Source organism: Myotis yumanensis, unplaced genomic scaffold, assembly GCF_028538775.1.
Source record: "Myotis yumanensis isolate MYYU_CA2020_CCGP unplaced genomic scaffold, mMyoYum1.0.hap1 SCAF_12, whole genome shotgun sequence".
NCBI classification, from domain to species: domain Eukaryota; kingdom Metazoa; phylum Chordata; class Mammalia; order Chiroptera; family Vespertilionidae; genus Myotis; species Myotis yumanensis.
In genome coordinates, this window is record NW_027223763.1 from 44,936,045 (window position 1) to 45,007,877 (window position 71,833).

Genomic DNA, 71,833 nt, shown 5'->3' on the forward strand with positions numbered 1-71,833 from the left:
GGATGATAGGCTGACTATGAAGAACCTGGTGAATATGAAGAAGTATGTTCCTGCAGTTTCTTTCCTGGTCCATGTTCAGCAATCACTTATAGCTTCTCCTCTGGAAGATTCATAAAACCTCCTGGTGGGTAGGGAGACCCTCACCCACCGTCCTACTGCACCTCCCTGAGCTGGAATAGCACAGAGCCCGCCCGCGGGGAGAGACTGTTGAGCCACCAGAGGGAAGCCTTTCTGGGCCCAGGTCTTTGATGCTCTGAAGGTTCAGCTGCAGCAGGTATGTGAGCTGAGCAGTGGGGCCTGTATCTCATGTTGCTATGTCTCTGAAGAATGCAAAAGGAAAAATAACAAGAGATTTAGAGAAATCATGTGTAACAAGTTGAGAAAATGTGGATGGACAGTCCTCACTGAATTATTCTGTATCTATCACCTCACCTTGTCTTGATCTGCCACTGAAGTTTCCTATTTACTCAGTTATTGATTTCATCCACAGATATTTATTGCACACCTACTATGTGCCAGGCATGGTAGCAAGGAATGAAAGAGTTCACTTGCCACAGAGCTTTTTTAGTCCAGTGGGGAAATCTGAAAATAAATATAAATATAAAAGATAAAGATAAACTATGAACTGATAACTAAATGAAGAAAAAAATTTAAAGGGCACAATAAGATATGAGAGCAAAGAGCTTGATTAGCCAGGGGAAGGATGTTCCCAGGGTGATGATTAATTTTAGGTGTCTATTTAACTGTGTTAGGAATGCCCAGGAAGCTGGTAGAACATTATTTCTGTGTGTGTCTGTGAAGGTGTTTCTGGGAGAGATTTGAATTGGTGGGTAGGGTAAAGCAGATGGCCTTCCTCAGTGTAGATGGGCATCGCCCAGTTAATCGCCGAGGGCCTGCCCGAACAGAAAGGCCGCAGAAGGTGAGTTCTGCTCTCTCCCCAGACATCCATTTCCCCCCGACCTCTCACGGAGGTGCTCACGGTTCCTGGGCTTTGGAACTCAGGCTCACACCATCAGTGCCCACGCTCGCTCGGTCGAGGACTGAATTCCCCCACCGGCTTTCCAGCTGCAGACAGACGGCAGTCATGGAACTGCTCGGCTTCCATAACGGTGTGAGCCAATTTCTACAATAAGTCTCTCTCTCTCTCTCTCTCTCTCTCTCTCTCTCTCTCTCTCTCATATATATATATATATAATGTTCTGTTTCTCAGAACTCTGAGTATGCAACAGACCTGAGGGGGGAATAGTGGGAGGAAAAGGTTCTAGGAAGAAGAAGCAGCAGGTGCTAAGGCCTGGGGCCTGAATGAACTTGGTGCATTTGAGAAGCTGAAGAAGCCAGTGTGCCTGGGGTCAAAATGCAGAGAGCAATGAGATGAGACTGAAAGGCTTGGGGGAATGTGCTAAATGTTTTGACTTTCTATCCTAGGTGCAGTGGGAAACCGTTGTGGGGTTTTCAGTAGGGGAATGATACGATCAGATTTTATATTCATGCCTTGAGTGTCTCAGTGAAGACAGCACACTCCTTAAGACAGGGCCAGGGTCTTACGTTTCGTGATATGCTCCCCAGAGCCAGTGCTGTGCTGTGCTGTGCTGTGCATGTCACAGGGCTCGGGCAGGGCATGGTGTTTTGATGGTGATTCATGTAGGAATTCATTGATCTATAGGTTCAAGGTTTTGTTTGGTTGCATTAGATAAAAATAGAATATCTGTGTTCTCTGTAACATATTATGGGAAAACTAGGGATGTTTTATGTACTAAAAGGATAAATGCCTTTTTCTTCACACACACACACTCACACACACACACACACACACACACACACATAATTTTTTTCAAGCGAGACCATTTCTTACCATTGGAAATCCATAAATGATTTATTACTTTTCCTAACCCCTCTCTATTCCTAGCTGCAGACTATTTCTTTTTTCATTTCGCCTAAAAAATTGTCCAGCTAATAAATAGGTTCACAGGCAGACAGAGGGAGCTTCCACGGGTTATGAGAAAATGCCAGGCTCTTCAAAGACCTCCATGGATACAAAACCATAAATCTCAGAGAGCCCCTTTTGAAATGTCACTCACCTTCCTTCCTCATAGGAAACCAGGGCCCGGAGAGAAATTAAGGAACGTTACAGTTCATCTGGACCTTGTTACTCAAACCAGCAAGAGGATGGTAGAGGAGGATGGACCCAGCAGAAGAGAGTCCTCTTGGAGTTTTATAGTTTCCCATTAAACACACACACACACACACACACACACACACACACACACACACGACCTCCTGAACTTTCTAGTAAGGCAAATGTACTTATCCAACGGCACCTGGAAAATATTATTCACTGATGACAACCCACAGAGTTATCTGTTTGCCAGGAGTGAGGTGGCAGCATAACAGTGCAGGAACAGGAGTCCTCATTAGTTCTCAGGAGATCTCTGAACAACGGGACTTCAGAAGACGAAGCCATCAGGGATGTTTTCATATCATAAAGCCCGAGGCCTCCACAGGCTGGGGAAGTTGGCTTTGTCTTCTTTTTTTGTTTTTTGTTTTTGTTAATCCTCACTTGAGGATATTTTTCCATTGATTTTTAGAGAGAATGGAAGGGAGCAGGAGAGACACAGAGAGAGAAACGTGGATGTGAGAGAGACACATCGATTGGTCGCCTCCCACATGAGCCCTGACCAGGGCCGGGGATCAAGCCTGCAACTGAGGTACATGCCCTTGACCGGAATCGAACCCAGAACCCTTCAGTCCGAGAGCCAAAGCTCTATCCACTGAGAAAAACTGGCTAGGGGGGAAGTTTGCTTCTTTGTATCACTTCTGGTTACTATTATTGGTCTTTGAAGGAAATAGGAATTCATTCATTTATTGCCTCATTTTCTCTCTCCTTCCTCTCCTTTTCCCTCCCCACCTTCCTTCCTGCTTTCCATGCACTGAGTACGTTCCATTATTAATGTTTAGTGGGTGCTGAGGTGGATGGACAGAGTTTAAGCTGGGTACCCACCTCCATGGAGTTTTCATTCCAGTGGGAAATTTAAAAATGCACAGTGTGTGCACAAGACTATCTGAAAAGTACCCCAAGACTGTACCCCGAGCTGGGCCCCACCTCAGGTGGGTGGGCTGGAGCTGTTGAATGAGTAGGTAGCTGCGACTGAAGACTCAGAGGGATGGGGGCTCCCAGGAGGTCCTCCTGCTTACCACCTTGCTCTAGGAAGGGGCTGGTTCATCCTCGTGGTGGCTGGTTTGGGCAGCTTTCCATGCTCAGGCCATTTGTTTGTATATCAGTAATGGCACCCAGGCCAGCCTCCCTGGATCCAGTCTTTGGGGATTAGGGATTAGTCAAAGAGAAGCTCAGCCTACCCCTGCAGAGGGGCCCTGAGACCTTATCGCTCATCTTCCTGTTTAGCCCCCTTTGCACACAGACGAGTTGCCAGATGCCACCTCTCAACTGGCTGTCTCCTTCATCCTGGTGTGGGCCTGGTTTTTTCTCAAGTGTGTTTTCATGCCCCTTCTTGGATGAACTAGTTTGGGACTCAGTATGTTGGCCCAGGTGTGTGTCACCTTTGCCCATTACCCACATGCAAGGGATGGGAAGGGTCTTTCGGATTTTACTTGAACCCATTCTCCTGCCTACAGGAAAAACCGCCTGTGCACAGAGTTGCCCATTCCCTTTCAAACAAAATTCAACGCAGGAAAACCTGTTTCCCTGCTGGGAAGTGCCCCCCTTGGCCAGCTAGAGCTATGCTAGTGCAGAGGCTGTCTCCTGCCTTCCGTTCCTTGGAGAGCTCTTTCATTCTGGGAATTTCAGGTCTCTGGAACCAAAACACTGTCCACTCCGAGAGGCAAGGTGCAGGGTGGTTAAGGAAGCAGACTCCTAGGGCCACACTGCCGCACCCAAAGTCTCGTTCTGCTACTCACAGCTGGGACACTTCCTGCCCGAGGCCGCTTCTGTGCCTCAGTTTCCCCAGCGACGAGGATGATACCGGTATGTACCTCATGCACTCCTGAGAGGACTAAATAACGGAAGTGTCTAGAAAGGGCCCTGGCACAGAGTAAGTGTGCGTAAGCTTTCTCTATTATCATCTCACCTTGGATAATAGGAAAAACCTATTCTTAGGCTAAGTTCTCATTAGCAATTTCTTCTCTTTCTTACTTGGTAAGATGTGTTTGGGTAAGGAAGACTGCTCCCTATTCCTACAGCTAAAGAGATACAGAGATCGAAAATCACTGACTTTCTGCTGTCCCTCTTCGGTCTCCCCCAAGCCCAGCCCCACCTAGTGGCCGTCCTGCTTTCTGCCCCTGTACATCCGGTTTGTCTTCTTTAGAGGGTCATGGAAATAAAAGCTTGCAGTCTGGAGTCTTCTGCATCTGACTTAGTTTGCTCAGCACAGTGTTTTTCAGGTTCTCCTATCAAACGTAGTGCACGTTACTTCATTTACTTTTATCGCTGAGCAGTGCTCCAGGTGGGGACATCACCACACCATAGCCCTTTACCCACTCACCTGTGGCTGCACATCTGTGCTATTTCCAGGTTGGGCTATTATACATAAGACTGCTATGAGCACTCGTGTCAAAGGCTTTATGCAGACTCCTGCTTTCATTTCCCAGGAGTGGGATTGCTGGGTCGTATGCCCAGTGTAGGTGTTACTTTATAAGCAACCTCTAAAATGTTTTCTAACGTCGTGGTGGTGTTCTTCATTCTCACCAGACAGGTATGAGAGTTCCAGTTGCTCCACATCACCAACACGTAGTATTGTCAGGTTAAAAAACACACCTTGGCTATCCTAATCGCAGTATAGTGCTATTTCATTATGGTTTTAATTTGTATTTCACTGGTGATGAATCCTCTCATGTGCTATTAGGAATTTGCGTATCTTCTTTGATGAAGTGCCTATTATAATCTTTTAACCATTTTTTAAAAATTGGATTGTTGGACTTTTTATTATTGAAAATGTTCTTTATATATTTCAGTTGCTTTTCAGTTCTTTATATATTTTCTTTCAAGATAATTACTAAAAAATCTTTCAAGCTAATTATTAAAAAAATCTTCACCTGAAGATATGTTTTTATTGATATTTGGAGAAAGAAGAAGGGAAGGAGGGTTGAAGAGAGAGAGAGGGAGAGGGAGAGAGAAACATCAGTGTGATAGAGAAACATCGATTGGTTGCTTCCCTTATACACCCTGACTGGGTATTGAACCTGAAACTTAGGTATGTGCCTTGACTGGGAATTGAACTTGCCATCATTTTGGTGCACGGGACAACACTCCAACCAACTGAGCCACCCGGCCAGGGATCTTCCAAGCTAATTTTTAAAACCTTTGCTCCTTCCAACTTATATTGGGTATTGATCAAGAGTTAATGCCCTGGCCCGTGTGGCTCAGTTGGTTGGGTGTCATCTTGTGCACCAAAAGGTTGCCAGTTAATTCATGGTCAGGGCATACGCCCAGGTTTCGGGCTTGGTAGGGGGCAAGCAGGAAGCATCAGACATTATGCTCACATAGGTGTTTTTTTTCTCTCTCTCCCTTCCTCTCTCTTTAAAAAAAGAGATCAATTTAAAAAAAAAAGTTTAACTTACCCTCAAGTAGTCCCAGCCCAGGGATCCCTTAAAGAAACACCAAGTAGAAGCTAACATAATGTCATATGCCACTTTACCCCAGCGGAAAAAAAAAACAAAGAAAAGAAACACTAAGTAATTGCTTGCCCCCCAGCCCTTTATTTCTTCCCTTCTTGGAGCTAGCTGTTTACGTTTGGAGTTGAAAAGAACACCCTGTGTGAGCACAGAAACAGCATTCCATCCGATGCTGTGATGCTCTCGGAAAGAGCTCTAAGGCGGCATTCCCAAATCTGCAAGATGGAACAAACAGATGGTTTGTCCGTCACAGCAGGGGGTCCATCACATTTCTGAAAAGTTGTCTCTTTCTTCTGCAGCGTCCTGGCTTTTATTAGTGAGCAGCCTGACCAGATGGGCCGACCCGCCTCTTTGATTCTCTTCCAGCACAGGGTGAAGTTAGCCCTCCAAGGCGGCCAGGTAGGTCCTGTCTATTCCGCAGGCTTGGAGAATGGACCCCGAGGGCCCCTCCAGCCCCGCAGAGTGGGACCTGGGAGGCATTGATCCAGCCAGAAAAATAAACCTCTAAACCAAATGCAACTGAAGGAGAAAGAACGCCGAGGTTCATGCAGTCAGGAAACTTCTAATTCCCATCCTTCTCTAACAGATAGCAAAATCATAGAGGTCCTGTCTGCTGTTAACCAGGCACTTACTAGTTGCCAGGTACTGTGCCAACCAGTTCACACAGATCTTCTCACTGAATCTTCACACGGCCCTCAAGAGAAGGACACTGTTACTATCCCCATTTCAGAGAGGGGGAAACCGAGGCTCAGGGAGACGAGATGGTCAATGACTGCGGAGCTGGGACATTCACTCTTGTCTGAAAGCCACGCCTGTGCCTTGAGCTACCTCAGAAACCTTTCCTCTCACAGACAAGGAGTTGGCCTTCGTTGTTAGCTGGTGCTTCCCTTTTTCTGTCAGGCTGCCTTTTCGTTGCTGAACCCACAAGTTCACAGAGAAGGGGACGGGGCCCTTTGCTTTTCTGAGTCCTTTGGTTAGGACAGAATTCCTGAGTTGTGTGTGTGTGTGTGGCGGGGGGGATGCCTCTACCTCATCTACATGATGACCTACCGACTGATCCATGCAGACTGTACCGTCAACACAGCTCACAGAGCCAACCCCACACCCACACCCACACCCACACCCACACCCATGGCCTGGTTTCTTTCTGATAGACAGAAGGCTGACCGTGACCTTCTGCAGACACATTCTGAGACCTTCACGAGATGGGACTCTATGTCTCGGTGTCCTTCCTTTTCCCATAACATGCATTTGAGAGGAGAGCTTTTCTGAGCTGAGGTGCCCACCCTGGGCACTTAGTAGGCTCACTCACCATAAGGAAAGGGCTCACACCAGCCACGCAGTGGGTGTGACTCCACTTCGGGCCCCAGAAAAATCCCACGTGTCCGTGTCCACACGTCCTGATCTTCAAGATTGCTCACAGGGAGTTGGAACCACAAACATCAAACTGGAAACGCCAAGGGTGTGCACTCCTTAATCCAAGACAGCCCTGATTTCTGTGCCAGATAACTTTGTCCACATCCCTGAACATTAAAGAAGGAAGTTTTTTTTCAAAAGTAAAAGTGGGAAATATCCAAGTGCACGTGGGAGCGGAGGCTCAGGGAGGCCTCACCTGTGTCCCTATGCACCTTGGCAGAAGCTCGGCGGTGAGTTACGGAGGAGGCAAGAGGGGGATAGACGGGAGAAGGAAGTTCATGTGTGTGCACGCGGTTCACGCGAGTGTGCCAGGTGTGTGGGAGGCGGGGTGTGCTGTGCACACACATGAGCAGTGGGTGGGAGGGTGTGTGTGTGTGTGTGTGTGTGTGGCCACTGTAGAAGGCATGACAGTCCTATCTGAGCTCTGTGCCCTGGCCTGCCCCTGGCATGACCGGAGGGGTTTTGAATGTGAGGAAGCCCTCTTCAGCAGCACTGCTCAGTAGCCTGGAATCTGGACTCTGCGAGGAGGCTCTTGATGAGCACAGCTTGAGGCTTTTGGTCGATGCCCCCACTGAAAGCTGTTAACAAGGCCCTTCACCAACCCTCAGTGGGGGAGAGGAGTTTTGTGTTGGATTAGGTTAGCTTTTGTGGTTCTAGGCGTTGGGGGAGAATAAAAGCACAATTATTTCCTCTAAAAGAATAGGTCACTACCTAGATTAGTACCTGCTTAGTTTTTATTTTGAAGAAGAGGAGGAGGGAGAGGCAAGGAGTTTGATTCTGGGAAGGAACTGGGCACCCAGACCCAGAACCGGCAAAGCCGTGAGGTCAGCAGTATGTAGCCTGAGCCCTGAGACTAACCACCTCCATGTCCCTCATCGTTCAGGCATTAACTTCTCCCTCGTTTCCAAACTGCTTTCAGGACGAGCTCTGTATATCAGCCATTTGCCCATAGTGTAAATTTTGGTAGCTAATCTCTTTCTTTTTTGTTAATCCTCACGCAAGGATATTTTTCCATTGGTTGTTAGAGAAAGTGGAAGGGAGGGGGAGAGACAGAGAGATGGAAACATCGATGTGAGAGAGACACATTCATGGGTTGCCTCCTGCACATGGATCTAGCCTGCAACCGAGGTACGTGCCCTTGACTGGAATAGAACCTGGAACCCTTCAGTCCGAGGGCCGATGCTCTATCCACTGAGCCAAACTGGCTAGGGCATTAGTCTCTTCCTAAGGTGGAGAGTGGTGTTGTGGTTAAGGTACTAGAGCCAGCCTGCCTGAGTCCAAATCCCACGGCAAGTGAACGCATTGACTTAGCTATCTCTACTTGCTACTGTGTTTAGTGCTTCCAACTTTCCCCATGTTACGTGATGCCACCACAAGTATATCTGTGTATAGAGAGCTTCGTTCCTGTGGGTTAATTTATTCCTAGAAATGGAATCATTGGGTCAAAAGACATCCCACTGGTGTGTGGATTGAGAAGTTACTCGATATCCCGACGCTCAAGATTCCTCATGTGTAAAGTGGGGTTGAAAGTAATGGTTCTTTCCTCACAGGTTTGTTGTGAGAATGAAATGAATTACTGTGTGTAAGACACTTAGAATAATTGTGGCACATAGCAAATATTATACTTAATTTGTTACTATTATCTCTGCTGAGGGTGTACATTTTAAACCTTAACTCTAGTTGTGAAGGAAGGGTTATCTCTTATTGAAAAACATCTTGGGTTTTAGGGAGCATGGGACAGTGGTTTCTTTAGAGCAGGGCTGGGGTCCCAGGGCCATATAAGGCTGGAGAAATCATTTGGTCTGGCCCTGCCAAGGCATTAGGGGTGAGTTAATTAAATGTTTGATCAAATAGAGCAGGCTAATTTTTAAGTTGATGATTTTGTTTGGCCCTCAAATGATGTTATAAATAGCCAAATGGCTTTTGGCAGAAAAAAGGTCCCCCACCCGTGCTTTAGAGGGCGGCCCTTAGCTGATGCCTACTGTTAGTGTCTACTGTGAGTGCCCAGGCAGCTCTGGGTGCCCGGGAGGTGAGTGCCATTCTCAGGGGCAGTGGCCAATGGTGCAGCTTGATGAACTCTCTTGGGCCAGGTGAACCCAAGCAGTCCAGGTTCTGAAGGCATGTCAGCTCCCTGGACACTAACTTTCTTCCCTCTGCCCGCCCAGTGTTCCCCACTCCCTGGCCGCAGTGGGGCCTCCAGGGGACTGCAGGTGCAGTGACAGGCAGCAGTAAGGGCTAAGGAGCCCCAAGGGGGAGCGAAGCCGTTTCATCACCTGCTTCCACCTGCTATCTCGGCTGCCCTAGGACCCAGGCTTCACGTAACACTGATAGGACTCTTTAAGGCAATTGGTTGCTCAGGCCCAGGGTGGGGGGTGGGGGGGCTCCAGGACACTTAAGTTCAAGGCCTTAAAACAGCAGACGATGGATGCTGGCTACTGGGAACCTGGCATAGCTGTCTCTGTGATTTTCCCACAGCTCACATCCTGGTGCCTTAAATAGTGGGTCTCAAGGACAATGGTCATCAAAGCATTTTATGTAAAAAATTATTTCATTTTCTTTGTATTGTTTTTCATCTTTATTGAGATATAATTGACATGGACTATTGTGTAAGTTGAAGGTATACAATGTGTTGATTTAATACACCTATGTATTATAAAATGATCACCTCTATAGGGTTAGCTAGCACCTCCATCATGTTTTATAATTACCATTTCTTTACTGTGGTGAGCACATTGAAGATCTATTTTCTTAACAAGATTCAGGTATAAAATACAGTTTTATTAACTATGATCACTATGCTATATGCTAGATCACCAGAACCTATTCACCTTATAACCGGAGGCTTGTTCCCTTTGGCCAACATATTCCCCAGTTCCCCACCCCCCATTCCCTGTTACCACTATTCCAGTCTCTTGTTTCTATGAATTTGGCTTTTCTAGATTCCACATGTAAGAGATATCATACACTATTTGTCTTTCTCTGTCTGACTTATCTCACTTAGCATGCTGCCCTCAAGGTTCATCCATGTTGTTGCAAATGGCAGGCTTTCCTTCTTTCTCATGGTTGAATAATGCTCCATTATATAGGTATCTTCTATATATATAAAAGCCAAATATGCAAATTGTCCCCTTGGGAGTTCAATCGGGAGACCGGGAGTTTGATCACTCACTACGATGTGCACTGACCACCAGGGGGTGGCGTAGAATGAAAGAAGGCGGCACCCAGCAGCTGGGGAAGGGAGGCCCTAGCCGGCAGCTGTAAGGCCCTGATTGGCCCTGATCGCTGGATCAAGCACTACCAGAGGGATCCCAGATTGCGAGAGAGCACAGGCTGGGCTGAGGGACACCCTCCCATGCATGAATTTTGTGCACCGGGCCTCTAGTTATTGATAAAATAATAATGTTATCTCATTAAGGTATTAGTCCTTTATCCTACTTGTTGAAAATGTTTTCTCTAGTCTGTCATTTTTCCCTTTTCTCTTTTCCCCCTCCTTTTCTTTGTTCCTTCCTTCCTTTTATTTCTGTTGTTTGAATGTTCATTTAGTCAAATCTGTTGATCTTTTCCTTTGACTTCTTTGTGTATAAGCCATAAGAATGTGAATACTGGTAGCAGAAAAAAGACAGGCACCTAATATATGAGGTGGGAAAATTTCTCTAGCTTTGTGTTGCTGGCTAGTTTACACCTCATTCCATCTTTAATTTAGGATTTTTTTTTAGTCAGATGATTCACTCACAGTTTGAAGGGTACGATAGAGTTTCGACATCTTGGCATTGCACCTTCGTTCTATGCGATTAGGAACAAACAGGAAGAAAGCTCCCTTTTCTCTCCACCCACCTCCCTTTGTAGAGACTATTAAGATGGCAGGAGAGGAGAAAGGCGGCTGACCTAAGTGTTGGAGGAAAGAAGGGGATTATCATAGTGAAATGTGTTTGAAGGAACCAGCTACCTACCTTCTGAGTGAAAACTGTACTAAAGAGGGAGGCGACTGGTGATGGGGGTGGGGTGCGGACAGTGGGAAGTCAGTGTTTCTTGACTTAGCAGAGCTGGCTCTTAGGGCCAACTCAAAGGGTCTGTGTACAGAGGGAACGTTGATATTGGCCCCGGTGTACCACTGCATTACATGAAAGGGTAGAAAACTAGCCAGTAAGATGGAAATGTTACACCAGCCCTGTTCTGGATATATCTAAACATCAGAACATGGAGGCTTTAAAAGGTTAGTTTGAAAGGGCCTGACTCCCAGGGTTTCCCATCTGGATTTTCAATATTTACTGTTTCCCATGGGGCCGTGTGCAGGGCAGGGATAGTGCCAGTGGTCACAGAATCAAACAGAGCATGTGTGCCACTCCCCGGCCACCGGGAACGACTGTCCAGGCAATTCTCGTGGGAGTGAGGGGGATGTAAACATCCTGTTTCCCTTGGGTTATTTAAACATAAGCTCCCATTGCCCTGTGGTCTGACCATCATGGCATGTGGCTTATGTGACATATTTGAGCAAGAACCAACAACTTGATCTATTAGCTTAATTGACCTAAAAAAGCCATTAAGATTTAACCATTCGGAATTTCTGTGATGGTTATACAGTGAACACAATGGCTTGGAGCAATCAGTAATTACAATGAGAGGTGACTAGAAGAAGTTACATAATTTTGAGCTGTTGAAGTGTTGTGCAAAACTCCAAAAGGGAAAATTATGAATTCTTAGTGACACAGAAGATGAATTCTGTGCTGCACTTAAGATCTATTCATGTCTGGTACTAAGAGTGGCCCCTATCAGCCCCTGTCGTCACCAATAAATGTTAGTGCTGTGCAGGCATATAAGTGACGACTGAAAAACAAGCAAACAGGTGAACTTGCAGGTGGAAGAAGGACGGCTGGCCTTCGGGCAGTTCTCCTTCTGGTTAGTGACCTCAGGAAGCAATCTGTCTTTTACTCCTGTTTAATGAAAGTGCCTTTCATCCAACCTGACTCATTCCTTAGAGCTGGCCCACAGGGGGCACTCAGATGGGGTCAACTTGACTGACGGGTGGAGGGAACGGCAGGGGAAGAATGGGTGCTCTACCTGCTAGTCCTTGTTTGAGGGCAGCTAAGGTTGCTGTAGGTCCTGGGGAGCCCTTCTGGGACAGTATTTTCATTTGGGCAGAACCTTGGTGTCTTTGTCGCATGGTCTTTATCTAGAGCAGTGGTTCTCAACCTTGGCTGCACGTTAGAATCACCTGGGAATATTTTTAAAATCCTGATTTTTGGGCCTCATCCTCCAGAATTTCTGTTTCTTTGTTATGGGATGGGGCCACAACATTAGTAACAAAGAAACAATTTCCGGAGGATGAGGCCCAGAAATCAGGATTTTAAAAAGATTCCCAGGTGATTCTAATGTGCAGCCAAGGTTGAGAACCACTGATCTAGAGGCAATAGCTCTGGCCTCTTAGAATTGACGATGTAACAGCTGGTATATAATGGATTCTTGGGACCATTCTGAGATGTTCAGGGTGGTGGGTCTCTAAGTATGGGCTCTGGACCCACCATATCATCATCGCCTGGGAATGTGTTAGAAATGCAAACTCAGGCCCCTCCTGGGAACCTGTGAGAAATGCACATTCTCAGGACCCAGCCAAGACCTCCTGCATCAGAAACTCAGGGGTGAGGCCCAGCTGTCTCTGCTTTAGCGAGCCTGCTGGGTGAGCCTGATGCACGCTGGAGTTGGGGTATCGCTGTTTTAGAGTGTGCCAGGTAAGGTATGTAATCCACACAGCATCTCTCTGGAGTAGAACCTATTTTTAAAAGTTTCAATGTAGTAGATGAGGAAAGAGACAAAGGAATACACCCACGGTTTCCCAGCATCAGAACTGGGATTTGAACCAGGTATGCTGGCCCAGGGCCAGGATCTTCACCACTGCACTGAGACGTGTGGACGGTAACACTTCATTAGGGGGGAGGAGGAGGACACACTTTACAGATAATGAGGAGCAGGATGAGTTTTATTCAGATACAGTTCCCCAGCTGGTAACTGTGTGCTGGAGCCTGTTCCTACCAGCTTGAGAGAACCAATTGTGAACATCTGCTCTTCCCAAATCCGTGTACAGTGATGTCAGGTTGGCGGCTTGAAATTGGCCGTGGTGGGGATATTTACACCAAGGAAACTATCAGCACTGCGAATAGGGCTCCCTGCCTCCCCCCACTTTAGCCATTTGTTACACATTTACTGGCACACTGCTGCCTAAATATATTCTGAATCATTATATGCTAGTGGCCCGGTGCACGGATTTGCGCACATTGAAAGGAAATTAATTATAAGAAATATTTTAATATCCCATTCGCCCTTTCTCTATAATAGAAGTGTCAACCAAATTCACGATCGACGATGACAGATCAAAACACATGTGTGCGATTGGTGCCAGCGAGAGCTTTATATGTATTGTGTATGCGTGAGTCAACTTAGCCTTTTATAGATATATATATAGAATAAACTTGCTTAATTAGACCTGCTTTCTGATTTAGCTAAACTTTTTCCAGCCCAGTGAAGCACCCCAACTTCTCTTTCAGGTAATTGTCAGCAACACAGCAGTAAATATCAACATGATGCAGATTATTATTGTAGATCACGCAGGGAGAACAAAGGGTAAAATATTTAACTGTAGCAATGTTTGACTATATTCTGCGCAGTGAGAAAAACCTGAAGTCATTTTCAAGATCCATCATTTCTTACTTCTTTTCAGTCGGGTCAAGTTTCTAAACTTTCTAAATCTCCATTTTCCAGCTAATGAAAAGAAAATAGGATTCTACTGAGTCTCTTATCTACCTATTTCAGAATTTCTGTGAGGATCAAATGAGATGCAGCATTGGAAAACGCTTCACAGACATTTGGCTAAAGTGTAAAATGTTTGCACCTGGCTATAAAGCAAGTCGTGTTCCTGGGCTGAAGAAACTGCAAGGAGGCTAGTTGTTGCAAGGGAGAGGAAGCCGGGCGTTGCTATTTGATGTCATTACCTGGAGCCCACAGCCACCATTTCCAGGCTGGGCTGGGCTGTGGGCCGCATTTTGCGCCATGGGGTCAGCGATTTGGTGGGCTTTTGCTCTGGGGTGGTGGTGGGGCCTGTATCCAACTTGGAGGAAACTGAGTGTTGCTTTGTGGGTGCCAGGTCCCTGGTGCCGTTTCTCTGTAAATGGCCAGTGTGCATCATGGCAGCTCCTGCGTTGAGCATCTGCCCCCTGGTGGTCAGTGTGTGTCATAGCAACCAGTCGGACGGACACTTAGCATATTAGCCTTTTATGTATATAGATTCTTAGTAATATTACTTACCAATTATACAGGCTAATTTGAAGCAAGCACCATTCATGGATTCATTAATATTCTAGCTGCACCTATATTTTCCCATGTCTGCACAATTGATTTGACAACAGCAGAACTCTAGCACTTTAGAGTGAGAAAGGGAACTTGGAGTTTATCTTTCAATTCTCTGAGTTCAAAAGATAAAAGGCCAGGAATAATGACTTGTGTTGGAGGAGCTCCAGGATTTTAGACATCCTTCCTGGGCACTTTTGATACCCATTGGGGTGAGGTGGGGGTGCATACAGCTGGCCCAGGCCTGAGAGGCAGCAGCTGGTGGAAAATGTGGTGAGAAGGAGGGCAGAGTGGAGTTCCCTCTCTGTGGCGGGGCCAGGGTGTGGGAGAGATGGGGTCGGGGGTTCCCTGCTTCTGAAACAGGGTAATGAATTGAAATGTCAACACAGAAGCTTCTCCAAACTTCTTGTCTCCCAGGGATTCGTGTTGGAACAACTGAGGATTTGAGATTTCAGGGTTCCCAGGCCAGGGGGCCAGGCCCTTCTGTAGTTTCCTGCCAGCCTCTCATTCCATCTCTGTCTTGGATGACCGGTTACACTCCTCATGGGCTCATGGGGTGTCCCTCTCCCCAGACGGTATCAGGAATGAATTAGCATGTTTCCCTCCGGTAAGTGATCCTCTCTTTGAGTAAACATCCCCTGGGTTTCTGTGATGTGTAACTAATGGAGTGCTAAACTCTCAGGGCTGGTTTGAGACTCTAAGCGCACACGTGTTGCCAATCCATCATGCTCCTAATACTAATTAACATAGCAGGGACACAGCAAAGCCACAGATCCTGCGCACACTACCCGGCTCGGGTTACGCTCTCACAACAATCTTGCTGTTGACCCAGCGAGAGTGCATGTTGGGAAAAGGAGCTCCGGCCACTGCTTCCCGGCTAGCTCTGCCCTCCGCCCCCCTGCCCCACCTCCGTCCCCCCCCCCCCCCCCCCCCCCCCGCACACAAAATGTCACTGTGCATCAGTACAGCTGAGGTGCCCTCTGTCCATCTGGCCATTCGGCTTCAGGGATAATGCCTGAGTTCAGAGCATGGCAGGGCAGGGCTCCCAGCCTGACCGGGAATCAGGCTACTGTTCATGCCGCGATTTCAGGCCCCGCCTGGATCACAGATCATAAGCGAACCTCTCAGGAAGACTCTGTCTGACTGAGAACTGGGTCACCTGGATGGTGCAAAGAGCAGTATCCCTCACATCAGCCAAATAGAAAGGCATCTCTCTCTTGATTGGGTGTTGGATACATGGGATACACATTTATCAGAAATCATTGACTTGTACGCTTATTACCTGTGTGTTTTGCTGGATATACATTCTCCCTCAATGAAAAAGTTTTAAAAATTGCCCTGTGCAGCTACCTACCAGAATGCATCAGGAGTTTCTGAATGTCTTAACATCAAAACAAGATATAGAAACAGATGCTGAGGTTAATACAGTCATAGGCACTCACAGCCCTGCATGTCCAGCCTTGTGGTCATTATTCTCTAATGACATTATTCTCATGAATTTAAGTGATTATGGGTATAAATGTATAAAATAAATTATTTTAAAAAGTAAATGGAAGGGCATGCTCGAAGTCCATTCCTGGTGGAGCCTCATGTTCTAGCAGTGGTTGGTATATAAACTACTAAAAATTCCTGCTTTAGCGGCCTCCCATAAGGGGCTATCCAAGGGAAACATGATAAAGTGTTTGTAGTCTAGTGTTGAAATGCTCAGCAAACAAATCCTGCATAATCTAGCATCCAGCTAAGCCCCCTTTCCTCAGTGTCCATGATTTAAGGACCACCAGGCTGGGCTGGGCTGGGGGAAGTGAGGCCCAGAATCATTGGGTCCCCACTCCCGTGTCATTCAGGGGCTCAGAGTGTAACCGTTTCTCAGTGGGGCTTCTAGAATGTTCCCTCTTGCAGAAAGTTATTAAGCTAGAATATGCTTGCAAATCACTTGAGTAAAAAAATCTTTCCCAGCTCAGTCTAATGTATCTATCATTCTATAGCATAATGAGGGGATGTTTGCACGAGTACACATCTCATGTGAGATGTTCTTTATTATCTTTCCAGACTCAACAAATCTCTTCATGTTGAAGAATGCCCAGCGTGCAGTGCAGAAAAAGTTATGTATAATGTAAGAGGTTGCAATATTTTAAAACCACATATACTTAATAGTTACATGAAATAGAAAATAATAACAGCATAATCTAGAATGTTATCATTTTTAAAAATTAGATATGACAAATAGTTCCATAAAAGTAAGAGACACTGCTGTGACTGTTTTGGCTCAGTGCATAGAGCGTCGGCCTGCGGACTGAAGGGTCCCGGGTTCGATTCCAGTCAAGGGCATGTACCTTGGTTGCAGGCACATCCCCAGTGGGAGGTGTGCAGGAAGCAGCTGATCGATATTTCTGTCTCATCGATGTTTCTAACTCTCTATTCCTCTCCCTTCCTCTCTGTAAAAAATCAATAAAATATATTTTTAAAAAAGTAAGAGACGCATTTAAAATAGTTTTAAGAGTTGTATTGCATGGATAGAGAAAGAGGACCTAAAATTGGTTTGTTTGTGTTCCTCCCTGTCTCAATATTTGTAAAGATCAGGTTGTTGGTAGATGATGGCTTCCCGCCCCCCCACCCCCCACATATTCTCAGCCTAGGGATTTGTTTATGTAACTGTCCAACAAGTAGGCACATCAAGAGAATATTAAAGCAAACCAACCATAAACCCTGGGAAAAGAGACAAAAAGACACACATAAATTATGTCACACTGTTGGGCTCAAAAAACATCAGAGGAAGAAGCTAAATGCTCATAACAGACAGTAGCCAGCAGTTAAATAAACAATTAGATTAAGAATAGCAGTGTCAGCACGCGACAATTTGGTAATTAGCAGATTGTCCATGGCTTTGATCCAGCTGTGGGATTACACTAAAATACAACTTCATTAACTGTGATATGGCTGGTAAACCCCTGATAATTAAATGTATCCTTCCTCTTAAGTATCTGCATTATATGGGCTTTCTATTGGGTTCTCAGTCTGTATATTCCTATAGTTAATTAGAGAAGAAGCAGGATTTTTACCTGCTCAAAACTGATTTTAACGTTTCTCGCAATTCCAGTTCTTTTTTAGATTAGGTAGGATAACTTTCTCTAACATGATATACTCCCACCTCTTACATAGGGTGTGTTGTTTCATCTGCACATCCATGATAGACATCCCTAACCGATCACTCCGCTCTTCCCTGCCCAGCCTCAGGATCCTGTTCACGGTGCAGTGCCCAGGCAGCCACAACCTGGTGCTCTGAGTGGGCACTGGAACAGAAACCCACTTGCCACTTTGCATCTGCTCACTGCCGCTTTCTGATTCAAGGATCCAGTTGGCCAGTGGTACTTTCTCTTTGTCGTCGATAGTTCCCCTTTTTACATACCCAGATCCAAACACCGAGTCTGGAAGTTTATCTGACAGACACAGTGTTTGGTGATTCTAAAATGAAAAAGGGAAAAAGGAGTTTGTTGGGTAGATATTCACCTCGTGGGTCTTGCAGTGACTGGGTCAGAGCAGGAAAATGCCCTGGATGTCATGGCTCCAACAGACTATTTGAGAGCCTAGGTCAGTGATTATTAATCCACATTGGGCATCAAAGGGCCTGGTTCCCACTTCCTGTCTGTTGGTTCAGCACCTGCAGGCATGGTGGCCTGGGTGGTGGTTTTAGGAGGAAGGGGAGCCATAATCTCACAGGTGGTTTCCACCTGTTCTGGGAGTTGAGAACCTCTGCCATTGGGGGCAGATACAGTATTTAGCCCTGTTGTTGGAAAGGTTGCAGTAACAGGATGCTGGGGCCTGGATGCTGAGGGCGTCCAAGTACAGGACTCTTGCTATCAGGCCTCCATACAACTTAGTACCAAGAGAGAGTTGCTAATGCCTTAGTGACCGTGTATTTATATTTATCTATGTAGTGCTATTTGCCAACAATCTATGTCCCGATTCTCAAATGTTAGGGATAATAAGAGGGGGCAGTCATATAGATGACATTGACTATTTTATACGTAAGTCATCTGCGTTCTCGTGTATATACTCTAATGTATGCTTGAGATTTCTGCCATTGCCACAGACACTGTTTAAGGGAATGGGCTCTCGAGTTAGATCTACATAGGTTTGAGTTATCTAGGAATATGGCTAATTAATCAGATGGGTGACCTTGGGCAAGTTTCTTAAACTCTGTAAGTCTAAAAAATGGACACAATGCTGATTCAGAAATGAATTAGATACTCTATTCATGCATCCATCCCAAGTGGGTGCTCTATAAATGCAGTAGTGCTTTTATTTTGCCCAAATAGCTTGAGTAGCTGGTCTGATCTCAGACACTGGCATTCATGTTGAGTGACAGTCTGCTTTGATGTTTTATACTTTTTTTGGTTAAAATATTATTGATTTTTTACAGAGAGGAAGGGAGAGGGATAGAGAGTTAGAAACATCGATGAGAGAGAAACATCGATCAGCTGCCTCCTGCACACCCCCTACTGGGGATGTGTCCGCAACCAAGGTACATGCCCTTGACCAGAATCTAACCTGGGACCCTTCAGTCCGCAGGCCGATGCTCTATCCACTGAGCCAAACCAGCCAGGGCTGATGTTTTATACTTTTGTTTACCGAGGTTTTCCATCTCCCTCAGAGTGAAGGCCCAGGTCCTCTGGACTCTGTATGACCTGTCCCTCCCAAACACTTGTTCACCACCACTGTCTCCCCTGCTCATTCTGACACAGCTGCATCTGCCACTTCCTGTTCCTTAACCAGGCCAAGCGCATTCCCTCCTTAGGGCCTTTGCACTTGTCATTTTCTCCGGCTGGAATGTTCTTCCACCAGAGAGCAGTGCCTCCTTCAGGTCTCCACTCCAATGTCCCTTCTCTGTGAGGCCACTCTGTATAGAACATCACCACCACTAGCCACTCCTTATTCTTCTTACTCAGGGTTATTACTATTTTTTTAATGGCACTGATCACTATCTGACATATTATGTACTTTCTTGTTTGTTATTGTCTGTCTTCCTCCCATGAGGCCAGGGGCCTGTCTGTTTTTTGGTTTTTTGTTACTGCTCTATTCCCAGAGCTTAGAAGTGAGCCCAACACACAGTAAGTACTCAGCAGATGTCTGTTAAATTAAAGAATGAAAGACTCAAAAATGAACAACTTAATCATTTAATCAACAAATATCCACTGACCACATATTTTCTTTCAGGTGTTGTTCTAGGTGCTGTCACAGAGAGGAAGGGAGAGGGATAGAGAGTTTGAAACATCGATGAGAGAGAAACATGAGAGAGAAACATCGATCAGCTGCCTCCTGCACACCCCCTACTGGGGATGTACCCACAACCAAGGTACATGCCCTTTACCAGAATCGAACCTGGGACCTTTCATTCTGCAGGCTGATGCTCTATCCACTGAGCCAAACCGATTACAGCACGGTCCCTACTCTTAAGGAACTTACAGCCTTGATTTAGAAAAATGACTTAAATCCAACCAATTAAAACTAAGTAAAATAATGTAACAGTAACTTATAATACAAGGTAGTAGATGATATTGAGATAAATCAGAGGTCAAAGGAAAAGATATTTCTTGGATGGGGTCGGGAGAGATTTTTCATAAAAAGCGGGATCTGAACAAATCCTTAAGAGATGGCAGATTGTGATCAGATTGTGGTGGGCAGAGAACCGAGGGGCTGGCAGCATTGGAAGGATATGGAGGAGGTGTCAGTAAAGACCTGCAGGTCTGTAGAGGGCATAGGGTCACATATGGGTGGATTTTTAGAGGCAAAGGTGGGATGAGGTTGTAGATGGCTTGCAGGCTGGATAAGAGCTTTAGGGCTGGGGCACTGTGTTGGGGAGTGGACCACGGCGGTGTCATCCGGCGATGTATCTGCAGGTATGTGTAGGGGAACATGTGTCATCCGGCGATGTGTCGGTGGTATGTGTAGGGGAACTGAGTTTGGGGAGGCTTGCCAACAGAGGAGGCTATGGAGACAAGGCAGGCCGAGGACAAGGCAGACTGGGCCACACACCGGCAAGAAGGCTGGCCTTGAAAGTAAGCTCTTGATTACACAAAGGCTGGTTAGAGAGCTTGAGAATAGCAAGGCCTACTGTCACTTCTTATCTTTTTTATATTAACTTTTGGTTTTTTGGTCATTTCATGGTTCACTGGCCCCTTTAACTTAGATAAGAAGGGTGAAACCTAGTCTTTTTTTTTTTTTAAATAATGGTTTATTGATTTTTAGAGAGAGGAAGGGAGGGAAACATTGATGGGAGAGTGATCTGATCTGCAGGCACCCCTATGGGGATAGAGCCAGTAACCCAGGCATGTGCCCTGACCTGGAATTGAACCCACAACCCTTTGGTACACAGGACAACGCCCAACCACACCGGTCAGGGCAAAACCTATTCTTTTAAAACCTTTTCAACCCCCATTTTAAAATCGGTTTGCAGAGGGGTGCAGGTTTGGGTCTGGCGCTTTTATAAACATTTAAAAATAAACATTATGGATATTATTTTAGTGTTTTATAAACATTAATTACACTGGGCTGTGAGTTTAGTAAGATTAGTTCACTTCACCTGCCCACCCCCAAGTCCCAAATGCCCAGAGATGGAGATGTGGGCTCCCTCTTGCAAACCACATTGGCTGTCTGACTCAATGCTCACAAGTGTGTTTTGCTTAGACACGGCTCTACTAGCAAGGCGGAACAGTGGAGTTAAACAAATGTTTTGCTAGTCTCTGAGGCCCTATCAGGTCAATGGACTACTGCGTATGCCTGTAAGGATGGTCTGTTTCTGTCTGTTTAGAGACATGGTCTGCTTCCCCACTCCCGGAGCCCCAGCGATAGAGGCAGAACAGTTTGAGTCTCTAATTACTTAGCCTGTTGCCTCAACTGTCCTCGGGGGGTTCTTTTGGTAACAGCCTATGTGATGGATTGAACTTAACGTCTCAAACACATTAGAATGATCCAGTTCCGAGTTGGAATCTTGGAGCACCATCAGATGCGGGCTTAAAATTATTCTTATAGTGTCATTGACAATTAAATTAAAACACACACACTCATTGCATACAAAGGAAGGAAGCCTCAATGTTTTTCACTATTAAGCAGCTGAGGCGATAAGAACATAAATAAGAGTGAAAATGCATTCATAAAAATGCCTCTGAAAGCCCGTTAAGATCTGCTTTCACAGAGGCAATGAATGATAGAATATCATGGATAGCTTCTCCTTCTGTTCTGGTTTTTCTGTGAGCAGCTGCCTGAAGTTTCAAAATGACTCTGCTGCAGCTTAGTAGGGCTGACTTGGATTGAGATTAATTACCTCCTAGTTGGATGTGACTCAAAACGAAGGTAGGACTGGGTCCAAGGCCCCTGAGGATGGTTATCAAATAACACGGTGGCAGAAAGCAAGTGGCTCCCATGAAAAAAATGCCTTGCCTGTCACCCCTGAATAATCCCAGTGCACATGATAAACCGCACCCCCAACTTCTTAGAAAATTGTAATTGTTGAATGATTTAAAGGTAGCCTATTTTGCCTGATTTCATTTAAAATATTGCAAACAGTAAGAAATAGACATGAAATGGTTAGCACCGAGATACATCTCCTTCCCCAAACCAGGCACTACAGATTTTGTATTTTTCATATCAATTTAATTAGTTTCACAGTTTTTAGAGAAACGAATTTTGCAGAAGTAAAAGCTAATTATACTTCTTAGAAAGCTTTTAAAAATGCTGTTTCTAATTTGTGTCAAGCATGAGAAATTTGGTTAATAAATCTTTAATGCTTTATAAGCATACAGGCAAAAGCAAACATGAAGTGAATTATGATATCGATTTATCAAAAATTTTTAGATAAAATTCCATATTTAATACCTTCCCAGAAAACATCATTTACACACGATGTGGATTTTTAAGTGAATATTCTAAAATTTCTTTTTTTTTTTTTTTTTTTTTTTTTTTTTTTTTTAAATATATTTTATTGATTTTTTACAGAGAAGAAGGGAGAGAGATAGAGAGTTAGAAACATCGATGAGAGAGAAACATCGATCAGCTGCCTCCTGCACATCTCCTACTGGGGATGTGCCCGCAACCCAGGTACATGCCCTTGACCGGAACCGAACCCGGGACCCTTCAGTCCGCAGGCCGACGCTCTATCCACTGAGCCAAACCGGTCTCGACAAATATTCTAAAATTTCTTGATACGTACTTTGTTTTTCTGAGTACGACACAGAACAGAGTTTCTTTTATTTCCTTTTGCTTTTTTTTTTTTTTAAACAGAGAAGTTGTTAAAAAAAACAACAACAACACGACAAAAACCTTTCCTGGAGTAGTGATAACAAAAATACAGTTATTTATCTGCACCTACCAAATATGTATACCCCAACAGCAATAATCGCTTATAATTATGGAACTTTAGGGAAGTGGAAATAATTTGGTCCTGTCATAGAATCTATAATTTAAATGGATCCTTAAACCACTTTTGCTTTCACTAAGCATTTGGTAACTTCCCAAAGACTTGAGAGTCTTTCCCATCACAGGCTACATGTCTGGCTTCTTCTCCTCTTCAACTTCTAATTACCAAACACCCTCAAATCTAGCTTTAAAACACCAATGTTTATGTTACCCCCCTCAAAGAACGAAGAATTGGTTTTCTCAAACTTGCTTTTAAAAAAGTTGTTGGTTGAGCTGAGCTTATGCATGAAAAATTTCATCCCAGAAGGAGAATATTTTTGGAAAGGAGAGAAGGGAAACAGGGCTTTGAGTGAAAGCGTGTGTGTAAACCGTAAGTGGAGGGTGAAAGGTTGTAATTGACAGGTCCCTTCTGTGGTGCAAAAGTCACCACTACGGTAACATTAAGCTACACGCACTCAGGCAGCGGCCCCACTTGTGTCTTGACTGGAAAAACGTTTGAAATTCCGGAACTGGGATCCTGTAGCCAGAAAGGAAAATTAAAACGTGTTAAGCGAGGAAGTTCATTGATTTTTAAGATGTTTTATCTTCAGTCAGGAACAGACATCTTTTTAAAAAACTGTTTTAAAACACCAACAATCCACAGGGACAAATAAAAAAGAAAGAAATCATAACAATGAAACTCTGCATCTGGTTGACATTTAATGAAGCTGCCAGAGTACAAACAAATTTCAGGACAACCCTAGTGACATATTTTTAAAAGAGAGTGCAGGAAAAAACACACACATTGGCTGAGTAGATATTGACACCACATGTAAGGGAACTATCAATATTTATTACATCATGGATTTGCCAAATGACACGGGGCATCTGGGAATACTATAGAGAGTGCTATAACTGGAACTTGATTATGTGCTTTCATATATTGGACTGTACTGAGGCCAGATCTAGTTCTTTTGGAAAAGATAAGTGAAGTCTACTGACTTTGTAATTCTTAAGTAGATGAAAGTTAAGTGTGCAGATGTCTGCATGAATTGTGCAAACTGGGATGAAGAAAAACTGCAGAAAAGAAAACAACAGCAACAACAAAAACCCTGTGTTTTGAGATCCTGGGAAGTTGTTAACGTCAGTGTGATGCAGGCAAGGTTGTCTTAGGCTGGGCTCAGTACATGTTTTCACTCCTGGGTGAAGAGTAGAATTCTCAGAGTGGGGAGGAATCCAATAGTTTCATAGCTCTAAACCCAGGGCTGAGGTAAGTTCTCTGCTCAAGGAACTAATTCCAGGCCCGTCCAGTGTAATAATCTTAAACCTTTGGCGGGAGTTGTTAATTCCTGTGTGTTTTAGAGGAAGTCCCCCAAGTTAGATAGAAAAGCAAGCTATGGGAAATTCAGTTCTAGACTTTAGAATCTAGAGCCACGGTTCACTTTAGCTACCTGTGTCTCTGTATGCAGTCCACTGATATCAAACCAGGTGCTTAAATAATGGGTATTTTAGTGGAATAATTTATCACAAAATTGTGAATTCTAGAAAGTGTCAGATCTTTTTTTAAATTACTGCTTTTTATAAAAACATATTTTTATTGATTTCAGAGAGGAAGGGAGAGAGAGATAGAAACATCAATGATGAGAGAGAATTATTGATCAGCTGCCTCCTGGGGATTGAACTTGCAACCTGTGCCCTGACCAGGAATCAAAGTGTGACCTCCTTCCTGGTCGACACTCAACCACTGAGCCATGCTGGCTGGGAGAAAGTATCAGATCTGAGACCCAAGAAATTCCATCCAATTGGTAGAAGTAAATCTTACTATCTCAGTCAATGGAGCTGCAGCTTTGGTTGACAGAAAGGCAGAGGACTTTCCGAAGCATGTTTCTGAGCAGAAAGAAAGGTGGCCTATGGCAACTATTAAATCTGGCTAATGAATATACAGATATTATATATCCATATAGGGATATGGATAGCCTGGATATCACACTATTGAATTAGACTAATGGGTGTTATACTATTCGGCCTACTTTTAAATATTCTAAAAACTCCCATTATAAAATGTGTAAGTAAAAGAAAAGAGAACAGTTCAGCTTATAGTTGCAGTTGGCAAGCAGCTTAGCAGACAGAGAGAGGAAGATGAACCTTTTTTTTCCACATAATAAGTTTCTTTGGAAGAAATGGAAAACATTTGGGTCAACCTGTTTATTTAGCAAGGTTTTATTACCTTTCTGCATTCCTCCTGCTTTTCAAAGTGAGAATCCTATTTTCTTCTCAGTGCTTCCACAGGGATACAGAAATCCATGCAAACATTTCCATAGCTTTGTTCTCTGGTGGCCACAGGGGAGGCAAGGCACTGGCTTTTGTATTTGGCTGATGAAGGAATGTAATGGCAGCTTCATGTGAGAGGAGGGTATTGCTTGAGCAACCATTAATACAACAGCATCTGCATTAACCTCTGTGGCCTTTCACAACATCATCTTTTTTTGATCCTATCTACTTGCTTACTCAGGGCATGATGTTCCTTGGCTGGAAAGTGAACAAAATAAGACAACAGGGACGTCATGAATACCTTATGCTCAAAATGCTTTATGATTTTCTAAGAACTCCATTTCTTGTTCATTTTGAGCTTAGGAAACTGTTGATAACAGGCAAGGAAAATATTTATTATCCCTTTTTACAAGTGAGCAACTGAGGCTTCGAGAGGTGAAGTGACTTGTCCAAAACTCTCAAGAGGCTCCAGAAATGACTTGGGTTGGTTATGCTCTCCGAGCCCAGGCTGGTCTACACAGCTGCCCGCAATCTTTCTATTACGTGGATTTGTCTTGGGTCATTTCCTACCATCAAATTTTAGCCTGCCTCGCTGGCTACAAAGTGAAATTCTGAAAATGTTATGCACGGAAAATGCCCCCTGCTCCTCAGGGCGGTTTTTGCTGAGAGATTTGCCAAATTGAAGCAGGAGTGGAGAGAGAGGATGGGTGTGGAGAAGGGCAGAGAACAAGGATATGGTGGTGGTGGGGGGGCAAGGGTGTGGCGGTTTTGAGAAGAGTCTGCAGAATTTGTGTTAGGGAGATCAAGTTGGCTTCTTCTGGAACAAAGAGCTGGAGGCTTGGGAGGGGCTGGGGTTGGTTTCCTAGAAGCTGGCACGGTGGGCCCCACAGCTACTTCCTGGTGGGAAGGATGTGGAAATGGGATGGTTCTGATTCAGATCTGGGTTCTGTTGTCTAAGTCCTGCCCCCAGGACAAAACAGCCTCTGGGAACTTCTTTAACTGTAAAATGAAGAGCTGTGAAGAGTCAATACCGCCAAGCTGGCAGGGTCTAGCACTGAATCTGATCAATGGTGGGCCCTCAATAATTGTGATTGTTTCTCCTTCCCTTCTTGGCAAAGTCATACCAAGAATCAACACAAGAAGGACTCCGTTCTTGGAAGTAAAAGCTGAAATGCTGGAAGGAGCAGGAATTAGACCCCCCCACACCACCTCGGCCCCCCGCAGAGAATCACATGACCCCTACAACCTCCCCTTCCTCTGCTGGTGACCCTCCAACTTTCCCAATGGATTACTGTACACTATAGACCTCGGACGCCTCCTGGAAATGGGAGGTGGCAAGGATTAAACGCGGCGGGTGTGCGCTGCTGCCCTATTCCAGGCGACCATGGGACCCTGGGCCGGTGGTCAGTGGCTGGGTCGCTATGCCTCAGGCTCTGCAGAAGGAGGGTCGACAAGCCAGCCCCACAGACCCCCGGCACGACCTCTTGCTCCAGGGTGGACACACCTGCTACTGGTTTCAGGGAAGCTGGGTCCTCCAGCAGTGACCCCAGCGTTTGGCAATGCAATCGGCTGGGGACCACTAGACGCGGGGGGAGGATCAAAGCATTCTCGCTGGTCCGAAGCGCCCAGGGTTGCAGTTTTGTTAGCCTGGCCTCACCTCACTAATAAATTTTCTGCGACAGAAGGGGCAGGAGTGGAGGGCTAAGGGGGGCTTGGTGGGCAAGAGTAGGGGACTGGAGTTTCTTGCACCTGTGCTCCCCGCCATTGCGTTAAATCAGCGTGAAGCAAGTGACAACTCCCCCTCGCTTGCCCCTTCTACCTGCCCATCTCCCTCCTTTAGAACACCCACTTGCTCTCTGAGGTCAGCCTTTTCAAAGAGAATACATTCCCTGTGCGCTCTTAAAGTTTATGTAGCACTTTGCTGTAAGGGGTGCACCCTCAAGCTGGACTTTCTCTCTCCCTGTCCCCTCATTTTCCTCCCCACACACCTCCTTACAAAACCTTCACATGAGCCTTTTCCTTTTTTTTTTCACCCCATGTAGAAGTATTAAAAAAATATGGGGAAGAACATTGGAGATGATGTCGTTCAACTTCGTCGTTCACTTTGCAGAGTAGCCAGTCAAAGCCTAAAGGAGTGCTGGTGAGTAAAATGGCTCAAGATCAAGGGTTACTTTAGCTGGAAAAGCTAGCAATAGAACAGGAGAGTCCCTGGAGTCTTACTGGTTTTTTTCCACCACTTATTTCATAGGCTGAAAGAATCCCAGAACTCTGTCTTTTAGAGGTGTCTGTGTTTTTGCCAATTGGCTTCAAGACATGGGATCATACTTCAGTCGCTTGGATATATGGACAGTCACTTGTTGTCCATATGAGAGCAAAGACTGAGCCAAATACAGTTTGATCCTCTCTTCTTATCCACTCCCTCCCCACCCCACCCCAATCCACCAGGACAGACACTACGGAACATCTATGTGGTGCAAGTCCCTCTGCTGGAGTCTTCCCCAGGCTAGGGTAAAGCTTGAGCATAGGGATGCTCCTGATAGAATTCCGGAGGAACCCCTCCTGCCAGCAAGAACACTCCAGAGAGATTTCCCAGAGATAACAGCAAAGGAAGTATTTTGGCCCTTCCCAGAGCCCAAACCCAGACCGCAGAGGCTGCTTATCACACAGGACAGGGCTCCGAGGCTTGTTTACTAGTAAGCAGGCGGGTGATTTATTTATTTATTTATTTATTTATTTATTTATTTATTTATTTATTTATTTTTGCTCAAACTCCAGCCACAATGGACCTAATCTAGAAGCCACAGGATCGTGGGACCTTTATGACTTGTGAGAACTCTTTGTCACCTGAACAAATCGTCATTGGATCTGGGCTCTAGGGAATGGCATCTTTTGTGAAACTATTCTATGTCCTCATCTTTCACCAGTTGACAGATTTTTTTTTTTTGGTTTGGTTTTCACATTATTGACTAGGATTTTGTCTAGACAGGATCAATCGCACAAGTACAGAGGAACAGAAATGTCACCAAGATGTCAAAATCAACATCAAAATTTGTTTCTAATCCCTTCCCCACCCTTCTTGGACTTTCAATGTGCCCTTGATCTTGTTATCTAAGCCATGAGTGTATCAAAAGGGCATCAAAATTTGTTAAAGCTTTTAATGTTTGAGATATAATTTGAAATCACCGAACTGTACCCCTCATTTTATAGTCAGGGAATCAGAGGCCCAGGAAGGTGAAAGGATTTGCCCAATGGCTCTTACACATGGATGACATTAAGTTTCCACCATTGTGCCTGCCCCATGAACGCTTTGCTTCACCTCTCCCTCTCTTGATTCTTTTCTACTTGGTAGTTGTACTGTTGGGAAAATATGGAGAGTGATTTCAGTGTGGATAAAATGTTAAACCCCAATATGGGATCAGAGTAGGGGTGGACAGTTCTCAGGGTTAAGGGTTTTCTGTTTTGGTTAATCATGAGGTCCCCTAGGGGCTGCAGGGTGGCACAGAGCTGGAGTCCCATGTGTGTGCCTGGTCTCCTGATGTGGACACCAGCCACATGCCCTCTGATGGCTGCTTTCCACAGCCAGGACACCACCCCTGGGCTGGAACCCAGGCCCCGCTACCTCCCCTGATGACCATTTGGAATGGGTACTGAGAAGTCAAGGAGGCCTGCGGTTGCCTCATCTCCTAGCCGAAAACTGAGCCACATTTTCCAGCGCGGAGGATGGAAGCTGCTGGGTGGTGGGGTGGGTGGGCTGGCAGATCCTTCCATAAGCCCTGCATGATTGCGTTATAGTCCCAGCATCTGACTCCAGATCCTGCTGCAAAGGGCACTTAAAAAAATTCTATGAAGGCACGAAGGGCCCTGAAATTACTATGGCCTATTTGGCCCCATGCAGGCACTATACCGTGTCCCTCCCCAAATGTATACACACACTTTGAATGATTATAAAGGCAGTGTTTATTAAAATACATTTCATTTTCAAAATTGAGTTATCAGTTTTAAAGTGTGTGTACATTTTTGGGGGGACACCCTGTATTTATCCCAGGAACTTCTGAGCCTCAATTTTCCTTCCCACTTGTGAACCGAGGGGCGCGCACTAAGCGCATCTTAAAGGCCTGTGGTTTAAACCCTGCTTCCCATGGAAGAGGCATGAGAGCTCAGATTGCATTGTCCTTTTCTTCAGCTTTTCCCCCCTCTTCTTTTGTTTTGGACACGCAGAGCAGAAAATGAGAGAATTCGAATAGCCTCGAGAACAGCTATATCTCGCAAGCTACCCCCCCCCCCCCCACTCCCATTGCTTGTGACAGGTCGTATATTTCATTACGCAAAGCAAATTGAGAAATCATATCTCTGCAATCCCATCTGGGATTATTTATTTCACTGGGTCCACAGCCGGTCAAAATTGTGAGACAATACAATGTTAAGAGTAGCTTTCCGTGAGAGGAGGTGGATTCGAGGTCAGTTCTTGAGAAACCAGAGCCATAATCAGGCCAGAGCAAAGCACTTCTACGGAGCTGCCCAGAAATTCCCCAAATCATTCACCAATTTAGGCAGCAGGTAGAGAGAGCCAGGCAACTCAGGCTAGTGGTGGAGGGCAGGGTCCTCCCGCCCAGCCTGTCTCCAGGCCTAGGCCTGGGCCTCGGAAGCTGGTAATAGGGCCTCAAGACTCAGCAGGTCAGTTCATCGAGTCAGAATGATAACAAGACTAACACAAATAACAGCTCCCAAGTATTGAATGTTCAGCATGGGCCATCAGTGTGCCAGGGGTGTCCACAAGCATCATCTCCTTTAAGATTATTTCCACTGAGGAAAGTGAATCGCAAAGGGAGGTTAAAGATCCTCTTCGCTGTACCCCAGCTGAGAAGTACCAAATCCGGCATTTTAACCCCTGTCTGTCCAATCTGAAACCCGGGCTCTCGGCCTCCAAACCGGATTGCCAGCGCGGAGCCAAAACACCCCCCCACAACCCCCCTCCCCTCTGAGAATCGCCCAGAGCCGCTCAACTCCAGTGGCCAAGGGTTCCATGAATCGCGCGACAGGTGGCTGGTCCAGGCTGCAGAGGTGGACAGGACTTGGAGCCGGACCCCAACCGCGTGGTCATGCAGAACCCAGGTCACGTGGAGTGGCAGGGGCCTGCCCGCTGGGATTCACAGCAGGGAGTTGGATGGGTCAGCAGGAGCCAATTGAAACATACATCCCCTTTTTTTTTTTTTTGTAGTGGTATTTGTGGTAAAAAAAGAAAGCCATCCTCATCAAGAAAGAGAAGGAGAAGAAGGGGAACTTCCTTTCCAGCTTTATTTTTCAGGTTCCCTCGCTTGACTTGCCAAGGCTTCGCACCGGGGTGGGTCTTAGCTACGCGGGACCGGAAGGGGTGCGGGTGAGAGCGATTTGGGGGAAAGGGAGAGGGAGAGGGGGGCCTCCGCGCTGGCCAGCTAGGAGAAAAGCAAACGCCGCGCCACCCCGCCCGAGCGTACGGGCAGCGGCAGCGTAAACAGCGGCCCCACCGCTTTGTAATTTACAAGAGGGGGCTCCAATGGCATTTTTTTGTAATTTGGTGTCGGTTTACAAGCCCAAAGCACTTCTGTTTCCTCACCTAACAGGTCTTCAGCCAATGCCGGACCTCTTCTAAGAGAGGAACCTGGAGAAAGGCGCTGGATTCCCTGCGCTGCTCTCGCCTTTCAGTTACGGGGCGGCGGGGCCTCCGGGAACTGCACGCGCTGCCGCCTCTGGGATAAATAAATGTTTATTGAGCTCATACTATGCGAAGACTCTCTATCCTTATTAACTGCCTTCACAACCACTGGGCCAAGGACGGCCCCTCTTCCCGTTTTGCACCTGAGCGACTGGGCCCAGAAAACTAATCGACCAAGGTCATGTCGTCAGTGCAACCACCAGCCTGGAGCCCAGGCTCTCTGACTCATGGTCTCTGAATATTTACTCTGCTAACTTGCTTGTGCACCTTTAGATTCCTTTTTAATTTTCCCAGAAAATGCGGGTAATTTCGCATTTCATATCGAAGTTCTTCATCTCAAACCTCCCGCCCTCCTGCGCCCTCCCACCCGACTTCACCTCTCAGCAGTGGGTGGGGTCCTGATTCCTAGGGGAGGTCAGGGCCAGGGAATGGAGTGTAATTCAACTGGATCCCAATGACAGGTGTACGCCCCCAAGTGCACAAGATGGGGTGCTGGGAGGGTAGGACTAGTGGGGAGAGCGGGGCAATGGGAGATGGGCAGGGAATTCTGGAGGAAGCAGTGGGACTGTTGCATAGGATTTTGCGAGGAAACGGTGGCGGGGTGGGGGGTGGGGGGCGGGGAGAAGGGAGGAGGGGAGCCACTCTCCTCTCTCCCGGCCGGTGCTGCACGGTTCGAGCTCTTGTAGTTTACTGTACACAAATCTCACTTGTTTCCTCCGTACAGAGCAGCTTTTACAATTCGGAACTAGTTCAAGGGCTGCCCATCTGCTTTATTTTAGTAAACAGCCGCTCAAGCCCATTTCTCCTCCTGTTCCTTCCTGGTCCCCCTTCTCCCCACTATAGTTACCCCAAATTAACAAATCTATTTTCTTGATTTTTGTTCCTTAATCTTCATAATAACTGGTGAAAGGCTAATGATTTCCTGCTTTCCCCCACCCGCCAAGCAATTCATAAAAGCCCAGCTGGCCAACCGGAGTACACAGCCCCCCGCGGGTGGGTGGGTTGTAGATTGCATACTCTTCGCGGAGCTTGGTTTCAAAGACAGAAATGTAACTAGCAGGGACACACACACACACACACACACACACACACACACAAAACATAAGAGCTGATAAAAACGTGCCCTGACCTGTTACCGGAGGGCTGCTCCTAATGTCAGGTACTAAAATGAGTAGGGTTGCAGGGGAATAAAATAAACGCGAACCCGTGGTGAGTCTTTCTGGCTGGTAGCGAAGGGCTCCAGGAACTTTCTAAGACTTAAGAGCAGAGGTCGACATAGCACCAAAGTGCTCACCAGTCCATTGCCCTCCCGCAGACCACTGTGTAGACCAGGGCTCCTCTTTAAATCTGTTTCGTCATTGGAAGATCGGGGAAAAAATAACAATTCTCCCGCAGTCAAGAATCCAAACTAACGTAGGTGAACAAACGTACTTTGGTAAGTATAAGGGGCTACGCCAAAGGTGAAACCCACTGGTGTTACTAAGTGATGCCAAGCGAGAGGCACGCGCGGTTGACTCTATCCCATGTCTGAGCCTGCAGGGCTCCCAAGTCACCCTCCGAGCCGCCAGCGCGACAGAGCTGCCCCGAGGAATGAACTGGACGGTGTCTCTACTTCCTTCCCTGGGCGTCCTAAGCGACTCCAGGGAGAAGTCCCGCACAAAGGGAAGTCACAGTGCCTGGTCGCCGCTGGGGAAGGACTTTCCAAACTCGACAAAGGTTGTAGGATACCTGCGCATCCAGTGGATTGCGTTAGTTTCACGGTGTTTTCTAAGCTGCCTTGTTCCAAACTCTCTGAGCTTTGTTAACTTCTAACTTCCCAAGCGGCTCCCAGAAAGGTTACTTAGATTCAGTCCAGCAATTTCCTTCCTTTAACTTCCAAATAATTGTTGGCAGCCTACTATGTGCTCAGCGCCATGGCACTCACTTTCCTAATCTGTCTCCTAAATTGATTCCGAGAGGTGTTATTTCAAAGTGTTAAGTAGAAAAGCGTCTAAGTGATTTTAGGTTTACTCCAAGATATAGAATGCAGCATTTAATTAGGAGACTAGTTCCTTTCAACATGTAAATTTTAACTGTTATTAAACATTTATACAAGAATTTTTTGAGGGAGACAGGAGGTCTTTTTTCTTTATAAATTCATGCACACTAAAAGAGTAATTTTTTTTAAAAAAGCTTCGTTTAAAAACATGCTTAGAGGCAATATATTTTATGTAAATCTCTTAAAGGCAAGTCCGTTCTCCTTCAAATCAACTGTAATAGTAATTGACATAGCCGAAAAACGTTAAGTGACATAGGTGATTTGGCGACCTGCCTGTCTCACAGGCATGGTTAACTTCGCACTTCGATGAGAGGTGCTCGCCACCAACGTATCTACAGGTCATTTGTCCGCTGATTCGGCGCTGCGGTGCAAGGTAACTATTTAGTCTTGCAAAAGAAAGTAGGATGGCGCTGTGCACCTGATCAGAGAGGCGTCATTTTGCACCCAATCTGAGTTAATGATTGAGTCGCAGAAATACTGGTGATGCTGACAGCGTAGAGATCAGCAGCCTTTTTATCTCTGCCAAGTCTATGACCTCCTCTTGTGGACAACGCTATTCGTAATAGTGTGTCTGTTTGTTTTCTAGTCGGGGAGATAAATGGCTATTTCACCCGCAAGGCGCCTTTACGCTTTGGGTTTAGCGTCGGTACCCGCAACCCCGCTGCACCGAAGGCCGCGCGGAGTCTTTTGGCGGGGCCGGGCGGGGAGGAGCGTGCACGGCTGCGAGGCAGGCGGGGGAGCTCCGGGCGGCGCGCCTCGGCCAATCAGCGTGCACACCGCCTGACAACTGGCCAATCAGCGGGCGCGAAGTTCGGGGGCCGGAACGGATAATACTGGGAAAGGGAGCGGAGGCTGGAGACTGCTGCGGGGAGCGCCGCGCCTCAAGTCGCTGGGTGCGCCCGCCCGCCCGCCCGAGAGTCCGCGGTCTGAGCCAGGCCTGGGCGGCTGGCCCTTCCCGCCCAGCTTGGGGCCGAGGAAGCCGAAAGTAGCTTCAGAGAGGCTTAGCGCCCCGGACCGCCGAGGACCGGTCTGATCGTTGCAGAGACCGGGATGTGTGGGGCGAGGCCGTAAGGACTTGACTCACCTTTTCCATCCCCTTTCTACCCAACTCCCCACCCGGAGGGCTCCGGGCCTCCAGCTGCCAGCCCCCCGATTTCGGGGCAGGGTGTGACGACCCCGGTTTCTGTTTGCAAGCACAGCCAGCAGTTCAAGAGCCAGGTCCCAAGGTTGGATCTCTTTTGCCTGGGCTGCTAGCCCGGGCCTCAGAGTCTTGGTGAGTGCTGTGATGTTGCTGGGGTGTCCGGGAGGGCAAAGGGTGCTAACCACCTCTCCTCATCTTCTCTGTTTTACTTGAAAGCCTTGCCTCAAAGTGCAAACCATGCCCTAGGTGCACAGAGCCCGCACGGCTCAGCCCAGCACGGCCCAAGCACTGCTGATGCTGGAAGGGCACCTGCATCTCCCTGCCCAGTGGCCCATGGGGCTGCAAGGACAGCCCAGCCCTGGTTGTTTAGTCACCTATTAGCCGGGGTGGCAATGGGAGAGGAGAAGTCCTCTTCAAGCCCAAGAAGGGGGTCTTTGTGGTGATGTAGGGGGATGAGAGACATTTGGGCCATAGGGCGGTACCTCTCTGAAGGGCCCCTTGTGATCAAAAGGGAAGTAATTCTTTCATTGACATTTTTATATTCATCATGGCCATACCAGTTGGGGAAGGGGAGAGTCTGACAAGGGGTCTAAGCAGCCTCTGGACACAATGCTTGTGTGTGCGTGCGTGTGTGTGTGTGTGTGTGTGTGTGATTTGTAAAGCGCGTGCACAGCTAGAGAGGCTGCGGTTAAAGGTCAGGTGCTCAGGGAGCACTTGGAATTAATAGGTAAAAACTTGTTGGGTTGGGGCAGTGGTTCTCAACCTGTGGGTTGCGACCCCCTTGGGGGTCGAACGACCCTTTCACAGGGGTCGCCTAAGACCATGTTGCATATCAGATATTTACATTACGATTCATAACAGTAGCAACATTACAGCTATGAAGTAGCAACGAAAATAATTCTATGGTTGGGTCACAACATGAGGAACTGTATTTAAAGGGCCCAACAGATACAAGGCAGGCACGTGTGGCCTGGCTGTCAGGAGCGGGTGGGGAGCAGGGCTCCCCAAGGGGCTGCAGGCGGGGCGACCGGGAGGCCTGGGCCCAAGGCCTGGGGACGGAGCCTCACCGCGGCCTGGGGGTCTCGGGGTTTCCTGTCTCACAGGGTGCAGGCGACGGAGCGTGGGCCGCGCGCCATGGCCGACCGGCAGGCGGGCCTGGCGGCCGGGGACTGGGAGATCGACGTGGAGAGCCTGGAGCTGGAGGAGGACGGGCGCGGGGCGCTGCCGCCGATGCCGCCGGGGCCCAGCCCGCCGCCGGCCGACGGGGACGGCGAGGACGACGAAGACGAGGAGGAGGACGACGACGACGTGGAGGACGAGGGCGACGGCGACGGCGAGGAGGCGGGCGCGTCCCCGGGGGCGTCCGGGCGGCCGGAGCCGCAGGGAGGCGTCCCGCCGAGGCCGTCGCCGGCGCCGCAGGCCGCGCAGGCCCCCGCCGGGCCCCCGGAGCGCGGCGCGAGCGCGGGCGGCGGCGCGGAGCCGCGCAAGCTGAGCCGCACGCCCAAGTGCGCGCGCTGCCGCAACCACGGCGTGGTGTCCTGCCTCAAGGGCCACAAGCGCTTCTGCCGCTGGCGGGACTGCCAGTGCGCCAACTGCCTGCTGGTGGTGGAGCGGCAGCGCGTCATGGCCGCCCAGGTGGCGCTCCGGAGGCAGCAGGCCACCGAGGTGCGTACGGGCGCCCGGGCCGCGCCGCGCCGCGGGGGGTGCGGGGCCCGAGGGGGCAGCTGCGCCCACGCCCCCGGCCCGCGGCGACCTGGGGGCGCGGGGCAGGCCCTGGGAAGGTGGGAGAACACGTCTCTCCCCGCGACGGCTGGTTGACGGGGTCGGGAGGGAGGATGCCCGGGGCGTGGCCCGGGAACTTGGTGGAAAAGGTTTTGTGTTAAAACGCTGCCAGGCCCTGGCCGGTGTGGCGCGCTGGTCAGAGCGCCGGCCTGCGCCACCAGAGGTTCGCGGGTGTAAGTCCGGGCTCAAGGGTAGGTCCCTGGCGCGGCCGGGGCGCCTGCGGGAGGCCAGCAAGGCGCTCGCCCTCCTTTCTCTCTCCTCCCTTCCCCTCTCCCTCCTCCCTCCCCTTCACTCCCTAAAAATCAGTGGGAAAAACTACCCTCAGGTGAGGATGAGCAGAACTACACACAGAGGCTGTCGGGGGCCCTGGAAGCGCTTAGGCCCGCTCGGGACATGACGGGAAAGGCATTTTACTGTTCATATTTTAAAGTTTATTTTGGTGGTGTCGGGAGGAGGATGGGACGGGTGGGTGCAGTGCCTGGCGTCCTTTGCTGCACTCGTGCTGATGGCGCGGAGCTTCCGCCCTCCGTCCGGGGCCCTGTAATGAAGGCTGAGCGTGGTGCCCATGGTGCAGCCGAGACCAGAAGTTGCGTGGGAAGTTGCGTGTCTGCAACTCAAGACCACGCAGCCGGAAGTTTCCAGCCCGGAAAACTACCTGAGCGCCGGCGGAGGGGTGTCTGCGGCCTCCCCCATGGGCCCCGCGGCGGGGAGAGCGGCGCTGCCGGTGGAGGCGCCTGGAAGTTCCCACGTGTTCCAGCGCCCCCTCCCACGCTAAGGCCGGGGAAGGCTTTCTTTTTGTTTTTTAATCCTCATCCGAGGATATTTTTTTCTATTGAATTTTAGAGAGAGTGGAAGGGAGAGGGAGAGACAGAGAAACATCGATGTGAGAGAGACAACATGGATTGGTGGTTGCTTCCTGCACGGGCCCGGACCAGGGCCGGGAGCCTGCCACCGAGGTAGGTGCCCTTGAAGGGAATCGAACCCTGGACCCTTCAGTCCGCAAGCCCATGCTGTGTCCACTGAGCCAAACCGGCTAGGGCAAGAGTGTTTTTTGTTGTTGTTGTTTTTTAATTTTACTTTTTGGCGAGGATTGGCTAGGGAGTGGATCACCATGCACATGGAAAATAGCGACCCTCTTGGAAAGCAGCATCCCAAGGGCCGCGGAGAGTGCGCGCTGGACGCCCGAGGTGGCCCTGCCCTGGGTTCCGATTCGGCCTCCTCCCGCGTCCGGTGTGTTTCACGGGGCCCTGTGTGTCTTCGCTCCCCGCGGCCTGGCCTGCTGGGCTGGACGGAGGGCCCGGAAGCCTACCGACCAGGCAGGGACCGCGGCAGCTAGGTCTTGTGCTGCGTCCCTCTAGGGCCTCCGAGGGTTTTGTTCGCCTTGCTGAGTCCCAGACGCCCCGGGAGCAATCCGGAGTTTTCGGCCAGACCCGGAGCCTGAGAGATACGGGCCCTCATCTCTCTCCCTGCAACCCGCACCCGGCCCATCCGTGCTGCTGAGCAGAAACCAGCCCCAGTCACTGCCCAGTGGCAGGTCTTGGGCACCTTCAGCCCCTCCTCCGGCCGCAGAGGACCCGGTGCTGTTTCAGGCTGGGCTCCCACCGTCTGCTCCACCGGATTTCCTTCCTCCGGGCCGTCCCCCCACTTCTGGCTGCTGGCTGTGACTGGGAGGACCCTAGCAAAGCAGCCCCGGAGGAAGCCGGGACCCACGTCCCCAGTGGGTGGCTTCGGACAGAGCTAGCTCCGTTGCCCTGGGATTATGGTGTGCTAATAAATTTGGAATCATTTTCACAGGGAATAGGAAAATTAAGTACATTTAGGTCGGGGAGAGTTGCTGACACCCCTTTCCTTCTCTTTTCTCTTCAGGGCATTAATGATTATGTTTCTTGTGTTTACAGGACAAGAAGGGGCTTTCTGGGAAACAGAATAATTTCGAGCGCAAAGCCGTGTATCAGAGGCAAGTGAGGGCACCCAGTCTGCTGGCCAAAAGTATTTTAGAAGGTAAAGCAACGCAAAGTCATTCCTTTAACCTTTAAAAGCAGGTTCTGAGTGATTCTCTTCATTCTGGCTATATGGTATTTTTGTTAACCTCTGAAGGAGTAATCCGAGGGGGACATACCTTTTATTAGAAGGTTTTGTTAGAGGAAGGAAATCAGGATGTGAGAAAATGAATCTCACACACCTCCTGTTTTTGTCACTGATAATTTTGTTGGGTTAAGATGGAGTGCATGTGAAATTTGCCCTAGTGTGAGTGGTGTGCAAAGATACACAGCCACATGATCCAGGGCAGATGTCCTGAAAGGAAATAAATTTTAAAAAATTGTTTTGTTGTTGGAGCTGAATAGAGTATGTCAAATAAGGAGTTTAACAGTACCCCCACTAACAAAGACTTCTAGTCTGGGTGATCCAACTTCTGATTCCACTCTTTTTCATTTTACCATTTCCCTCCTGACTTATCTGTAATTGTGGTTATTTCACAGTTTACTATTTTGATAGGTAAGATTGTAGAATGAAACAAGTGAAGTTGAGATTGAATTTGAACAGTGTGAAATTTCTAACTCCATATTTTCACTTTCTATAAATCCTGGGGATACATTAATTTTTCTTAAAATATTACTGATTTTTCAAAGCATCTCTGTTTGGGTCTGGAATTTATTTATTGATCTGATAAATAATATACTGACTACCTTTCACCATTTAAGGAAAAGAAAAGTTTATATTTGCTCTAATTATTGTCACATCAAGATTCAGGTTGAAAAGCAGATTTTTCTTTTAAAGTAGACATTTGAATTTTGTTTTTTCTTATGTGGCTTCTGAATTGAGTTTGTTCTGGACAGGCTTTAAACTTTGTTTATGTCTTACCTTGTGCTGTGTATTTCTGACCTTAGAATAGTTTCTGGTGCATTAAAAGTGAATTTGATTACAAACTAGCTAAACAAATTTTATAACCATAGAGACCACACTAATAAACTGAAATTGTCTCAATGCAATTTGAGAAGTGGGAGGATGAAGTGGAATAGTAAATTTAAGTAAATAACTTCCTGGCAAAAAACTTAGCATAGAAAAGGAAACATTGATTTTCACATTTTATTTGCAAATGAGTACGATGGGTTTGTCACTATGTAAACACAAACATTACAATGGATCCTTCAAACAAATTTGATAGTGGCAAGTACTTGGGGATGATGAAAGCATTTTATGCTATCAGGAATTCTATTTATGCTGTTATACCGATTTTTGTTTTTGACTTCACAAAGTGTGCAATGACTTCATCTATGTTCTAATGATTGCATGTTCCACCATGTGGGGATCTGGCCAACAGGATTAGTGCTTGGGAAAAACGATGTGTTAGTTATTTTCAATATAGCAGGGCATCTCAGTGCCTGGCCCCACTTTTGTTTGCTTGTTTGTACTAGTATAGTAGCCAGCGGCCTGGTTCAAAGTTCACTGAAGAATCTGACTAGTTAACAGCTCTTTTTAGTTTTCTGTGTTTCCCTGTTTCCTTATGTCTTTTCTGTTTTTCTCCTCACTAATCTGCTCTAACTTTCTCTTTTTTCCTAGTTCTCCTTGGATTATTCTCCAACTGTTACAATGTACATAATGAGCCATCTTTAGAAACTAAAAGTGACATCAGCTCTAGGTATAGATATCTTTTTTAAATAATGGAATGAGATGATATGGATAGTAGTAAATCATTGATTGAAATAAGATCAGCAGCCTTGTCTCTTAATATGTAGGAGCCTGGGAAGAATATTAAAATTTCAGCCAGTAAAGTACACTTGTCAAGATAAACAAACACACTTATAACTACAAAAACAATAACAAAAAGTTTTACAACACACATATTCTTTCCCCCAAAGGGAACAATTTAAAATTGAACCAGTACTTTTGCTTTCTGTATAGAAATGTTAGTGATACAGAATTGTAAACACTTGTTCTGCCAATTTGCAGTGTTTCTGTTGCCTTCTGGGTTTCCAGATTTTTCTTTCCTAGATGTTAATCTCTTTCATGTGCAATGCTTGCTTATTCTAGGCTACCGCCCCATACCAGCAGAGACTTATGTGGGAGGGAGCTTACCTCTACCTCCCCCAGTAAGTGACCGGATGAGGAAAAGGCGGGCCTTTGCTGATAAAGAGTTGGAGAATATTATGCTGGAGAGAGAATATAAAGAGAGGGAGATGTTGGAAGCTTCCCAAGCTGCTGCCTTGTTCCTGCCCAACCGCATGGTGCATGGACCTGAATACAACTACAAAAGTGCCTACAGCCCTACCCCGGTGGAACCACCAAGCAAAGACTTCTGTAATTTTTTGCCCACCTGTCTTGATCTAACCATGCAGTATTCAGGGTCTGGGAATATGGAACTAATTTCTTCAAATGTCAGTGTGGCCACGACTTACAGACAGTATCCTTTGTCCTCAAGATTTTTAGTTTGGCCCAAGTGTGGCCCCATTAGTGACACTCTCCTCTACCAGCAATGCCTGCTAAACACCACCACCTCAGTTCAAGCCCTGAAATCTGGGGCCAGCTGGGACTTGAAGGGAGTACAAGTCCAGGATGGACTCAGTGCCGAACACGACGTGATGCCACCCAAATTGGAAGGCTCTCTGGTGCTGCCTCACACTCCCGAGGTCCAGACCTCAAGAAGTGACCTTCAGGGTCACCAGGCTGTCCCTGAGAGGTCTGCGTTCTCCCCACCCCGACGGAATTTCTCTCCAGTTGTTGACACGGACTCCCTGGCAGCTCAAGGGCACATCTTAACCAAGATCAGCAAAGAAAGCACCAGGCACCCTCTGCCACTTAAACATAATCCATTCCACTCATTATTCCAGCAAACTCTTAATGACAAATCGGGTCCTGAGTTGAAAACACCATTTGTCAAAGAGGCCTTTGAAGAGGCCCCTAAGAAACACAGAGAGTGTTTAGTCAAGGAGAACCAGAAGTACACATTTACAATAGATAGATGCGCAAAAGACCTTTTTGTAGCCAAACAAGTTGGAACAAAACTCTCTGTGAATGAACCGCTGTCATTTTCTGTTGAGTCTATTCTCAAGAGGCCTTCATCTGCCATCACTCACATCTCTCAGTGAAAGCCTGCTGAAATGGAAAGCTGGATTTTCTGCAGTCTCAGAGGGTTCTTACCAGTTGCTAATTTTTTTTAAAGAAAAAAGTTGAGATGTTTGTATAAAGAAATTTCTAATGTAAATGATGGCGATTAAAAGATTTATATTCGTATGCATGTACTTCTCACCACATATTTAAACTTAAAGTTGGAAATTGCTTATGTGCAAATTGTAAAGTTTCACACTTTACACATTATTTCAAAAGCAATAAAATTGACACTGCCTTATAAAAGACCCAGTATTTGCTGAAGTAAATAGTTGTCTCTGTGGTGAAAAAGCTAGTGTCTGTGAAATGTGATCTTTATTTTTCTATGATTCTTTGTATTTTCAAGTGTTCTTATTGTTTGCTGGGGGCCACAGGAGAACACTTATAATGCCTTAGATTTTGCATTTTGGAGGGCATGTAAATATAGCTATTCAAGACTGAGGCAAAAATAGTTTCATGGAGAACATAGGGAAGATTTGCATGTTTATAGAATCGTAATTTTGTGTGAGTGGATAAAGTTGAATTAAATTGAAGAGAAATGAAGCTTAATATCTTGTTCATATGATGAAATGGGTTCTTGGAACGGATCTCTTAACTCTCTGGGTCCAGTGTCCTTCCCTGATTGGGATGTGTATGTAGGGCCTCAAGCTTCCTTTTTCTATTGAACCTTCATTCTATGATTTTTGGTTGCTATGAGCCCAGAGCAGGTTCCCTTGTAAGGTGCAGTCCATTTAAATCATGATGGTACGTGGTTGAACTGTCTCTCAGCTCTTGTGTTACTTCTGTTTCCTAAGGACTGGTGACAGCAGGCATTTAAAAGAAGGTCCAGGACTCTCAGCTGGTCCATGTGTCTCACATTTTCCACCAGTATGGAAGGTTTTCAATGTAGCTCTTTGCTGAGTTAAAAGCTCTTACTATTCAAATTGCTTCAGCTGCCAATTGCTTGAAGGCATCAGTTGTTTATCGCAGCATGGGGGTGGCTTATTGATTCTTAAAGCTTTCCCCTCTGTTTCCTGCCCCCTCTGTTTTTTTATGTTCATTATTACTCTCTTGTTTTGCTCAAAAAAAAAAAAGTTAACTGTTCTACATGATTGATAAAGTAAGAGTAAGATATTTATGAGAGTTATTAAATGTATCTCTGAAGACCTCATCTGTGGACCCCAAGTCAAGTTCTAAGATGTTATAGTCATTTCAACACAAAATCAAGAGCCAAATATCTCACCTTTTAATTTTGCCTTGGAGTGAGTTTACTTTCAGCTCTGTTCTCATTTGGATAACAAGAACATTAGGTGGGTGTGTGGAATGTGCCAAGAAAGTCAGGAGTTTAAAGAGTTTCTTTCTTGCTCTGGAAAACATTTAAACTTATTTAGAAATGATTTTGCTACTGATGAGCTCATGTAAATCTCAAGGGGTTATCTGCATTGTTGCTTAAAGCATTGGTTTCAAAAACAACAAGCCAAACCTTAGGTTGATTTTTCAGTTTGTTATTTGTAAAATAATACTTGGTTTTGTTGAGTCAAATTTACTTATTTTTTACTATTGCAAAAGCCAGAGCAAATGGAAGTTTGCCAGAGGAAAAGAAAATGAAAGCAGGCAGAGATCCCAATAACTGTTGAAGATTATCATTAAGTGGAAAAGTTATATCCAGGCATGAATGCCTTGGGGTCAGAGACAGACTCTCATTCTGCCGCCCCTCCCCCCATCTTTGCTTTATCTATACCAGGGGTCCTCAAACTTTTTAAACAGGGAGCCAGTTCACTGTCCCTCAGACCGTTGGAGGGCCGGACTATAGTTTAAAAAAAAACTATGAACAAATTCCTATGCCCACTGCACATATCTTATTTTGAAGTAAAAAAACAAAAGGGGAACAAATACAATATTTGTATTTGCATGTGGCCCGCGGGCCGTAGTTTGAGGACCCCTGATCTAAACAGTTATTTTTATCTTCCTATCAATCAGGAATTTATATTTTTGTCACATGTTAAATGTAAACTTAGCATTGAAATCTAACTACTACAAGGCAAGAGAGGAAAATAATAAATCCACATAAAGAAACCTCAAGGAAGAAGGCCTTCTTAATCCAAACATGGATTTTCTCTCTTTCTTACTCTATTGTAGCCTCTTGAATGCTTACATTTGTCAATTATATCCTTCTTGTGTTCAATGAACATTTCAGGGTGTCATTTCTGTCCTCTCTCTATATCATTTTAATCTCATTAGGTGAATCCCAGTTGGCTGTGAGTATTAGTGGTTTTCCTCACATTACCCGTGTCTAGAACTTTATACCTCTTGAACATTTATGAGGGTTAATACTTTCCTTGGTGATTTTATTTTCATACCATGCATCAATTGTATTGTAATGGTGAGTTCTCTGAATTTCAAACCTACCAGCTCTACCATCAGCCACTCAATGAGACTTTTGTGCTTGGCTTTTTGTTTCTTTTAATCATTTTGCTTCCATAAAAGTTACTATTTGACTATAATCTTCAAAGGACACTGTCATCGACATATTAAATCAAACTTGTGCTTCAATTTAAGCATTTTCTATGTTTAAGGCAATAAATGGATGTGGCTTTAATCATTTTTAAGAATGTAAAAAAGCCCTAGCCGGTTTAACTCGGTGGATAGAGCATTGGCCTGTGGACCAAAGAGTCCCAGGTTTGATTCTGGTCAAGGGCACATACCTGGGTTGCGGGCTCAGTCCAATGTGCAGGAGGCAGCCAGTCATTGATTCCCTCTCATCATTGATGTTTCTCTCTCTTCCTCTCCCTCTCTGAAATCATTAAAATTCATTAAAAAAAAAAGAATGTAAAAAAAATAGTCTGGCTGATGTGGATCAGAGGTTGAGCATTGACACATGAACCAGGAGGTCATGGTTCGATTCCCAGTCACAGCACATGTCTGGGTTTTGAGCTTGATCCCTAGGTAGGGAGGCGTGCAGGAGGAGCCAATTGATGATTTTATCTCTCCCTCTTCCTCTCTGAAATCAATTTTTTAAAAAGTATATAAAAAGAATGCATTGAGTAGTAAAACATGGACTCTCTTCTCAATTTAACTCCTAATACAATAATGCAACTTTAATGACATTTTCCTTCAATCTCAACTGATCTAGCATTATTTTTTGCTCAATTTGCAGTTCTGAATAGTTAATAGTAGTTTATAGTTAATTTAAAAAGTTCCCTTCTAACCTTTGGTAGCAGAAATTGGAATAAACCTAGGCAAAGTCATAAAGTAGTAAAGTTGTTTGCCTTATCTTTTTTAAAAAACGTAGTTCTTTTTTAAAAAATACGTTTTTATTGATTTCAGACAGAGAAAGTGAGAGGGAGAGAGAGATAGAAACATCAATAATGAGAGAATCATTGATCGGCTGCCTCCTGCATGCCTCCTACTGGGGATCGAGCCCGAAACCTGGACATGTGCCCTGACCTGGAATTGAACCATGATCTCTTGGTTCATAGGTTGATGCTCAACCACTGAGCAATACCAGTCAGGTTAAAAATATAATACACATTTTTAATTGTGATAAAATCCAAATGACATAAAATTTACCATATTCACATTGTTGTGCAACAATCACTACTATGCATTCACAGAACTCTTTTTATCTTGCAAAACTGAAACTCTGTTGAACATTAAACAATTCCTTCCTCCTCCCAGTCCCTGGCAACCTTTCTGTTTATAAATTCAACTACTTGAGGTAGCTTGTATAAGTGGAATCATACTGTATTTGTCTTTTTGTGACTGGCTTATTTCACTTAGAATAATGTCTCCAAGGTTTCTTGATATTGTAGAATATGTCAGAATTTTCGTCCTTTAAAGACTGAATGCTATTCCATTGTATGTGTATATCATATTTTGTTTACCCATCGTCTGTTGAGGTGCTTTTACCTGTTGGCTATTGAGAGTAATGCTGCTATGAACGTGGGTGTACAAATATCTCTTCACCTAGTCCCCACTTCCTGATTTCACTCTTTTTCCATCTTCAGGAACTCACTTTTCTCAAGTATACATACTTCCCTCCCACACTATCCCCACACCCGCAACATCTTCACTCCTCACCCAGGCAACACCACTCTGCCCAGTATCAGTTGTGTACCTTTTAATGGGAGTTTGAATGTGTTTTTACACCATCTGCATCTAAAAGCTTAATTCTAATTGTGGAATGAAAGACTTGTACTAACCTGTTTTAAGAAACTTCCTTGAATTCCTTCTACAAAGTCTTAGCAGTGTAAAGAGAACTAAATGGCTGAAGGTCAAGATGAAGGAAGAAGACTCTACAATTCCCTGTAGAATAATAAAGATATCACTTAGCATTGAGGTTGGGGTTTTCAGTCTGTACGAGAATTCTTACTGTACCGCCTATTTTATTTATTTTTGGATTAACTTTCTTTGTTCCTATTCCTAGGTCTGGAGGCTCAGGCTTATTTTCTTCTGGGGTCCACTTTGTAGGGCTGATAGTTCTTGAGATGGCTAGAGGCTGCAATATATAAACATGGGTTTGTGGCACCCACTTATATTTATTTTAATGATTGTACCAAGCTTTTATAATATCTATCCCCCTTAGTTATTTTGGTTTTTAATTTGTTATATCTAAACACATTTAGGGCATGCTAGACACTTGAAATAGGTTGATCTGATATAATGATAAATATGTCATAATAATAATTAACATGGTTAGTGCCTGCTAATACAAAACATTCATACTTATCTCTTTTATTCCTCATATAAATTCTATGTAAAGTTGGCAAATGGCCATATCAAGAATTGAATCTACATCTCTCTGTGTAGAAAAAAATCTACATGGGAGATTTTTTTCCAAAATATATGACTTGATATGGCGTAATCCGTCTCTAAGAGTTTGTATGTAAATGTTAAGTGCATCAAATTCTCATATATAATATATATAATGAATTACACATGTATAATGTTACCTGTGTGACAAGTCCTTGTAGAAACATTTGTATATCTACCTTAATTTCATAAAGTCACACACACACACTCTCATGGAGTTATGAAAACAGTTGAGATAAAGAATGAAAAGGGAACCTACTGGGGAAGGACAACTGACTGACAGTCCTAGCTCTCACACCTTTGGATCCACTGTTTATACCAAGGCCACACTTTCCCTGGACTGCTTGCAGCAAATGACAGAGTAGAGCCGGGTTGATAGAATGAGACTCCTCTAATAGGCATCCTTGACTGGGGGACTACCCATTCAGGTATGTTGTCAAGGATGTTTTAGGAGCCTAAAAACCAGCACCACCATTTTATGCCCAGAGTTCAATCAAGAAATAAGACAAAGGAGTTGTCATTTGGAGATTAGAATATACCTTACCTAACTTTATTACTGATCATGATTATATTAGAGACTGACATATCCAGGAGCAAGAGGACTTCTTGGATTAATCTCTAAAACCAGTCCCCAGAATTGATCTTTAATACTAAACCTCAGAATTATAAACATAGCCACCTAGAAACAGCACTGGCCCACCACACCTCCCCTGCATGCAGAGAATGATTGTTTCTGTTCTCTGCATGCAGGTTTGTTCTTGAAAGAAAGGGGAGAGAAATAGGCAGAGCTATTCATGCCTCCTTCCCTATTCAAAACTCACCAATCAGGTAAGCTACTCTCCCTCCACCCTTTGAACAACATATAATTTGTTATTATTTCTTTGTTTTGAGTTGAAATCAATCCAAAGACCACAAACCCTTGTATTTAATGACTGTAAAAGAGTTTAGATCATTGCTGAAGATACAAGTTAGGGGGCAAGGAATGGTGTGATTGCTTTATATGTGCTAACTAGATTGAAGACTATATGTACCTTTTTTTATTTTTAAGAACAAAAATGAAAACTGGAGGGATGACTTCATTTACCCCAGATAGAATTAAGACATTAAGTATAACATGCTGGCAAGTACAAAGTATTATTTCACTGATGTATATATCATTTGATATTAATAAGTAGCATGACCTAAGAGGATTGTATTTCTATCAGTCATCACCAAATTGTTGTAATGGAATATCATCATAAAAAGTTATTATAGGAAGGTACCTGAGATGATGTGAAAGTATCAAGCCAAGCAAATATTTCCTCTTTTGAGAGGGTTACTAGAGAGGTGTCAGGGAGGGGAATGTGAAAGACAAGATATGTCTGAATTCAGCAAGGCAGTTAACAAAGACATTCATGATAGGGAATTTTAGGATGGAAAACTGAATTCAGGTGCATTTTTAAAATATATGTATTTTAATTGACTTCAGAGACGAAGAGAGAGGGAAAGAGAGATAGAAACGTCAGTGATGAGACAAAATCATAAATTGGCTGCCTCCTGCATGCCCCCTACTGGGGATTAAGCCTGCAATCCAGGCATGTGTCTTGACTGGAAATCAAGCTGTAACCTGCTAGTTCATAGGATGACACTCAACCACTGAGCCACACAAGCCAGGCAAGGTGGATTTTTTTTCAGCTGTTTGAACAGCTACCTTCAAAAGACTTTGAGCAATAAATCAATGCCAAATTTGGACCACCCTGGCTAGCAAATGAAGACATAAACAGCTTGTTGTCAGTCTATGGATAACATTAAGTTGGGAGGTCTGACCACTCTTATTGATGGCAGATAAGGCTTTACTGGGACTATACATCCAGGGGAAAATCTTATATTTGGATTTCGAAAATAACTGTCATGCAACAATGAAACTAAATGTTGTGGGAGACTTGACTTGACATTAGTTTATGTGAAAATGATCTGAGGGTCATAGGGGATCACAAAGCTCAAAAAGAACTAAGAATGAATACAGTTGATGTTTATAGAGTGGTACACCTGAAACATATATAATTTTATTAACCAATGTCACCCCAATAAACTCAATAAAAAAGAACCAAGAGTGAGTCATGGCTATAAGAAATTGCTCATGCAAACTTAGATTCCATTAATAGAGTCTCCAGATCAAGGGGAAGGCTAACTACAGTGCACCCCCTCACATCAGATCACATATGTGATTTTATATCTAGTTCTGTGCATTGCATTTTTAGTGGGGGCATTGATGGACTTGGTTCCATAGGAGGAATGAAACCAAGGATGAGGATGGTGACAGGTCTTCCATTCTTGTCTGACTATATATAGTCAAGGGCATTGAGAATGATGATCTGGAGAAGAGATATCTTAAGGGAAAAGGGCTTGATTTGTATTTTCATATATTTGAAGTATTGTCATTTCAAAGAAGGAATTAAGGTGTCTTTGGAATCTCTAGAAGAAAGAATCAAGGTTAAGAAGATATTACAGGGGGTGAGATACAGCTCAATAAAAGGGGGGACCATCTTTCACTTTGGGTTGTCCTTGACTGGACATTCTTTCACAAGGCAGACTAGTTCATTTATGAACAACCCATAAGTCTAAGATAGGCTTTTGAAAATTTATAATCTGGGGGATTAATGTAGATTACATTCATTATTTTACTCTCTATTATACTTTGTGAGTTCAGACAGCCAACCCTCTGCCTCCCAACTTCCTCTCTCCTTCTTGGAGAGAGTCCACAGTAATTTCCTGTCATTTCAGGCATGGGTTGTTTGGATGTGACTCAGTTCTCTTTCATGCTTCCTGTCAATAATTTTTATTTCAATCAGAGCTTTTTAAAATGAAACTTGTAGATTCAGAAGTTTCCTGTAGGAAAGTAGTGGGGTTAGCCTCAGTTGCCCCAATTTGTTATGAAACTCAAGCTTAGTGGCAATGGTCATGAAATCAACAAAGGATGATCATTGAAAGGTTAACATGGTGGTATGTAGGCAGTCTAAATAGCCATTTCAGATGGTGATTAAAGAAAATTGAATTTATTTAAGGAAAAGGGGATGGGAGATGGGGATAACCAAAGGGAGGGGCTACACAGAGAAAAGGTGGCCTTGGAGACAGATTCACAGGGTAAGCCTGGGATGAGCTGCTGCTGCCTGGTTGCAAGTCTCATGGAGTCCCTTACAGTTTGGGGGGTATGTGCATGTGGGGGAATGGCACGGGCGTGCTCCTTGGAGGAAGAGGGAACACTGGGTCCTTTGTTTTGAGCATATTTATCTCTTTCTTACAGATGGAAATCTTAGGGGAAGGTTTGAGGTGAGGGTCTTAATAGAATATTCATCAGTTTTCCAGGTGAGCTTTTGCAGGGTTGTGGTCTCCACTAATTGGTTGGAGCCAGGACAGGGGGTCATTAGTCAATGTAGCTGGTCCTGAGGCAGCCGTGGTGTCTCTTGTCTGGTTTTGCTGCTTTTCTGGGCCTGGAGCTGAAATACAACTGAGGCCTAGGTGTAATCTTAGTGAGGAAAAAGTCAGGGGTTCTAAACCACCTGACCAGTGATATGAAAGATTAGGAGTCCAAACCGCATGACCAGTGATATGCTAGAGGAGGATAGGTTACCCTGGGGGTGAGGTTCTGCCCTCGTGAGTTTTGCCCCTTACTAGGCATCCAGAGCTTTCTGCCCTCGTGAGTTTCTGTACCTGGCCTGTCGTCCATCCTTACTCTGGGGGTCTAACAATCATTTTTCCACCCATACACTGAAGCAGTGAAGAACCCAGTGTGATCCACACTCAAAAAGCACTAAAACACTTGCTATTAATGATCACTTTGCATGAAACACTTGTAAAAGCCCAGTGAAAAACGAACACAAAAACCCCATTACTGTCTTCTGAGGTAACCCATCTGAAGACTCAGGGCAGGCAGAGAGCAGGTGGGTAAATGAGAGAGCTATGTGATTGTGTGATTGATTGTTCATGGAATTCAGTTCAGTTTAACAAACATTTACTGAGAACTTTCTGTGTGCCAGATACGTCCCAGTAACTGGGCCTATGTGCTATTTAGGCTCTTTGAGGTAGAAAAAACTCCCAAGACCTATTTAAGTTATTTTAAAAAAATAGCTTGTTATAAGGAGAGATAAGAAAACAAGGAAGATGGAAATTTTGACCCTTAGCAAGTCTCACAAAGATTGGAACATGGTCTGGGCACTAGAAGGTGGTTCAGTCCAGGTCTAGCAACCTTACTTCCTTCTTGTTCCCTTGGCAGCTCAGTAACTGCATGACTCAGGGAAAGTACCAGAAATTGCTAGTTGCCTCTTCACTGTCCACTCCTCTTCTTTAGTAACAGAGCCCTTGTGTTATCTGGACTGGCGCCGTGCCCAACTAATGGCTGCATTACACAGCCTCGTTTGCATCTGGTGTGGTCATCAAGGTGCAGGTGGACACATAGGTGGGACTTCAGGAAATCTCTTTAAAGGGGATCGAAACAACAGGGAAGAGTGTCTTCTTTGACTCTTTTCTTTCTGGAATTTGGAATTCTGGTAGCCTCTTTGAGCTTGGCAGCCATGTTCAAAGGAGGTTGGAGCAAAGAAATCAAAGGAACCTGGATGCCTGCTCACTTTGAGGATATTCTGCACCAGCTCTGGATTGCTTTCCTCTGCTTATCTTTTATGATCGATAATAACTCTTTATGTGCATGAGCTGTTGTCCTTAGGTTGTAGTTACAAACAGCTGAATATAATTCCTCCTGATAAAGAAGGGCTTATACATTTGGATGAAGTGTCTATTGGCTGTGTCTGCTTTTCCTATGGTTCTCATTCTGTTTTCTCAAATTCCTTCCCATCATACCTTCTATTACTGTTATCTCTGTGTGCATGGCTTTTCTGCCACCTATTGTTCCATCATACTCTAAGTCCTTTTTTCAAACCTAAGAGTGGGATCTGATGAGTTTATTTAATCCCTGTTGTCTTCTTTTGGCCAAGCCTTACAGGTGAGATACTTGCCCTTGGTTTTTGTGAGGAGTCATGTTGTGTAAGCCATGACAATCTCCTATAAACAATACCTCATCAGAAGCCTGGATTGTAGTGGATCTTGGAATGTGATAAACCCCTCTCCCAATGAGTTTAGAAGATGAATAAGACATGGTCCCTGTGCTCTAATGGCCTACTGAAGGAGAAGCATCCATATGCTCTAGGTTGTTTTGCAAAATTCATTTCCCAACTATAAGTCAGATGTTACTACTAATACTAGCTAACATTTATTGTGGTCTTTGTGTTTTGTCTGACACTTTGCCTGGCTTATTTAATTTAATAAGGCATGCAAAGTGTATAATTGTTCTTCTCATTTCACATATAAGGACACAGACTTAAAGAAGTGACATGACTTGCCCAGGATCATATATTTGGGACGTGACTGCATAGAGAAGAATCCCAGGTCATTGAAATTTCAGAGTGTTTACTCCTAACCATCTTAACCAGTGTCTTACATCATCTCCCAGAAATGACAAAATATTCATTTTCATGGCAGCATCTTGGTGTAGGAGGAAGGACACAGGATATAGAGGTAGGAGAACTGAGTTCTGATTCTAGAGCTTCCTCTCTTTGTCCTTTAGCTTCTCTGGATTTCAGGTGTTCTCTACCTAAAAAATAAGAGTAGTAGATGAAATGGGACTTACAGACTTGGCTGTTTGTTGAAAGGCCCGAGTTTGAATCCTGCTTGGGTCACATGCATGTCGTGTGGCTGGAAGACCGAACAGAACCAATGAGTTGTGGTGGTTCTGGCCAATCTAGCCAGTTTAGGCTCCACCTGTAGCATGAATCCTCTGGAAAGGGACTCTTTAAAAAATACACTTTATGTAGAACAGAACTAAATTGTCCAGGGGCACATCTGAGGTATGAACCAGAGGATGTGTTGTAAGAAGCTTACCCTGATGCTGAAAAGCCTACAAGAGGAAACAGATATGGCTCATAGTAACTAACTCAGTTCTAGTCTACCAATTTTTATATGGCATTTCCCTTCCTTTCTCCACTCACATAAATGGCTAATATTCTTAATGTGAACCTGTTCCCTTAGATTACTTCCAGGAGGCAGCAGGGCAACCTGGACTGCATATGGGCTTGGAGTCAAGTGAAGCCTGGGTTTAAACCTCAGCTTCTCCTTGGCAAATCAGCTCACCTCTCTGAGCTTCCTCCCCCCACCCTATGTGATGGAGAAGTTAACATCACAGATTATTGTAATAAGGATTAAATTAGATAACGTATATAAAGTGCCTGATGAATAATTAAGTCACTCTCCCCACCTTAGATCCACGGTATTCCCTAGAACAGTGGTCGGCAAACTGCGGATCATGAGCCACATGCGGCTCTTTGGCCCCTTGAGTGTGGCCACGAAGTTTCAATCGCACTGTACGTGCGCGCCCACACGTGGTATTTTGTGGAAGAGCCACACTCAAGGGGCCGCAGTTTGCCGACCACTGCCCTAGAAGGTCTTTCCTTCTCACCGAGAGCTTGTAACTTTCAACATCCTGCAAGGAAATTTGAGTGGTTTCAAGGTGGAAAAATTTAGCCTTAAGATTCCACAGAAGTGCAGCCATTTGATTTTTAATATTATAATAAATATAAAATTATAAAAGCAGATTACTTGTAGATGGAAATACACTATAATAAAAAGTAGCCATTTTGTAACGTTATATAATGTGGGCCTCTTTTCTAGGTTTTTAAATTACTTAAAAAATAGGTGAAGAATGCTCATGGTATAAAACTACAAAAGGTATAACACTCCCCTCTTATCCATTGAGGAGACATTCCAAGACCTCCGTGAATGCCTGAAACTATGGATAGTACCAAACCCTAAGATGTACTGTGATTATTACTATACGTAAATAACTATGATAAAGTTTAATTTATAAATTATGCACGTTAAGAGGTTAATAATATCTAATAATAAAATAGAACAATTATAACAATAATACTATAATGAAAGTAATGTGAATATGGTCTCTCAAAATATTTTATTGTACTGTTTTCACCCTTGTGATGAAGTGAGATGAGCTGATACAACGTCTACATGATGAGATGAAGTGGGGTGAATGACATGCGCATTGTGCTATAGCCTTTTGATGATAATGTCAGCAGGAGGATCCACTGCTTGGGTGATCCTGGATCACAGAGCCATGGCAATGTTGTGGTTGGATGTCAGGAACAGATGATGGTTGAGGATCCCGATAGTTAGAAGGTTTTTTTTTTCTGAACCTTTTTGAAGAACACTGTAATTGGAAGTTGCTGCCTCTTTTTAAAAAAAATTAATATTTTAAAAATTGATTTCAGAGAGTAAGGGGGAGAGAGATAGAAACATTAATGATGAGAGGGAATCACTAATTGGCTGCCTCCTGCACGCCTCACACTGGGGATCAAGCCTGCAACCCGAGCATGGGAATCGAACCATGATCTAGTTCATAGGTCGGTGCTCAACCATTGAGCCATGCTGGCTGGGCACTGCCTCTTTCTTAAAGGAAGCACTTTATGGCTTCTTTTGGCATAGCTGAATTGTGCTTGGGGCCATTATTGACTGAAATAAGGGATACTTGAACACATGCACTTGGTACAGTGACAGTCAATCTGGTAATAGAGATGGCTACCAAGTGACTAAGGGATGGGATACATATACAGCATGGCTACCCTAGAGAAAGGGATGATTCATGTCCTGGACGAGATTGAATGGGATGGTGGGAGATTTCATCCTACTGATCAGAATGGCTTTAAATTTAAAACTTATGACTTGTTTATTTCTGTAATTTTCCATGCAATATTTTCAGTCTGCTGTTGACTGTGAGGTAACTGCAACTCGGAAAGCAAAACCATGGATAAGGGGAGGGGGTGAACTACTGTACAATGCAAAGTAAGTCTCCCTCTTCCTGTCCTCCAAATCCTTTCTCTAGAGGCATCATCTGTTGCCAGTTTGTTATGTATTTTTCCAGAGATAGTCTGTGAACACACATGGATGAGTGGGAACATATATGTGCATCGTTACGCACTTTTGCCCTTTTTACTTAGTACCGTATCTTGGAGATCATTCAGTGCCAGTTCATATAGAGATGCTTTAAAGTTGATTCAGACTGTTGGACTCCATATCTTGGATAGGTTCTTAGAGATGACCTAATACAACATTTCACTGCACAGGTGTGGACACTGTGACCAACAGAGTGGGTGTGAATTGTTCAAGGTTGCAGATCCCTTGATTTTCAGTCAATGAGCTCTTCATGTCATCATGCTGTGTATGAATATAGGTGTATGCACATGCACATGTGTGTGTGAGCATATTGGCCAGTGAGTTAGCTAATATTTATTTACTGCACATGATGTGCTAAGTTTCATTTATAAGTAATAACAAGAGCCTGGCCTGTGTGGCTTAGTTGATTGAGCTTTGTCCTGTGCACCAAGAGGATGCCGGTTCTATTCCCAGTCAGGGCATGTGCCTGCGTTGCAGGCTTGATCCTACGGGGGGTTGCAGGAATTCAGCCAATTGATGTTTCTCTCATCGATGTTTCTATCTCTCTCTCCCTCTCCCTTCCTCTCTCTGAAGTCAATTAGAACATATTTAAAAAATGTTTTAAAAGTCGTAACAAGAGCTATAGATAGAAATGAGAAGAGTGAGGCTTGGGTAGTTAAATAATTTGCCCAAGGTTTCTGGTTTTCTCCAACTCTAAAACCCATACCCTTATGCACTGTGTTTTACTTTCTCTCCCCTTCTTGGAGGGGACAGAATTGGGAAAGTGGGGATATGGGGACGAAAGGTGAGGACGGTGTAAAGCTAGCAGGTTTTGATGAAACAAGGTATTCCTGATAAAACAAATGACTTTGTTGATGCTTGATGGAAGGGCACATTGTGTATGTTGGGAAAGGGAAGGGTAGCTGGGAAGATTGGTGATTAGGAGATGTGGTCAAAGCTGCCTGCAGGTATGGCAAAAACATTACAGCTTCATGATGGAGGTGTGTTCTCAATGCGACACTGCTAACTGACTTCACATCTGTAAGGGTCAAACTTGACAGCCAACTGACCAGCATCCCTCTTCCTTTTAAACCCTGGAACATGCCACTCAGTTTCATTGTGGCTTCTCAGCTTATTGTGAAACCTTCCCACTTTCCTCAGGAGAGTGTTCTATTCATCAGACCACAGAGGACAAAGTCCTCTGGGCCATCCTCACTCCATGACAACACTGACCAGAGGAAAATGTCATTGCATTTCTCACCTCTGTTAAAGGGTCAGGTTGGTTGTTTTAACTTAATTGCCACTGATATCTTGCCTTTCAAATGGAAGACATTGTCAAACAAATTTACAAATCAGATTGTGATTGGTAACCTTTTTCCAGGAGGGTGTTTGGAATTAGAACAGGCATGAAGCTGCCTTAGGTCATCAGGTGCTGCCAAGGCTGGGGACAGAGATATCTGCTTTGGTGGGGCAGAAAGTAAGCCTTTTAGTGGTTAAGGTTGCATCTCTTTGTCTTTCACGACTCTAAGATCTTGCTGTTTTCTTTCTACATTTCCGTTTAGGAAAGAGTACATCTTGGCAGCGTCCTGCCCCTTTTATGGTTTGTGAATTACAGAGATGAGTGTTGCTCTAGATATTCTGGAGGTGGAGTGAAGAATCCCCATTGAGTTGTCCCAAAGCTTCTATTAATTTTTTGTAATGAACAAGAGAAGAGCTGAGGCAGGCACACAAGAAGTAGAATAATTATCTTAAGGCATGCGTTGGCACAGGCAGATTATTACCCTGCCAAGACTGCAGTATTTGGGGTAAACACTGAGAAGGTCCTACTTATCCTCAAGTTTTTGTTTTTCCTGGCTATTTCCTGAACGTCTACCTCTAGCTACAAAGTAAGTATCCCCAGGAAGGATAATACTTGAAAGTCTACTACTACATTTTTTATTTTTTTCAAGTTAGCATTTGTGGTACACTGGTCACTTGTCTTATCCAGGGGAGAAGAACAGTTTTGGCCAACACATGGCAATCTTATGGCAAGAGAGCAAGAACATAAATCTTCTCATATTTTTCTCTGGAAGCAGAATTAGCCTTCCTCTCTATAGCTTCACAGAATGGAATTCATGGGGACAGGTAGAAGTTCCAGGTAATCTCAGTTTTAGAAAGATCTTTCATACTTGGACATTGTCCCAAAGTGGAATGGACTGGTCAAATGAGTTGTCATGGATACATGCTGGGTGGGGATTCCTGCCTTGGAAGGGATGTTAGTCCTTAAACCTTGCCAGCCATCAGAATAGCTTTGGAAGCTTTTCAAAACTCATACTCCTGGGATTCATTTCTGGAGATTCTGATGCAGTAGTTCGGGGACCTGGAACACTGTTTCTGAAAAGACTCCTAGATGATTCTGTCCAAATCTCTGATTCACTTATGTCTTAGGCTTCAGAAAATGAATGTGCTGGCTGGAGCAGAGTACCAATAGAAGGTGAGGAAAGGAGGCTGGGAACCAGGACATCTGGGAGGTGGAGATGATGCCATCAAGATGAGGAAAGAGTTACTGTTCCGAATATTGGTCCTGATTCTTCCTCTGAGCCGAGGGAAGAGTTACCTTGGATAGATTATTTCAGCATTGCAGTTCAGGAAGCACACTTTCATCAAGATACAGAGGCTTCTTAGGAAAGAATTAAAGAGCGAAGATAAATGGTAGCAGATCAAGTGTAAGTTGATTGTACTACATATTATAACCAGGTTAGTTCTCATTTTACAGTGATGATGCCATTTTCTATTCCAATGGGAAATTCTTCTCTGTCTTACGCATTACATAATACATAATACATATTGTGTAACACATGTGACAGACTCATACAGTGTCAGAACTGGAAGGGACCTTCAATGTATCAATGGTTCAACCAATACCCTCAGGATCACAAAGGTGGTTAGTAGCAGAGTTAGAATTAAAATCCAAGTTCCCCGTTCTTCAGATTTCTTTTCTACTTGATGATATTAGACGCTATTTGAATATATATAATAACATCTTATTGTCCAAAGAAATATGGCCAAGTCTAAAGTCACAGGGGATAATCCTCCAATGGAGATAGGCAAGGGGAAGGGGAGGATATAAATATATCTTCCAGTGGATATATTAGGCATCAATGTAAGATGCCTAATGTTTAGAGTTAAATTACCTCTTGTTCTATATATTGTGCTTAATTACCCCACTCTATCTTTGTTATTCCCAAGTCTTTAAAAGAAGTACATACACAATAACTTGTACAAATAGTGCTTGGGCTGGAATGAAAAAAAGAGGGTGGTTTTCCATCCTACAGGTATATGACTTAACGGAATGAGTCAAGAACAATGATTAACAGCCAAAAAATCAGTCAAAAGGCAGGCAGGGTTGGAAAATATAACCCTTTACCTCACCCTTAAGCCCTCCTGGAATTAATAGAGTAGAGGTGCTCAGACTTTTAGGTATATAGAAGTCATTTGATGTTTGTGTTCATAATGCAGTTTCTAAGATGCTTCTCCAAAGATTCTGATTCAGCAGATCTGGGACAGGGTCCAGGAACCTGCATTTTGGATGAGTAATTCTCTCTTATTGCCGACCAGGTCTCCCTCCCAAGTATTATAGTTTCATAGCTTTCACCCCTGACAATACTGAATTTGTGCTCTTGTCCCATTTAAAAATCCTGAAAAACAACTTTGATAGTCAGCCTCGGACCAATTCCTGGACCAATCAACCTTGGCCAGGAAGATGAGGACATAAGGCATAGGCAAGGGTATTAGAGACCGGAAAAGAGACTCCTGAGTTAGGTAGACTTCATTTGGTGCCCACCACAGTGCACTGTTCCTCAGTCTCTCTAGGTGCCCAGGCATCTCGGTATTTCCTGCCAAAACCCTGTGCACCTGATAGCCTTCTGTGCTGATCTCCAGGTGCAGAAACCTGAAGGAACTCTGTATGATACACCTGGAGACCACATATAAATCTCTGGGCCAGGGGAAGAGATTCTCTTGGCTAAAGGAGAAAGTGTGGGAAAGGTGTAGAGAAATTTCTTGTGCCTGAATCCTAAATGGATACACATTGCATAGAAGGCAGGGGTGAACATGAGCCCTTTGACATTTTATTTTCCCCATGAAAAGGCATGTCAAACCACCAACTCATTCATTTACCTTTCTATCTTTGAAAAGATGCAGCTCCCCTCTCTGTCTTTGAGATACTCGATAGAGACACTTACTGGGTTTTATATCACAAATAGTTTGTATGTTTTTTTTGGGGGGGGGGGGAAGGAAGTGTTTGCTGAGGCAGCAGCTTCCCCTGATTGATTCTTTATTTTGTGCATTAAATATAATAGGCCTGCTGTTTTAATCCTGGAGCAGAAAGAATATAAAAGGCGTTTGATCTTGGGTTCATGATGGAGCTCCTCAGGTCTTGGATAGATTATTTCTGAATAGGTGCCCTTTGCCCAGAATTCCAGCGAGTACTTCAGGGTCAAAGATAAACTGTGTATCCAGAGATGAAAGGACAGTTGTTTCCCCACAAAGCCTCATAAATCAGTTTTGTACCATTCCTGTTTTATTTTATTTTTTTCTGGCACCACAACATTGGGGCTGTTTGATGCATTTAACTGAAAATATTTGTATAGGGCCCTTAGGTTTTCTTTTGTGATGGAAGGTGTTACCTAAAAAAAAAAAAAAAACAACGAGCTGATAAACTGAGAGGCAAAGTGAAGTGAACATTCACCCAGCATCCGGCTCTCAGAGTCAACATCTGATTGTACTTAGTGGGGAGGAAACTTTTAAAAAAAACCCAATCCAACTTTCATTTCTTGCTTCTTTTATCCTTAAGCTCAGCAATAAACTAGCACTCTTTGGTTAAAAAGTCAAGGGAACAGATGTATAATTCTGGTGCTTCAGCATCTATATTTCAAGTGGAGCATGTAAATTATGAGAATGCTTCTCAGCGCTCAGCAATGAGAGCCTCGAAGAGCATGCGTGGCACTGCTGTCTCATCCAGCATTCCGCCCATCCTGGGAAATAGCTGCTGCTCCTCCTGGCTGGCTGGTCAGTTGGCTGGAGCATGGTACAAATGGGTCCTCTCAAGGAGGCTGTTCATTTCAGAGAGAAAATCAGTGGTTGAACTCCACAGAACTGAAACACCAAGACTTGACAACTGGAAGGTCACAGGCAGGGCCTGGAAAAGATAGTGCTGATAACTAAGGACAAACATCAGAGGCAGTTTAAAAAGCAAAGACAGCGCACAGTCTCCAGTTCTGTCCTCAAAGACCTGGCCCTTGCTAGTTATGTGACATTAGAGAAGGTACTTAGTTTTCTGCTTTGGAAACTGGGTATATAAGTGCCTTCTTCAGAGGACTGTTTGGAGAATGAATAAGAAATTGGTGTGTAAAATGCTTAGTCATGTTGCAATGTAGGTGTCTTCTTTTTAAATTTTTTATTTATTTATTTATTTTTTAAAATATATTTTATTGATTTTTTACAGAGAGGAAGGGAGAGAGATAGATAGCCAGAAACATCGATGGGAGAGAAACATCGATCAGCTGCCTCCTGCACATCTCCCACTGGGGATGTGCCCGCAACCCAGGTACATGCCCTTGACCGGAATCGAACCCGGGACCCTTCAGTCCGCAGGCTGACGCTCTATCCACTGAGCCAAACCGGTTTTGGCGTCTTTTTTTTTTTTTTTTTTTAACTAGAACTCATTACATATTAAAAAGGTGGTAAAGTATTAAATTTTTATTCAAAATTTCAAATTCAAAAGCTGGAAAGGACCTTTAAAAGCCATCTGGTTTGACTTCCTCATTTTGAGATGGGCAGTGGCTTTCCCCAGAGATGACCCAGTCCTTCTTCAAAATCATATCACCAAACTCTAAGTGCCACCAGGGTGGGCCCCCGAAAGGTTGTTCAGCACTTGCCGTGATGCCTGACACTCAATGAAGATTTGTTCAATTGGCAAATAAAACTTGGGGATGCTGGACATATCACCAGAAAAGATCCTTTTTTTTTTGCTTTGTGTTTTAGTTTCTAGGTCTTTCTGAAGAGTCAATGAATATAATATTGTGAATCACTTCATATATGCCAATACTGTGAACTACGCAAAAAAAAGGGGATATTTTAAGGAAAACTGCTAATTGATATATGAAAGTACAGTTCAGACCCTATTTTGACAGTCAGAAAATACTTTTTTGGATGCCTACTTTACGGATTAAGTTGTGTTAAATGAGTTGGGAATGGAGATGAAAGAATTATGGTTGCCAAACATCCCACAGGGATATGCTCAAACAAATGCACAATTCCCTGTTATTCCCAAAATGCCTTTAGGAATTAGTAGTAGTCCATTCCCCTTTCCTTAAGAATTTAGGTTGCCCGGCTGGTGTGGCTCAATGGTTGAGTGTCAACTTAGTAACTAGGAGGTCACCGATTCAATTCTCTGTCTGGTTTTGGGCTTGGTCCTCAGTAGGGGGTGTGCAGGAGGCAGCCAATCAATGATTCTCTCTCATCATTGATGTTTCTATCTTTCCCTCTCCCTTCCTTTCTGAAATCAATAAAAATATATTTTAAAAAAGGAATTTGGGTCAAATAAAGATATTTCTCCCTCTTTTCAAAAATACCCTTTTGCAGGGTCAGGCCAAGATTGTTGGCTTGGTTTTTTGCACAGTCATGCTAGTTTTGCTCCATTAGCCAATGGAATCCACAGAGGATCCCTTGACTGCTACCTGCCATTTGTTGCTCCTTCCTCTTCCTGCCTCTTAAGGAAGGATGGCTAGATGAAGGGCACAATTAGATCTGAAGGCCCAGCACACCATGGGAGTGATGGTGGGCTTCAACATTCTAAATGGAGGACCTTCTGTAATTCTGTCCTGGAAGTAGACCCAGCCAGGAACAGCAGGTGGGTCCCCAGGCAGTCTAATAACTTGATGCCTGTTAGTGCTCTGCTTATCCTCTCGTTTCTTAAACAGTTAAACTCCAGCACCAAACATGATTATCCAGTGTATACAACAAAAGCCTTGCCTTCTGATTGAGTGGGAAATTTGTACACCCAAATAGTTAAGTGACCCTCTTAAAGAGGCAGTTTAAACAAGGCCCATGCACAGTCTCACAGGTTCTGTGTAAATGGCAGATGCTGGATTTGTGCACAGTTCTACATTGTGGCTTTGTGGCCCTGAGTATAAATGACTTTTATTATTATTTGTGTATTTCCCTGGGAGAGGGGCCACACACAGCCCCTTCCCACACAATTTATAACTGGCTTCTAACCTTGCAAAGTGTTCTCTGTAACAGGAGTGCTAGGAAAAATAATTTTTTCCATTTTATTATAATTCTACCAACATTTTTAGCACCTCTTAAATACTAGCACCCCAGGCAAATCCTGTCTGACCTGCCCCTTAATCCTACTCAGCATGGAATAGAATATAAAAAAGAGGAAAGAAGAAATTAGTAGTAATGAGAGGTCACTGGAGACATTTAAAAGCTCATAAAATACAGATAAACTTCCAATGAGGGATACTTAGGCAATGTGTTAATCACCATTTTTCAGAATTCACTGAAGATCCAAAAAATTAGGAGTCAAATATATTTTGGTTCATTTCACTACTCTTCAAATGAAGGAAATAATAAACTATAAACTGTAAAACTTCATATCCTTTCAAAGAGTTTTCATGTGTATGATGTCATTTCTTTGTAACCGAAGGTGCAAACTTCTCAGTTTGTAATGTCTTTTTGTCATTTATCATTGGTCCATGTAACATCTTATTTTATTATTTTCCCCTTAATCCCCAACCTCTGTTCCTAGTCCTCTGTCCCCAATAACTTTCCTAAATAATATGTTGATAATGAATGTTTAAAGATGCATGTGCCCTAGTAGAATATGGGTATTCTTTGGAACCTATTGGTGTTTCTAATTTGTCATTCAATCCTGTTTTTAAGATCATGTAGCTATAACTACAGTTAGCTCAATATTTTTAACTTCTGCAAGGTATTTCATAATGTGAATCCACTGTATTTTAAAAATATTTTTAAATGGTGGTAAAGTATATATAACATATTTACATTTTAACCATTTTTAAGTGTACAGTTCTTTGGTATCAGAGTACATTCATGTTGTTCTGCAACCCTTACCACCATCCTTCTCCAGAACCTTTTCATTTTCCCAAACTGAAACTGGAACAATTGAACAATAACTCTCCATTCACCCCCTCAGGCCCTGGCAACCACCATTGCATCCACTGTATTTTATTATTCCCCTATGGATGGACACTTAGGTTGTCTCCAAGTCCCACAAACCACACCATAATAAAAAAAACAGAAGGGGGTTTTGGAGTCATAGAAGACACATTCATTGTTTTCTAGAAGGACTGTACCAATTTACAGTTCCTCTAAAAGTATACCAGAGTTTCTATTTTTAACATCCTGTCATCTCTGAAATTATTTACCTTTTCATTCTAATAATCTTATTTTCAATTCAATTTCTTTGTTTACTGAAGAGTCTGAGCATTTCTTATTAGTTACTTGGGCTTCCCTTTCGAAAATTATCTACTCAATACTTTGCTCATTTTAAAATTGGGTTTCCTACTTTTTTCTTATTTACCTGTAGGAGTTGTTTGCATATTACAGGTATTAAGTTCTTGCCGGTTTTGTATATTAGCTATCTTGTCATATTTCCCCCCAAATTCTCATCTTTGTCTGTGTTGTTCTTTATTTTGACAAAATCAAATTAATTAATTAAAAAAATCTTACCATTTATGTTTTTAGGGTCTTAGTCCAGAAGTTTTTTCTCCACCTCTATATAAAAAAAGCCCTATTGTACATTTAAAAAAATTGTTTCTTTTTATTTTAAAATTTTATTTTAAAATTTTTATCCTGTATTTTCTGTTTTTAAATGAAAATATATAACATTATAAATTTATATATTATAATATGATTGCATTTATAGGTATGTTTATCACATTGCGTAATTATAGGACAATATTGTTGTCTATATTCATTACACTATGCCTTAGATCACTATGACTTATGTACTACTCATTGCAAGTTTGTGCCCTAAAGCAACATCAGTCTTAGCTCCCAACCTCCTATTCCCTGCTAATGAATATTTTACTGTTTTTTTTTTACTAATTTGACTTTAAAAATTTTTATATTTCACATATAAGTGATATCATGAAGTATTTGACTTTGTCTGATTTAAACTACTTGAGCATAATATGCTCAAGGTTCATGCATGTTGTCGTAAATGACAGGATATCCTTCTTTTCATGGCTGAGTAATATTCCACTGTGTATGTAGTACATCTTTTAAATATATATTTTATTGATTTTTTACAGAGAGGAAGGGAGAGGGATAGAGAGTTAGAAACATTGATGAGAGAGAAACATCGATCAGCTGCCTCTTGCACACCTCCTACTGGGGATGTGCCTGCAATCAAGGTCCATGCCCTGGGACCTTTCAGTCTGCAGGCTGATGCTCTATCCACTGAGCCAAACCAGTTAGGGCTGTAGTACATCTTTTAAATCTATTTGTCTGTTGATGGGCATTTAGGTTGTTGTTTCCATATCTAGGCTATTTTAATAATGCTGCAGTAAACATGGTGGTGCATGTATCTCTTTGAAATACTGCTTTCATTTCCTTTGGAAATATGCCCAGTAGTGGAATTGCTGGATTGTTTGGTAGATCTATTTTTAATTTTTTTGAGGAATCTCCATATTGTTTTCCATAGTGGTTGGACCAATATACATCCCCACCAACGTATTCTCACCAGCAGCTGTTGTCTCCTGTCATCTTGATGCTAGCCATATATGTCTTTGCCACACACCATAGCATATTCCTTAAAAGATGTCTAGTGATAATATGAAAGAGATACAAAAGTAAAACCTAGTTAGTCATCAAAAACAAAACAAAATTCCATCTCAATATGTTACAAATTTGGGAAAAAAGAAAATAAACTAGAGCTTCTATGAGAAATGAGTGATTCCAGGCCTGGAACAGTGAAGGTACAAGATAAACTTGGAACATGTTATTCTGCCTGAAAGTAAAGAAGTCTTCATAAAAGAACAGCAAAAAAAGAAAATTCTTAAGGTAGACTGACAACTGATAAACACGGGGGAGTGCTATAGTTGGAAAAATTACTGTTTTGCCTTCATCATAGCAAAGATTGGTTTAGGATTGAATCATCAATGGATGCTAAAGCTAGGGTATAAATTCTGAATGCGTAGCAGGATATTTGCATGATCTGATAATGTCTTTCTATAGATTATGTATTAGGTGCACAGAGGAATGCAGGAAATATACAGTGGAGAAACTGGATAACACCTTGATCTAGTAATAAAAATTATCACCAGTGATGGACTTGAGTGTCTCTAGATATACTTTGAGGATACAACATTATGTTAGTATTTTGGCTGAACATATGTAGCCAAGTTTAATCATAAACAAACATTAGCTAAACCCAAACTGAGGAGTATTCTATATTATAGCTGACTTCTGCTGAAAGACTGAGGAACTGTTTCAGATTTAAAGAGATTAAAAGGACATGACATATAAAATTCAATACACGATCCTTGACTATATCCTGTAAGAAGTGTTATAAAAGGCATTATTGGTACAATTGGCAAAACTGAATTATGGACGGTAGATAAGATAAAACTATTGTATCTGTGATAAATTTCCTGAATTGGGTAACTGTTGCAGCATTGTAAAAGAATATCCTTGGTCTTAAGAAATATACACTGAAGTATCAAGGGGGAAAGGGGTATTCTCAAATGGTCCAGAGAGAAATAAATAATAAAATGTATATAGCTAGAAGAATGAGAAAGCAAATGTGGCAATGTGGTAAAAATTAGTGAATCTGAGTAAAGGGAACATGGAAGTTCTCTGTACATTTTTTTTTACATCTTTTCATTTAGTATGAAATTATTTCAGAATTGAAAGAAATTGGGGGAAAATTAGTAAGTATGGTCATTTGTCAAAAATTTGACACATTCTAGAAATCAACATTTGCCCCATGCCATCTCTGTTTTCCCACAAGAATGGGTTAATGGCACCTCTGAAGGGCATATTTGTTCTCAAGATGAACTCACTAGAAGCAGAGACTCCGGAAGATCTTGGTTTAACTGCCTTCTCTTGCTTATAAGTTTAGTAATATTATTATAAGGAAAGGAGCCATTTGTTGCTGATAGAGTTTTTATCTTTTTTCTTTACTCAAAGTGGTATATGCTAAGCCTAACAGTTTCAACCTTGCCAAGTGTCTCTCACATCTCTATTTCTCAACTTGATATACTTATTATAATAATCTATAAGAAATAACCCCTCAGTGATACCCTGCACCTGATGGGACTTGCACACCTATTCTTTGATTTAATCTCCACTGTCTCAAAAATTCTGTATGGAGGTCAGAGCTGCTTATGGGATGTGGTTTGAGTGGGACCAAGGAAGTATCCCTTGATTATTTATTTCTAATACTTTGCTTATCAGAAGTGGACAGAAATTTTACAAGTTGAGTTGTATTTTTCTTTAAAATACATTTAAAAATTGTGCTAAAATACACATTACATAACCTAACATTTAGCTCTTTAACCATTTGCAAGTGTATAGTTCAGTGGCATTAAGTACATTCACACTGTTGTGCTCCCATCACCACCATCCACCCACAGAACTGTTTTCATCTTGTAAAACTTAAACTGTGCCCATTAAACAATAACTTCCTACTTCCCTCCCGCCTCAGGCCCTGGCAACTACCATTCTGTTTTCTGTTTCTATGAATTCGATTACTCTAACACATATAAGTGGACTCATTCTGTATTTTTCCTTTTGTGACTGACTTATTTCACTGAGCATGTCCTCAAGGTTCATCCATATTGTAGCATGTGTCAGACAGTCTTTCCTTTTCATAGCCGAACACATTCCATTGTGTTTATGCGCCACGCTTTGTTTATTAATTCCTATCAATGGGCACTTGCATTGCATCCAATTTGGCTACTGTGAATAATGTTGGTATGAACACTGTATACACATATCTGTTCTCCTTGTTTGCAATCCATTTGGATATATACACAGAAGTGGGATTGCTGGGTCAAATAGTAATTCTATTTTTAAGGTTTTGAGGAACTGCTGTACTGTTTTCTGTAGCGGCCGCACTATTTTACATGCCCACCAACATTAAACAAGGGCTCCAGTTTCACTCTGTAACACTTGTTATTTTGTTTTCTTTTTTTGCTAGCAGTCATCCTAATGAGTGTGAGGTAGTATCTCATTGTGATTTGAGTAATATTTCTCTTAAATGTAAGCTCCCCTGAGAAGGAAAGACAGCAATATTATCAGATATTAATATTCTAAATTAGTTTGAAAGAGTTTCTTCTTTTCTCAGAATGATAGCTCTGTAGAATGAGGCAGTTAACAGGTGTGTCTGGATGGAAAATACTTGTATGTAGTAAAAAGAGCCCCGAGTTTAGAGGCAGAACATCACTGTCTGTAATGTCTCTATTATGTTACTGTGATGCCTTTGATAAGTCAATGTAATCCACAGCAGCCACAATTTCTTTATCTGAAAAAATGTGCACAATGCTCTGTAGCAGTGGTTCTCAAACTTTAGCACACATCTGAATCTCCTGAGGGCTTGTTAAAGTGCAGAGCTTTGCACCTACCATCAAAGTTTCTGATTCAGTGGATCTTAGGTGTGTCCTTAAAACTTTGCATTTCCAAAGGTGTTGCTGATGTTGCTAGATCAGGGACAACACTTTGAAAACCACTGCTCTAAAGAATTGTTTTGGGAGTGGTGTAATATGAATAAGACAATTCTATCGTACAATTGTTAAGCACTGTGAAATGCCAGAGGTTTATTTAATCATGTGAAGATAGAAAGGTCTCCTAAGATAGGCAGCAGAATCTAATAGAGTGGCACTTTTCACAATTGTACTAAAATCTCTGAGACTTGAGCATTCTGAGAAGTGGGCCAACGAGGTGAGGATATCAAGAAGAAAGAGATGAACTTTGGGAGCGAAGCTGGAAGGTATAGAAAACTCATTTTACCTAAGACAAATGTTTGCCCAGGACCAGCTAACCTCTTTTTGGAGTTTTTTTTTATCGGTAAAGAATTCTTTTTGGCTACAAGGGAGAGAAAACTCAATGTGTATAATACCTATGTAAGTATAATACAGCTTGAGTGGGGAATAAGTATAATTACATAGGTATTATAACAGGTTGGTGGCCTCAGGCATTACTTAACATAGGTATTATACCAAGAATAGTGTCTCCTTTTCCTTTTGTATCTCTGAATCCTACCACTTTACCCCTAAGTTTCTGTAGCCTCTCATGCTTAGGTCTCTCCTAGAATATGGCATGCTTTCCAAATATCCCAGACAAAATCCTAGCCTTTTCTACCTCTAGTTGCCCCTGGGAACCATGTGGTGATGAAGCTAATCAGATGGACTGATTCATGGGGAAAACACATGAAGAGGTTAAACCTGCAGTGAACTTTGGCTGTCACTGAATGGAAAAGTTTTTCCAGTCTGTGTTCTCAACCAGAGGTTAATGATTTTCTTAGCCTCCTAATCCATCTACCATGATGTGGAGGCACTAATGAAGTCCAGCTTATATGTTCTTGAGACTCTCCTTGCAATTGTGCTTTGTAAACATGAAATATATTTATTTGTGGTTTTTCTTTCTCATTTTTTTCCTTTGGAGATTGAGTGGGGAGTAAGTAGAGAAAGAACCATGTCTCACCAGGAAGGTAAAAGTTAAAAGTATGTTTGAGGAAGTGAATATTAAGGGAGATTTGAAAAAAGGAAGGCTAGTAGCTGGGCCAATAGGCTGGTGGCAGGCAGGTGGCCTCAGGCATAGCCACCAAGGGGGAGACAGAGGAAGGAAGGGAGAGCAAGAAGGAAATACAGACAGTGGTTAGCGAACTAGCCCAGGCAGGTGAGATGGGAGGGGGAGGAAATGTGCGCTGACACTGATAGTTGTTGCTGAAGGTGGAGTTGAAAGGTGTGCAGAGCAGGCAGGAGAAGGAGGCCAGCTCTAGGTGCAGCAGGGCAGACAGGCAAATGGAAAGACAGGGCGGTAGGCTGACTTGGGTTGGGGAAGGTACCTAATGCCTGGTAGAGCAGTGGTTCTCAGCCTTCCTAATGCCGCGACCCTTTAATACAGTTCCTCATGTTGTGGTGACCCCCAATTTCATTGTTACAAATTGAACATAATTAAAGCATAGTGATTAATCATAAAAACAATATGTAATTATATGTGTGTTTTCCGATGGTCTTAGGCTACCCCTGTGAAAGGGTCGTTCGACCCCCAAAGGGGTCGCGACCCACAGGTTGAGAACCGCTGCTGGTAGAGCGTTGATGTTTCTGATAAGTAGGAGTCTGGGGAGAAGTGAGCCACCATAGATCAGTTTAGTCCATTTGAATCCAATTTAGCAAACATTTAACGGGTGTAATAGGTAGAATAATCCCATTGCCTCCCTCAATTTTTTTTTTTTTTGCACCTTTCCTAGTCCCTAGAACAGCCGTGGGCAAACTACGGTCTGCCGGCTGGATCCACCCGTTTGAAATGAATAAAACTAAAAAAAAAAAAGACCGTACCCTTTTATGTAATGATGTTTACTTTGAATTTATATTAGTTCACACAAACACTCCATCCATGCTTTTGTTCCGGCCCTCCGGTCCAGTTTAAGAACCCATTGTGGCCCTCGAGTCAAAAAGTTTGCCCACCCCTGCCCTAGAACCTGTGAATGTGCTACTTTATACTTCGCTGATGTCGTTAAATTAATAATCTTGAGATGAGGAGACTATTATGGATTATCCAGGTGAGCCCAATGTAATCACAGTCCCTGATGAGTAAAAGGGGCGAGGGCTGAGGGCGAGAGGAGGATTTGAAGACACTGCCAGCTTTGAAATTGGAGAAAGGGCCACAAGCCAAGGAATGCACATGGCCGCTGGAAGCTCTGAAGGAAAGGGAATGGATTCTCCCTCCAGAACTGTAAGGCAATAACTTTTTTTCCCATAAAGGCACTAAGCTTGTGGTAATTTATTACCACACTTTGCTTTGCTCACCGCTGCCTAGGTGATGCCAGTGTTGGTATGAGGACCACACCTTGTTTTACCAAGGGTCTAGGCCAGTGGTCGGCAAACTCATTAGTCAACAGAGCCAAATATCAACAGTACAACGATTGAAATTTCTTTTGAGAGCCAAATTTTTTAAACTTAAACTATACAGGTAGGTACATCGTTATTAACTTAATTAGTGTACTCCTAAGCTGGCCTTTGCTAAAAACGTCCTCCATCTGATTGAGGTACGTTCGCTGAGGTCGACCCCTTCCAACTCTTCCATCCTCACTCGTCTTGTATACTTGTTTCAGATAGACGAGTGTGGATGGGAGAGTTGGAAGGGGTCGACCTCAGCGAGCGTACCTCAAAACAATGTACCTCCCCCGCGCTGCGCCGCATCTCCCGTCGCCCGACCGACACCCCCCACTTCTTCTCACACCATTTCTTCGAAATAGACTCGCCCAGGCGGAAAACCGACTTCTGCGCACGGGCCACGAAGTTTCAATCGCACTGTATGTGCGCGCCCACACGTGGTATTTTGTGGAAGAGCCACACTCAAAGGGCCAAAGAGCCGCATGTGGCTCGAGAGCCGCAGTTTGCCGACCACGGGTCTAGGCTATAAGTCAGTTCTAGAGTCTGGGCATCCAAGATGAGCAAAGCTTTTATGTTGTTATGATGGTGAAATGATTCTGGTTTTAGGCATAGGAAATGGTTGGAATGATCATCTGATTTAAAGATTAAAGATCTGAAACTTACTAGCAGATTGGGACTCTGAGCTTTTTAAAAGGATTGTTATGATAATCAAACAAGGTGATATATATGAAAGCAGTAAGTAATTTATGAAGCACAGTGTACAAATGTGAGTCATCTCTTCAAATGTCAGATGAAAGATTTGGCAAGAAAGTACAAGTCTCATTCTGGATCATGCTTTTCTAGCTCAACTGAAGTAAAGGAAGAAATATTTGGATGAAAACAAATGCCAACATTTATCCGACTCATTTTTCTTTTATTTCCTGTAAGTTCTTTGTTCTGCTCTGATTATAATACACATATGGAATAGAATACTTGGAAAACAAAACAAACAAAAAGTTTACAGAAAATAAAGAATGGTCACCTGTAACCCCGTAATTCAGAGAAAACCAGTAACTAGAGAATTTCCAGGAATTTGGGTTGATTTAATGTTCTTTAAGAGTCATTGCAGATTTTTATCTTTTGAATATTATAGAAAAGCATAACAGGTTGCTTTGGTGTTGTGCACTATGACTGCTACTCTGTAACTCTGTAATCACAGTGACCACAACAATTCTAGTCACACCAGGGGACACTTTACCATAAAGCAGTAGTTCTCAACTGGGGCAATTTTGCCATCCAGGGGCATTTTACAGTGTCTGGAGACATTTTGTTATGACTGAGGGGTGGGAGCTACTGGCACCTGGTGTAGATTTGCCAGGGATGCTGTCCAATATCCCACAATGCATAGTACAGCACCCACAACAATAATTATCTGGCCCAAAATGTCAGTAGTGCTAAGGTTGAGAAACCCTGCTGTAGAGCAGTGGGTTCCACATTTTAGTGACCATCAGAATCCCCTAGAAGGCTTGTTACACCAAAGATTGCCCCCACCCCCACCCCACCCCCATCAAATTCCTAATTTTGGAAGGAGGCCGAGAATTTGCATTTCTATCACATTCTCAGGTGATGCTGATGTTGCTGGTCTGGGAGCAGCTCTTTGAGAACAATTGCCATAGGGATTAATAGCTACACAACTGTAATTGGTCTCATATAAAGTGTCAGCTCCATAATTTGTGCCCTCTCTCATATTTAATTAGGCTTTCCCTCTTTTTCTGGTATGCTGCAAACATCTCTTAGGCACAGGCCAGGTCTCCTCTTTTCTTTGGCATGTCCTGGGGTGTGAGGAACAGGCCTCTCTCATTACTGTGGACCAGACGGTTTCATTTGGCTATGTGGACTTGGCACCATATAAGACCTGGCACCAAGGACATGTGAGTGAGGTGTTGGCTTGGGAGAGATTGATGGAGAGAGGGGAGCGATAGGGCAAGTGAATGTGGGAAGAAAAGAAACAACCATTTTTGTTGTGTTTAAGACCCCCCCTTACCCCTTCCGCCACAGTGTCCTGAAAACTCAACATGCCTGGGCATAGCTTTGCAATCTCTCTACATAAAAGCCTAAGTGCCAGGCTGACCAGCTGATTGGCCAACTGGCCGGCTAGTAGCTATGACGCGCAATGACCACCAGGGGGCAGACACTCAATGCACAGGCATGAAAACATGTAACAGACTGATGAATCTCAGAGGGAAGGGGGGAGGGAGGGTGGGAAGAGATTAACCAAAGATCTTATATGCACATTAGAGGCCCAGTGCATGGATTCGTGCACTGGTGGGGTCCTTCGGCCTGGCCTGTGGGGATTGGGCCAAAACTGGCCCTCCTATATCCTCTGAGGGGTTCTGGATTGCGAGAGGGTGCAGGCCAGGCCAAGGAACCCCACCGGTGCACAAATCCGTGCACTGGGCCTCTAGTTTCTTATAAAACACAGTCTTTTAGTCTGAAATGTTAGACTCCCCACCTAACATACTGTCTTATTAATGATGGAATCAGGTTTACTTTTCACTGTCATCACACCAGTAGGCCCAAAGAGGGCAGATTTATCTCCTGTGTCCCTGAGTTCATCATCTTTTCTCCAAGGATTCTTTTTCTGACCTTGTTCCCTATTGTCCTTGGGCCATTCAGCATGAGGGCAGGGCTCATCCACCTCTGACACACATCATATTGAGTTGGACAAGGGTGGCCAGTGGATTCAGCATGAGGAAAACAGAGGCAAGGTTGGGAATGGAAGTCAGGGACCAGATCCAGGCATGGGTTGGACCAGGAAGTACCTGGACCCTTTGGTAACGAACCAAGGAACATATTGACCCTTGTGCTCAAAATGAGAAACCAGGTAAAAGGTTGGGAAAACACTGGGTCTGAGGAGTCTAAGAATGTGAGAGCTCACAACTGAAGTGAGGCCTATCTTGGAAGCCTCTGATGATTTCTGCTGGGCCAGCAAGTAAACAGATGCCAGTCTTAACGTACTAACCCGGTTAACCTGGCTGATGGGGCTGAATGCTTCAGGGCATGAGAAGAACAGTTAATAGTTTTTCAGGTGGAGGATGAAGAAGGGTGCACAGGGTATTTCAATTTCTTATAAAATATTCCTTTTCTTATGCTGTGAACAC

The 71,833-nt window shown here is 43.9% G+C and overlaps 1 protein-coding gene and 1 long non-coding RNA gene across 5 annotated transcripts; both read left to right on the forward strand.

The window, feature by feature from the left end:
- Positions 1–23,980: 23,980 nt before the first annotated feature.
- LOC139020529 (uncharacterized) lies at positions 23,981–30,766 on the forward strand. Its single transcript, XR_011473323.1, has 4 exons — positions 23,981–24,040; positions 27,084–27,181; positions 30,260–30,382; positions 30,642–30,766. It is a non-coding gene; the product is annotated as an uncharacterized lncRNA (long non-coding RNA).
- A 2,920-nt stretch (positions 30,767–33,686) lies between these two features.
- Positions 33,687–41,046, forward strand: DMRT2 (doublesex and mab-3 related transcription factor 2). Of its 4 annotated transcripts, XM_070431559.1 has the most exons (5): positions 33,687–34,044; positions 35,016–35,577; positions 37,593–37,695; positions 39,256–39,334; positions 39,727–39,878. In XM_070431559.1, the coding sequence occupies exons 2-5, from the start codon at positions 35,047–35,049 to the stop codon at positions 39,791–39,793; spliced, it is 780 nt and encodes a 259-aa protein (XP_070287660.1). In that variant the 5' UTR covers positions 33,687–34,044; positions 35,016–35,046; the 3' UTR covers positions 39,794–39,878. The 4 variants fall into 4 exon arrangements, with proteins under 4 accessions (XP_070287660.1, XP_070287658.1, XP_070287661.1 ...); XM_070431557.1 differs by lacking the exon at positions 39,256–39,334 and having other exon boundaries at positions 39,727–41,046; XM_070431560.1 differs by lacking the exons at positions 35,016–35,577; positions 39,256–39,334 and having other exon boundaries at positions 33,970–34,044; positions 39,727–41,046.
- Positions 41,047–71,833: the final 30,787 nt, after the last annotated feature.

What these genes read in the sequence shown, in the direction of transcription:
- DMRT2 (XM_070431557.1), top strand. Translation starts at nt 35,047, where the DNA reads ATGGCCGACCGGCAGGCGGGCCTGGCGGCCGGGGACTGGGAGATCGAC. An exon ending in GGAGGCAGCAGGCCACCGAG is followed by an intron (nt 35,578 to 37,592) that starts GTGCGTACGGGC and finishes TTGTGTTTACAG; the next exon opens with GACAAGAAGGGGCTTTCTGG. An exon ending in GGCCAAAAGTATTTTAGAAG is followed by an intron (nt 37,696 to 39,726) that starts GTAAAGCAACGC and finishes TGCTTATTCTAG; the next exon opens with GCTACCGCCCCATACCAGCA.